This window comes from Camarhynchus parvulus, chromosome 2 (assembly GCF_901933205.1).
Source record: "Camarhynchus parvulus chromosome 2, STF_HiC, whole genome shotgun sequence".
NCBI classification, from domain to species: domain Eukaryota; kingdom Metazoa; phylum Chordata; class Aves; order Passeriformes; family Thraupidae; genus Camarhynchus; species Camarhynchus parvulus.
In genome coordinates, this window is record NC_044572.1 from 123,507,013 (window position 1) to 123,565,997 (window position 58,985).

The 58,985-nt window shown below is 40.2% G+C and overlaps 3 protein-coding genes across 3 annotated transcripts; 1 reads left to right on the plus strand and 2 right to left on the minus strand.

Moving 5' to 3' along the window:
- Positions 1–13,222: 13,222 nt before the first annotated feature.
- Positions 13,223–22,267, minus strand: IMPA1 (inositol monophosphatase 1). The gene is made up of 9 exons (XM_030943617.1): positions 22,134–22,267; positions 21,955–22,036; positions 20,500–20,633; positions 18,535–18,639; positions 17,223–17,268; positions 16,971–17,079; positions 16,174–16,282; positions 14,606–14,757; positions 13,223–14,175 (listed from the first exon to the last, which is right to left on the minus strand). The coding sequence occupies exons 2-9, from the start codon at positions 22,015–22,017 to the stop codon at positions 14,057–14,059; spliced, it is 837 nt and encodes a 278-aa protein (XP_030799477.1). The 5' UTR covers positions 22,018–22,036; positions 22,134–22,267; the 3' UTR covers positions 13,223–14,056.
- A 3,444-nt stretch (positions 22,268–25,711) lies between these two features.
- Positions 25,712–32,365, minus strand: ZFAND1 (zinc finger AN1-type containing 1). The gene is made up of 8 exons (XM_030971671.1): positions 32,242–32,365; positions 31,145–31,187; positions 29,860–29,899; positions 29,405–29,532; positions 29,228–29,319; positions 28,306–28,430; positions 26,320–26,475; positions 25,712–26,176 (listed from the first exon to the last, which is right to left on the minus strand). The coding sequence occupies exons 1-8, from the start codon at positions 32,294–32,296 to the stop codon at positions 26,006–26,008; spliced, it is 810 nt and encodes a 269-aa protein (XP_030827531.1). The 5' UTR covers positions 32,297–32,365; the 3' UTR covers positions 25,712–26,005.
- A 1,454-nt stretch (positions 32,366–33,819) lies between these two features.
- Positions 33,820–48,495, plus strand: CHMP4C (charged multivesicular body protein 4C). Its single transcript, XM_030971866.1, has 5 exons — positions 33,820–34,136; positions 41,153–41,330; positions 42,538–42,652; positions 45,231–45,339; positions 47,510–48,495. The coding sequence occupies exons 1-5, from the start codon at positions 33,941–33,943 to the stop codon at positions 47,572–47,574; spliced, it is 663 nt and encodes a 220-aa protein (XP_030827726.1). The 5' UTR covers positions 33,820–33,940; the 3' UTR covers positions 47,575–48,495.
- The last annotated feature ends 10,490 nt before the right edge of the window (positions 48,496–58,985 follow it).

A 58,985-nucleotide genomic window follows, 5' to 3' on the forward strand; every position in this document is an offset into this window, starting at 1 on the left:
TCCAGTGCTTAACTGTACTGTCATTTTCCTGATGTGTAATTTAGACAGAGTTATCTTTAGAGAAGAAAGCAGTATGATCAGAGAAAAGTGATATTTCTATTTATCACTTGTACAACTGCAATAAGAGAGTGACACACTCATGTATCTTGAAAGCACTAACCCAGAGAGACCTGTGAATAAACATACGTGGATCTGAGCAGGACAGCAGCAAAACTGACAGGGAGTTATGCAAACAAGGTGGCTGGAAGTGCTGAGCTCTGACATTTTACTAGAGTTCCTCCCTTGATGGCTGAGCCAGGGCTATGAAGTGATGCTTCCCTCCATGCAGGTTTCACAGCTCTGAGTTTTCACCTGGGGCACCTCCTTTAGCAGCAAGTGCAGAGCTCACCCCCATTCATCAACACCGATTGACAGGAGGAACAAACTCTTCTTATAAATCACTCTGTTGGGGAGCATTCATGTGAGCTGAGGAAAATTGGGTTCAATGCCCTCTTTTGCCTAGTGAGTTCTGAGTCATAATTTGCACTTAGTTGCCTTGTCTTCAGATTGCTCACAGTTTTCCGGTTTTGCAATGGCCTGCTTGCCATGGAAAAAAGTTTAATTGCACTGGAAAGCAAGAGTGTGACTTACAGCATTGCAATTAGATTCTTACAGTGAAGTTCGGAACTGTGGGTTTGGGTCTGGCCACATGGATTGCATCAATATTTTATGCAATATTTGTTTCATGTAAAATGCAAATACAAACTTTGGCTGAAAGAGCATCACCCTCCAGCCCAACTGCTTCTCTCAGGAATCATGCTTACATTCTGTGACTCACTCAGCTTTAACTTTTCCACACAACGGAACAAGTTCAGCAGGTGAAGCAGAGCCTCCCCTGCCCTTGGTTACACACCCTTTGGAAGGTGAGCAACGGTGGTTTTAATCCTTTCCCACAAAGAGAAGAACAAACCCTGTATCCCAGTTCTTGGTGATTGTTGCAGAGTGTTTAAAATATTTTCTATCTAGCTACATTTTGAAGGAAAACAGCAGCTTCCATTTGCCTTCATGTAGATCCAAGGCTGAGAGCTCAGCATGACCTTGCCTGCCCACAAGGCAGGCAGAAGAATGTCTGGGGGGACACAGACAAGTGAGAGCAGGGGCTGAGCTGCACATGGCCATCCCAATGGGCCCAGAAATGAAGCTGCAGAATGGAGACCATTGCAGAAACCCCCCTTCTTCATGGTGAAGTACTAACAAACACAGGTCTTGAGGGTTAAACAACTGGACTTAAATTTACTGCAAACAACTGGAGTCAAATTTAAATTGTCTTCCTAAGAACATGCAAAAGAAGTATAAATTTGAAAACTTTTTGTGTCTTGGTAAGTGAAATTTAGCCTTACAATATGACAAATATGTTAGGGGATATTGACTGCTTTTAAAAATGTTATCCTGCATTTTAGAGATCAAGGCACCAATTAATTACTGTAACCTTCTTAAGTCTCTTCATCAAAGAAATTTTATCTAATTATAGTGGGTTACGACAAACTTTTCCCCAGGGAGTTTCAGACTGTGGTATTGCTAGGTGTGCTGAATTAATTAAGTAAGCACGTTTCTAACTCAGCCATTCAGGAGCACTTTAGAGCCTAATTCTCACAGACTTTCTAATCTCTGTTGTTTTAATTTCAGTTGTCATGAATTTAACTCTGGAAATTACTTAATAACCAGTAGAGAGAATCTGATATTGAAATTGGCTTGCAAAAATGTGGACAAAAGAAAAAGAATTCACAATTAAGAGGTGAAGAAAAGGGAGACTAGGAAAGCAAAACACCAGAATTCAAAAAGATATATTTGAGTAAATTCAGATAGTTCATCCCGAAAATTTCATGGGAAGTTGATGAGAGAGAAGGTTAAGCTAAGAATGGCTGTCACTAAGAAAAGATTAATAGGAAAGACAGATCCAGAAACAATCAGACAGAACACGGAGGCAGCTTGCCTCCCTGTCATTTCATCACTGCCCTCAAATTCAAGAGGAAAAAGAAATGAAAAGGAGGTCATGTTCATAGTTACAGGAAAAGAAGAACGAGCTTGAGCAATTACAGACAGTATCCAAAGGACCAAGGCATGAAAGAAGATGTCAAATAACAAGAAATTTGGCTTTAAACAGCCTTAGTAAGGGAAGAACCAAGCAAGAGGAAGGCCTCTACTTCGCTTGCAAAACAGCTTTTTGTGGAGAAGGCCAAAATATTCAGTTGTTTCTTTTGCTTTTGCTTAAAATGTTGAATGATGTGCAGTCTGTAAGTCTGCTCATAATTAATGTAAGTGCAAAAAGCGTAAGATTTTAGCCTAGGTGAAGGATGGGATAGGGAGATCCTGGAAGGAAAAATTCTTGTATGTTTGATGTTTCAGCATGGCTGAAAATTGTTCAGAATGATATTTAAAGACAGACTGAAGCAACCTCAGTGGAGAACATACAGGAAAGGAAAAAAAGAACAGGAGGGTAGATAGGGGATAATGGGCTTTATTAACAATTAAAAAACTAATTAGAAGTATTTGGTTGCTGAAAAAAAGAATTCTGTTACTTGCCAAACTATACGTCGAGAGCAAATTATGTAATTTCAAAATTTTCTTCTTCCAAAGGACATTGCACTTGCAGTTCAGAAAGGAATATTATGCCATCTGTCCTGACTTTAAAAGGGACTTTTGACAATCCCTTTCAATATTCCTACAGGAGTATTAAGGAGGAGGAAACCAGAAGAAAATCAAAAGCAAAAGTGTAATTCTCCATGATTCATTGTCAAAATTGAAGGACTTGTTTTTCTACAAGGTCTTCAGTTGGGTTGAATTCAGCTTTCTACTTGATATAAGAATAATTTTTGTTTTCCATGCTCACATGGAATGGAACAAGAAGTAATGAGCTTACATGTTAGAAAGATTTATCTTAGATATTGGTAGAAACATTTCTAATTGTGTCACAAAGAGAAGGAAACACCTTCAGAGTCTGTGTCACTGGAGGTCTTTAATAACACTTGAAACAAACATGAAATCATGGAATGGTTTAGATTGTAAGGGACCCTGAAGACCATCTGATTCCAACACCCCTGTCACGGGCAGGGACATCTTCCTCTAGACCTAGGCTGTTCAATGTCTCATCCAACCTGGCCTTGAAGAACTCCAGAGGTGGAGCATCCACAACTTCCCCGGACAACCTGTCCCGGTACCTCACCACCATCACAGTAAAGAATGTCTTCCTTGTAGCTAACCTAAACCCACCCTGTTTCAGACTGAATCCACTACATCCCTACGTCAGGGATGAACAATTGTAGTTGACTCTGACTCTTCTCTCCCTTCCTTTTTGCTGTGGTTAGAAGCAATAAAGAACTGACTGCAAATGCAATAAAAATAATTTTTCCTGTCTCTAGAAAGAGAAGAACCCTCCCATTAATTCATGGAGTAATGCACTTTCACAGCTTTGAGAATCAAAGCCTCTATCACATCGAATATCTGTGATGCATGTAAAGATCCCTATTCATCTGAATCTTTTATCTTTTTTTCCAGCAGCTACAATCATAATTAAATTCCAACATTGCTGTTGTGGTTCATGGTAAAGCTTCTTGCTTCGCTGTGGCATAGCTAAGACACCTATTAGTCTCTGGTGATGTTAATTAGAGAATGAACATTGATGGCAGAGAATATTAAAAAGGGTTTGTTGTGGGAGAAAAAGAGCTATATCAAAATGCAGGCATTTATCAAGAGAAGCAGTAGCAACATGGAGAAAATAACTACAATGAGTGAACTTAACAAAAGAGAGCTTCAGCAAGTCCAGTTATTAAAAAGAAACGTCAGTATTGCCTCCTTAGATTCAGCATGTGCACTGCTGCCTGCTGGGACGGAGGGCTCTGCTCCAGCAACTCCCTCAAATCTTTGCATGTCCTGATATGAACAGCCATACAACTGGCAGGATGAAAATTGCTGAGCAAAAGAAAACGTTCTGCTGAAAAATACTGACAGAGGAAAGCCTGCCAGCCTGGAACTGTGATACAGGGCACTAGGCTTGGGAAAGAGAAACATGCTTGAGAAATGCAGCTGACATATTTGAAGTGCAGCTGTGTACCTGTAAACCAGAGACATCCTGAGACACTAGCAATAGGCCCCAAAATAAGAATCTGTAACAGCAACTTACTGTCTGAAAAACTGGAAACAGTCTGAGAAAATAAAATGGTTCTAAAGGAACAGCAAACAGCATCATTTGTTGGTTGTTACATATGCAAAAATGGAAATTCACAGCATTTATTGGCTGCTTGAAGTGGTGATGTCCCACAGTCCCTTATGCCTCTATGATCTGAAAGACATTTTCATCCAAAGTGAAGCCACTGTCTCTGAGTACTTCCTGTACTTCACTTGTTTTTCTTTCCTAAACAGGTTAAATCTCACAGAAACTTTCAATGAGCACTTGAATGGTCACCAGGGATGTCTGACTGACTCCAGGCTCAGTGACAGATCATCTCCAAATGGAGAACTTCGAATACTTATTGCACTGTACTCCCTTTGGGCACAGTTTTGGGGGATTGTCCTACCACCTCTGGGATGGCTGGGTAGCCCTCTGGGGTCAGTTTGTCCTCTCCTTTGGGATGGTTTGGCCCCTTCTGAAAACTGTCTAATTAATTTGATGCTAGCCAGTACTATATACCCATAGAAATAATCTATTGTAATCTATTCACTAATTATATTTGTAATAACCTGTAATAACCTATACCCCCTTTGTTTCTATTACACAATTGGCTGCTGCTATTATCTGCCTGACGTCAGATATCTACTAGTGATTGATACTGTGTCATTGATTGCTTATCATCATTTTTATTGCTTGATATATGTATATCTTTATTTTATTAATCATATCCACTTGCTATTGTTGATTTTTGGGCTATTTGTGCTAACCAATAATAAGGCAGAGAAATCTAGAGGATAAAAGTCTCTGTGTTTTCATGTATTATGGAGTCCTAAAAACCACAGCCATGATCCCTACCCACCCACAAGCCGGAGAGCCCATCAGGTTGCGACATGCTCCCAGGCATGTGCTTAGTTTCCCTAAGCATGCTCCATGCTGCCATTGGGAATAGAAGTGAACCTACAGGTAAGGATATGACAAGATGTTTTGCTGGGTGTACACAAAGCTGTAAAGAGCAGCAACATCCCACTAGAGACAGGATCACACGGGAAGTTCAAGAAAGGGAAAGCACAGCTGCATTAATCAAATGGCTTGTCACCCATTGAAGGTTTTCGAGAAGAGGCTGCTCTCTTCATTCAGATCTGTGGTGTTGCAGGGTTTGGCTGCTGAGCATTGAGCTATTCAGAAGCAGTGGGTGATCTGAACACTTGTCCCCCAGAAGCTGGGGGAAAAGGAACTGTTTACCAGAACCACCTCCTCCTCTCTGACATGGGGTTGGTTTGTCACTGCTGAAAGTGGAGGCTCAGGGATGTAAAGCATTCTGGTGGTGATGAGAAAAAAAGTATTTGACTCAAGATCTCCTAGCCTAGCCATGAAAAAGCAAATTTATGGGTACAAGTTAAATTAGTATTTATCAAGTAAATGTTTAAAAATTTAAACTTAATTATATATGAATTTTTACAGGAAATTTAACTTTTCCAACCTGTTTTTTTTTCTCTTTATGCATGTGGATATTGGCTAGGTAATAAATATGTATAATACAGATGTATTGAATCTAGTAAATTAACATAGCATTTTCTCCTCATGCTACCAGGAGTAATTTCTGTGGCTCCTGAATGTGTCAACATGAAATCAGTGGAGTTACACATAGAACTACCTCACTCATCTAGGTTCCCTCCCCTGCCTTCACTCACCTAATCAGTTCAAATTGCATCAACTACAATCTGGTTTAATGTGACAAAGTACCTGCTGTATGTCTCTTCAGGCTCACCTACGTACCTGCTGTGAATGTGTTTGCTTTAAAAAGCCAGGGTACTAAGAGCCAGTGCTGAACCAAACCAAGCTAATTCTGTTGCATGAATCTTCTGTTTACCAAAATATCTTCCTTCTACCAGAAAGGTATTGCAAATTGTCCTTTCTATCATCAGCTTGCAAGATCTCTGTCACCATAAGACACCCCCTCAGCCCTCCCTTATGTGCCCTTTGCAAAACTAAATGCATCCTGTTGATGGTGTTGCTGTCTGAGTTCATTGAGTTCACGCTGTCTCTGAAGTCATTGATAGAAGACATTGCAACAAGCAGGGTGGGAGTGGATTTACAGATCCTGCGCTGCGTTTGGAAATGCCAGGGATAAATTTTCACAGACTGTAATGGTAGAGTCACACATCTGAGACACTGCCTCCGTGTGTCATCATGCATATGTTGAAAGATATGAAGCAAGTGGGGAGAAAAAAGCCTTCAAATGAAACAAAAAATATTTTAATGAGCATGCTCAGGTAAAGATGAACAGAGCATAAAAATGTCTTCTTTTATTTGATTTCCTGTCTACATTATTTCAGTAGCTGTAATTTGATTTGGAGGTTTTTATTGTAACTGATTCCACTTTAGAAAATCATTAGTTTCTTTTTAGGTTAAACTGTAACTGAGATTTTCCCACTTTCTTATCTTCTGTGCAGATGGTGCCTTTTCTTGTGAAAGTTAAGCCAATTAAATACCTTTAAATATTTGTGAAAAACTGACTAATAACTTATTTTCCTAGATGTTCAGATAAAATAAATTATTTTTTAAAGAGATGCAAATATCTGTTTCCAGAAAGCTCAGTCTATAAGCTTTACTGTGGATTACATCAGATCCACAGGGCTCTGCCTAGGTACAGACCCTTCTAGAACAGAGCCACATGTGGAGTTGGAAGTAACTCCATTTAGTGCTCAATTCAAGTAAATCAAGAGATGTACTTTTGTGGTCTTTTTAATTTTTTTTTCCTTCACTTCTTGAAGTTGTGTCATTCTAAAAGGGAAGACAGGGGGGTATCCTATCCTAAAGAACTCCAGTGAAGAACATGTTTACTTGGGGGAGGGAATGGGGTTGTGATTTCTCCCTCTGCTTCCAATCCTTTGAATATTTTTTCCATAATTCTTTCATTTAAATTAAAAAACAAACCAAACGAAACAAAAATAACAACAACAACAACGCACACAAACTATCAAACCCCCCTAGACAATCAACTCTCTATTCTGGATTAACAAGGAGACATAATCCACTTGATTTCAGTTGAGATGCACTGAAGATTGCAATGAAAACTTTGGGAAGAAGAAATAAACACTAATAACAGAATCTGCTGAACTGGAGGAACTAACTGAACATAGAATTGGGGTGGCATTTCCTAAAATCTCAAGTATTAGGCTTAACAGTTGGCAGGTACAACTGGCAGAAAGAAATGCTTCTGACTAGTAACTTCTGGCTAATAATTACTAGTTATTCATTTTCCATGATACTTAAATAAAAGATAGGAGAAGTTAACTGAACTGGAATGTGTACTTTGGAAAATATATTTTCTCTACTAATTGATTCATTTGAGAGAATAGCAGTGTTTTTCAGTGTCAGTCACACAAAGTGACTGTTGATGGGAATCATTATGTCCAGGCTTGCTCTTCCTTTCAATGGAAACTGCTATTAACATCTCAGTGCCTACAGAAGCAAAGCTTTTTACCTCCCTCAGCTATGACAGTTTGTCATTATGAATTCCATTTCAACACAGTGAGCTGAACAAGGTGCACAGATGAAGTGGGGGAAAATTTACTTTTACAGAACTATTACATTGCTAATTACAACTAAATAAATATTGAAAGAGGAATTTCTAATAACATTAACCATTAATCTCTTTTAAATGTGTTTTGCTGGAGGACTGTCGAGAACTGTAACCACAATTTCAAGTATAATGAAGCAGAAATAAAGGGGGTTTTTATTATTTTTACCTTTCAGTAGTGAGGTGATTGTTTGCCTACAATAGGCCAATGCAAACATCCAGTAAAGTGGAGGTTTATGCCATTAATAATAAATAAATTCATCCTGATGAACTTTTACACCTGAATTTACTTGTTTTAATTCTGGAGAAATTATAGAAAATTGAAATCCCTACAGAGGTTTTCTATATACCTCTATAGATGTCATCATACCTGTTAGTTATGAGATCTGGAAAAGAATGACATTTCTAAAACTAGAAACATTCCCTGAAGGTACTAATAAAAGGTGGTACCAAACTAGAACCTCCTGTCCCTGCTGCTGTTGGCCTATTCTGGCAAAGTCCCTCTCCTACCTTCTCCAAGATCCCACACCCCAGCAATCCCCAGGTCAACACATCTCAGCTGGGATCCCTTTTCCACAGCTATTTATCCTTGGCCAAGAACCCCAGTGCCAGAAACAGCATTAGGAGGTTTTCTCTTGTCCAAAGGGAAATTTGCAACTGAGGAAGGAAGGACGGTGTGGCTGTCTTACAACACCATAGAGAAGTCATAGTACAAGAGATATACCATGCTGATCCCCACTAGAGTAACTTATTTTAATTCACCCTGACCTGTATTAAAGGGCATTGCAGACAGTACAGGACACATCTCTGCTTTCACTACTTGCTTTTAGGAAGCAGAGACCTTGGGGCCTCCCCAACAGCCTATGGAGATGTGCCTGGTAGGGTCCTTATGCTGGGCATGTGTGTGTGCCCTGGCAGGGCATCTCCAGACATGTTACAGGGAAGGCAGGAAAGTCTTTTCCTGAGACAAGTCTTTTCGTGGGAGGTGGTACCACTCAACAGCCATGCTGAGATAAACAGTGAAATTTTTGTCTGTAATGCATTGGCACTTAACATCTAGGACACTGCCTTTGTAGGCAAGGTGATAAATACAAATAAACTTTTTACAGGATGCAGCACAGAGACCCATGAAACCTTGAAATAAGCATATGCGTTACCTGTCCATGCTTGAGCAGATCCTGAAAAATATAGTCTGAATATACTATTGTACAAGTAAAATGCAGATAGCTACTATTGTTCCTTTACATCATCACAACACATTTGGAGGCAAAATATTGAGTTTGTGTTCTCTTTGGAAAATAAAATAGTTGTATCCCAAAACTCATAAAGACCTGCTTATTTGTGTCTGGGTTTGTTGTTCCAGGGCTGTATCTGCATACAAGATTAATACATGCATGCCCAGAAGATTATCTGGTAAGCTTAAAGAAAGGCTTTTAAAAAGACATTTCCTAATTTATGACAGAACAAATAAACAAACAAACAAACAAACAAAATCCCAGAGGAAATTACTACAGCCCTAAATGCAGTAAAATCGAATGACTTGTATGTTTTAATCTTATTTTAGAGTTTTGATTTCTGATCTTTTGTGATTGATAATACAATCTTCAACATGTATTGAAAAGGAGGGAACATTAATTCTGCTGGCAAAAATACTGTTTCACACTCCTTCTCAAGTCAGAAAAAAACAGAGCTAAAATCCTCACAAAATTTTGGCATTATTCTTCCGAATAGCTCTCAGTTACACAATAACTACAGGGAACAGGAGGGTGGAAGGGATGCGTGGGAAAGGGAATATTCTCTAAAGCAAAGGAACACCCTCCTGGTGTTTCCCTGGCTCCGGCTGCCATCTAGCGTTGTGCCGGGAGCGGTGAGGGGTGCGGCTCTTTGTGGGTTTGTGCATCTTCCCGAGACCGCCCTCCACCTGCATCCATGGGCAGGATAACCAGCGCGGAACCGCCTCTCCCGGCACAGCAGCAGAGGAAGATGTAACCCAGAAAGCGGAGGAAGATCTCCTATGAAAGCATTTCTCAAGTATTTGCAGTACAGCTACATCTAAATAGTGATTCACATGGTTGTAAATGTTGTCTCTGCTGAGATAAGGAGCGACATAACAAATCTTAATCTTCCACTGCATGAAAAGGGGAGACTGGCTTGCAATTACAATGTTGCGGCACAGCCATCGTTATTGTATTTTCTTCCTCTTTTCCTCCCACTTTAATGGGAGTGCAGAAAGCCCAATACCCAACTAAAGCAACTTTTGTATAGAGAGAATCACCTCAGTGTAAAAGTCATCCCTGGGATTGTGCAAACCAAAAACAAGTATGCCACAGTGAATGCAGGCAATGTACCAGCCATCAAAAGACCCTATAAGCTTCTGGAACAGGATCTACACTCATCATTATTTTTAGCATCTTAATAGCTTGAATTGTGCTATAAAATTAGTTCTGCTTTGCTTTGGAAGAGAGCATTCCATTCTTTCATCCATTCTCCTCCTCAAACAGGCAGGAGTTTGTAGCTCTTTCATACAGTGCCACAATGTGCTCTCGGCTGAGCGCAGTCCTCCAGTTTGTTTGTTCCAAATGCTGCACATGGCTTTGAAGTGTGTCAGGTTTTCTTTGCCCTGTTGTTTTAGCAGGCACACAGCAGATGTCACTGAGGACATTTCAGAAGCTCCCACTGAGCTTTAAGAAGCTGCAGATCTTTGTGTGAAGATTGTGCAAACTGGTGCATGATGTGACAGACTACATTCACTGTTGCTGCTGGTGCTGGACAAGCAGCGATCCAGAGGTGGAACGGATTTTGCTGTCCACGAGATCTGGCTGACACTCTTGAGGTGTCACATCATTGACATCCTTGTGGTGCCTGGACTTTGTGCAAATAAAGGCAGCCATGCCAGCTGCTGTAGATCCAAAACCAGTGTGCTGTCGGAGAGTTGCCTGCCAGCAGTGTAGCAACAGGATCAGACTGGTGAAGGAAGTAATTACCTCCCTCACAGGTAATGAATAGTATTGAATCAGCAGCTGGTTTTGAGAGGATGGGAAGAACCTCAGGAAAAGAAAGATATGTTCTTTATTTAAAATGCTTCATTACCACAGCCATAAGATGACATTTATTATCTACTCAGAAGGCCTAGTTCCCATGGACATTAGACTCAGCAAAATTAAACCACAGCTTTAGGTCACAGATATGAGGAATAGCCTATATTCCGTAAGGGGAGGTGGGGCACAGGAGGGGTTGTTGAAGAGGGCTGACAAGAGCCTGAAGCATTTTGTGACTATGGCAATATTTAATGTTGGGAAAAGCTCTGCAGGATTGCATCTACTGGAATACTCTCCTTTGCAGCTAGAGCAAGGTTCTGCAGGCCATCATAGGAAACAATCACAACTGATCAGCAAATCAATAAATGGAGAGCACCAGTGACAGATGATTGCCAGGAGAGTAGATGAAGGCTCCTGCATACACAGCAGTGCTGGAGGTCACTATTACCCATTTTGCAGTACTACTTGTTTTAGTGTTTTAGTGATTTTAGACTTAAAAATCAGTCCCCACTTTGAAGACCGTTTTAAGACGAGCAGTGGGCTCTGTAGTAACTGTAGTGACAATGTTTACCATTTAAATTCTCAAAGTAAAGGCGAAGGGACTGGTTAAATTTCCTCATTTAGCCCTTTTATTTCCAGTAGTGGTTTTTAAATTTTTTTTTCACTCACTCCAGTTGCTGACTCTGTTCACTTTATCTTCTTGCACCTGTAAATTTTGAGTGTTCTTCATTCAGAGCTGATGTTCAAACCACAGTGGAATTTTCCAGCTGAAGTCCTGCATTATTCATGGAAAACCTATGCAATAAAGTTCCCTCTATCCTTGATCCTTCATGAGGAATATTTATAACCTTGGCAGTTAGTCTGTTCATTCTGTGGTATCTGCCCTTCCTATTCAATTGTCTCATTGCCCAGCAAAAGCTACCTTGTAAAAACATAATTGTATCTTAAAAATTATTTTTAAAATATCTAAGAGGATTAATTCTGCCACCCCATCGTTCAAAGCAACAAAACCACACCTCTTACAGTTTTGAACATTCAGGTACTACCTCATATATAAACTCTCAAAAGCATTTTGAATACACAGCAATCTCGACTTCCCGGTTTTATTAAAAAAAGGTGTCAAAATTGCGGGCTAGATCAGAAACAAAATGCCTTTAAACTTACTAATTACATTTCAGTGTCCTTTCACATGACAAAAGAAGTGGGCATATATTGAAGAGGTATCTGAGAAGACAATGCTTCGCAAAATAGCTAGTTTCCAACACAAAAAGAGTGCAAGGGCCAAGATAAGAATCATAACAAGTTTTTTCTCAGATAACATTATTGGGAAACCCAAAAATAAGGAAGCCACATGCTTCAACTAGCTGATAGACCTCCAACACAAATGACTGGCAAAATAACCCATAAAGTTTGAGTTTGGAGAAGATTAATGAATCATGATCTCATTGGAGTAAGATGAAATATTTGCTCCAAAACCCAACTCCAGGTGCACACATAATCCTACATCTAAAGGCACAACACTTTATGATCGAGCACATCAGAGGCCAAGAGGAAGCTGTGTTCAACTCCAACAGTTTGAGGCCCCCAGATCCAGTTTGATGGGTCACAGCACTAGACCTGAAGACTGCTAAGAAAGGAAGCACAGCTAAAGCCACTGCAGCTAAAGTGTATTTATTTCTAACACGTTCTCCCATCTTAAGTACTTTTTAGACACATCTCCATTTCACAAATAAAATTATGCAGATTTTGTTATACAAAAGCCACAGAAATGGTACAGAAGACATTTCAAAAATAACCATGATCCCACACATATTGTTTACAACAATAAAGTTACAGTGAAATGCTCAAAAGGTTTACATCCGTGTCAACAGGAATTTAACAAGTAAAGTAATTCTAAGTCTGGCTCTTTGGGAATAGGAGGCTGATCTTGTTAACATTAATCATCTGGTATTAGATACATCTTAAAATTACGTGTTTCTGAAAATCTGCATAAATCAACTGATATAAAAACCTGACATTTATAATATGCAATCTCATGAAACTTCAATATACCATTTTTCAAAGTAAAAATAGTGGGACAGCAGTACATAAAGCCAGGTTTTCCAAAGCACTGCTGTGTCTTAACTAAACAACCAGTGAGACAACTTTCTTTTCAACACAAAAAAACCCCAGTCTAAAAAACGTGACATCTTTTTTTTAAAGTGCATTAATTATCTGAACAGTGCACTGATGCTTTTAACAATCTTAAATACAAAAATGCAGAGAACCATTATAATTTTCGAAGTTTACAATAACTGACACCTAGAATTAAATCACTACACTTTAGGTTCAGGTATATATCTTCCTCTGTGTACATTCTGTAAAACATAATGGAAACCTGGTCCTGGTTGGTCATTGCTTTTGTAGCTTACAAAAAATTAGAAAATTATGTAAAAAATATGGACTATGGACTTATTTTTTTGCCAGCTGAAGTCAAAGGAATCATTGGATTTAATGATTCCTTAGACACTGAAACACACTCATCCATGAAGAAACCCAATCAAAATTAACAAAAAATCATACTGCATCTTAATTTCAAATAAGTACATTTGGTGATAGGTGTCTCAGAACTTAATTCTGGAAGAAGACCATATTTTCTGGCACAGTAACTATTACTTTTGAAACTGTAAGGGATTTGCAAGTGTACTGGCCACATACAAGGCTAAAGAAGAGACAGTGTCCATCTCCCATTGGAAAGGCAGAATGATGACTACAAAACCAATGATATGGAAGTAATAAAGGCTTTAAATTGCAGCCAAAACTACAAGCAACCAACAGGTTTGGAAATGTGTGAACCACCTCTACAAAAACTGCAATGAGGTAAGGAAATGGATACACTGGAGACCAGACAGAGAAAGACTGGATAAACAGTAATGCCTTCATCTTCTTGGGTTCAGGATCAGATGTGATGATGTGGCATTAGGATAGTGGGTTTTGTTTTTGTCACTTACAGAACTTCAGATCTTTATTTATCTATACATCAGAGTCTCTTGCTATATGTTCCAGTATAGTATAAAACTTGAAAATACTAGTTGCATATCTTTACTTATTTTTCTAGATTTTATCTAATTGTGATGTTAAATAAAATACTCAACAGTTAAAGCTTACTTAGAATGTTGTTCAATCTCAAACTCTACTTAGCAGCAACACCAGTACTGAAAGACTACCATCTATTCAAGGCAGAACGACCACCATGTGGGAAAATGAGACAACATTAGGATAAGGACATTTATGGTGCAGCTTTGGTGTTCAGTTGGTTGCATCATCTCTTCTCAGAGGAATTACTTGAAGGGCTTTGGCTATCCTCTCTCCAATAGCTCGACTACTTGCTGCGATTATTCTTCGAGACATCAAATCAAATGGTCCACCTAGAAAGCAAAGCAAACAAAGCAACCATTGTATATATAAATAAAATTAAAAGTTGGTATGAAAATAAGCACTGAAAAAATTGAGTATAAATCATACATTATCATTTAGGACCAAATTTTTCCTCTGGACAAAAATGCATTTAACACAATAGGAATCTCATATGAGCGAGCTGCATTTAAATTCTCTTCAATGTATGTTTACTGTCTTTTTTCACTTTTCCAGGAGTCCAGCCAAGGGAGTAAAGGTTGTCATCTTGCTTAAGAACATACAATTCACCTGTTCCTCATCTATTAACGGGTTGGGAACTGCTCAGCAGTGGTAGCTTGGAAAGAGGACTGAAAAGAACTTGCCTTCTCATTTCAGCTACATTTTACTCTCTATTAGCCATTTAAAAGGACAAGAGAGTACTATGCAGGCCCATGTATTTACCTGTTACATCCAGCAGTACTCCACCAGCTTCAGTAATAATGATTCCAGCTCCTGCCATATCCCAGCAGTGAATCCCCATTTCGTAATAGGCATCAGCTCCACCCGTTGCCACAAGGCACATGTTTACAGCTGCTGTACCAACAGCTCTAATCCTAAAGGAGACACAAGATGTTGTTTTAACTGAGAAGTTTGCAAAAAAGTTACAGTGTCTGTAACAGAAAATACAGAGAACACAGAAATGTCATGATGGAAGCAAACTGAACTAGAGCAAGCATCATGAAGTGCTGCAGTGAAACATGAAAAATGGAAATGAAGTGTTACTTGAAGAGTTTTCAAAATGCAGTGAATTTCTAGAAATTACATGTACAAATTTTGTTAATAAATTTTTGTTTAAACACATCTTAAATTATTTCTTAAACTAAAATATATTCTAGAAGATAATTTTCCATAAAACAGTAATAGTCTATTCTGCTCTTTGAACACTATACACTTTTCAGTGCTGGAAACTTTTTTTTCAGTTTCTCTGGTGACGCTCAGTAACCATCTCTGACTTTCCAAACCCTCTAACAGTAATCATAAAAACTAAATTACACAGCATAAATTTGGTCTGGATAATTTTACCAAACCCTTGTGTCACAAATTCCAGTTTCTTCTGGAAACTTAAGGCATTTTATTTGTAAACAATAGTTTGAGACTGAAGTTGATTAAAGTTGCTTCTTGCATTAGTTTAGCTGCTATCAGTTACAATTTAATGTACAGTTTACTGTTAAGAGAAATAATTGCAGTTTTTTGTACAAGTCACACTTACTTGCTATGTTGAACTCACAACACATCTAAAATGTGTTTCCTACTTACATCTTAGCATAAATTCTTTAACATCATCAGAAGACTTTTTAAAAGTAGGAAAAAACCTACATGTTAAGTGTCAAAACAAGAATCCTGAGAATCTCAGCATAAAACTTGTTAGATCAGAAACACAGATATGGTTGAGTAATGAAAAACTGTCTACTGAAAACGCCTTTATACAAGATGGTTTAAGGAAATGTAGACTGGCTTATCTGGAGGAGAAAAAGCAGGGAATGCAACCAAAATAGGCAGTTTATGGACAATTTAAACTACTCAGACAGATTAAAACTGTATGGTTTTGAAAGAGGAAAGGGACATCTACTTTTGTCTTATATATATATATATATATAAAAACAATTTTCATTACTACAAGGAAAGGAAATTAAGAAATGTCATATAGCTTCTGTTCATCCAGTTTTATCTAGGGGGAAAAAAAAGCACAAAATTGTAATTAATTTTTTAACTAGTAAATACAACACTTTGTAGTCCTGCAAGCCCAAACATGCTTTGCTTCTCAACACTGATTGTTAGGGTTCTCTTCTGCATGTATCAGCTTGAAAAAGTGAAACAGAGTTTCTCGTGGCAGCTACTACAGAGAAACATTTAAATCATATTTAAGGTGTCAAATACAATGCATCCAAAGCTTTCTAAAAATTACTGTATTTACAATATTAACCACTGTCAGTATATTTAAATATTTATAAAAATAGGAAGTATCTTACCCATGAATAGGAATACTGAGAAGTCTTTCCATATTAGAAAGAATAATTTTTATAGCCTCTGGATCACGATTTGACCCCAATTCTGTCACTAAAAGGGATTTCGTAATATCTGGAAAAGAAACAAAACTTAAATAGTCACAGTAACTAGCAGAGTTTACTTCACTGCTTTCTTACAAGACTGAATAAAAGTATGAGGTATCCTAATAAAAGAGTACATATATCAAACATATAAAAAACTATTATTATTTGGAAAATTGCAGGGAAAAAACCACAATGAAAGAAGCATGATCTGCTCCAACTGTGCATATACATTAACCGATGCCAGTACTAAATAGAATTCTATTGCTATAAAAATTAAAACAGTCTTAAGATACTTGAAGATGTCATTTGAAGCATGGATTTTACTTGATGTAGGGTTGTAAGCATAGAAGAGTGGTACTGACTTAAACCAACCTGGGAAAAGCTGAATTGTTTGGCAGATTTGTTTCACTCTAAAGAAAAATCTCAAACAGATTGCAGACACACAGGGAATTAAAGACAAAGAAACAAACTAACAAAACTACAATACATGGGAAATAAAATCTTCTGTTGTTGAGTCCTGATTTTGCACAGATCACATCATATGCATCAAAAATAACATAAAAAGTGTTTCTCAAAACTAAATAGCCCATGGTCAAAGAAAGTCTTGCAAAACAAAACTATGAGCTAAAAAATACCAATATACCCAGGTCCCAAATTTCTCCTGTCTCACTTGCAATCTGGCAATTACCAGAAAGAAGCTACTCAGTTCAGCTTACCTTCTTGGCCTGATACTTGCAGTTTCTGACCATTGCAAAATGCACCTTTTCCTTTTCTGGCAGTATACATCTTGTCTTCTATACAACTATATACAATTCCAAACTCTATCTGCAAGAAAAAGGAAAAATACCTTGTAGGGTTTTTCCTTTTATTCCTATTTCCTGTGAAATAGGAAATTACAGAACTTAGTTGTAAGTAGAAGCAAGCAATTAATTTGAATTTGATTAGATATTAAGTAATAAAAAGTTTACCTTTTTGTTTACAACAAAGCCAATTGAAACTGCCACAAATGGAAACCTACAAAACAAAACATTTCACTAATTTATAGTAGATCCTAAATTTCTTTTATTACCATCCTTACACTTAAAAACACGGTGTTCAGTTAAATGTAATGTATATTTCAAAAACAAACTTGGACTATACAGAACCGAGTTTTCTGCAATTTGCACAATTTAGCTGACAATAGAGCCAACAACATCAATTTATCATTTGAAGCACAAACTTTTCTACCCACTGGGGCTGCCATTTCTGTTACAGCTGTTCCTAGCCTAGGGACTGTTTTTTACAGCCAAAGAATGCAAACAAGCCTCTATGCTACCAACCTTTGTCAGAGGGAACAAGCTGGACAAAATGGTCCCATAGAAAGAACCAAGTTACCTCTCCCACCACCTCCCCTTTCCTCACCAAAGTCATGAAAAAGAGAGATATTGAAGAATGCAGGAAGAGTGAAGACAGTGGGACTATGTAAGACATGGTGGATTGCAACTCAGTCTAAGTTCAAAACAATCAACCAATTAATTAATTAATTTTTACCTTTTTTTCAATTCCTAGACATTTGCTTTTATTCCTTCTGCAAAAATACCAACTTTTAAGCCTGTCAATTCATCAGAATCGGTTATTTTCCTATAACTTTCTGAACATGTTATTCAGCAGGATTCAGAGTGTTTGAAAGCCATTGTGCACATAGCAGCACATTCATTTTAAAACTGAAATCAAGCAGACTCAGAAAAACTCACTGGAGCCAAAATTTATCACATTTCAAAGATGTAATTAATAGGCTATCAGCGTTACTCTGCAAGTCCCCTCCTCATCTTGGTGTGAAATACCTTTGATAACTGCTGGTGATGATAGCCTGCTTTCTTTCATAGTTGGGGCTCCTAGACCTCAATGGATTTGAAATTTCTTAGAAATCAGCACCTGAAGCTGTTATTTCCTTTCTGAAGATGCTGCAACTTCTTATTCTGCATCCTGTTCCTGTTGAAATCTGCCCATCTATCTTTGAAATCCATGCCAAAGGCTGCTGACCATGCTATATAATACAGCCCTCAAATGGAACAAGTGATGTAGGTGACAAAGCAAGACTATTACAACACTATCAGGAATATCAAGATGCTTGCAAAGACTGCCCAATGGCTGTCAATAAGCAGCAATCTGTAACCATTAACAAGTTTGTAGTATCCCTTTTAAAACTATTTAAAAAATAAAAACAACCTTACTTTCATGGAACTGAAGAAAAAGGGTAATCAGCTGAGGTTGCTAACATAAAAAAAATGAAAGGTGGACCTGTGTACAAAGTTGGTAGTTCCATCAATAGGGTCTATAATCCACGTGGGGTTATCTGTCAGAATGCTGCCCTCTCCAGCTGCAACAGATTCTTCGCCGATAAAGCTACAGTAGAAACACATTTAAAGCCAGAAAATGTTTAAAATGTCTGAATTACGACATTGTCCTTGACACTGAAATTCTTAAAAGTGAGATGAAGCTTTGAGTATCACCAGTGATCACATGCAAAAAAATGAGAAATACAGTATTTATCCAGAAAGCACCAACCATCTCTGACCAAGCTCACATGAATATTTATAATGTCAAGGATAAGCACAATATGCAGGGAAAAGAATTTTGTTTCAACACAGAAATAATACCAGAATTTAGCATTCAGAACATTGATGTTTTCATAACTTGTTTCCAGTAACAGCATCATGAAATTTTGTTCAAAATACCTATAGATATTTACGCCTTTCAGCTTATTTGTGCTATACAACATTATTCTGCAGTTCGTGTTTTCAGTGAAGAACACCTCTGTGGTCTTACATACTTTGTTAGAACACTGCAGCAACTGTTAAATTTGAAAACTGATTTCACCCCAAATATGACAGAAAGTTGTTAGTCTCAAAAGTTTAGTTTTACAAGTATGACAAAATGGTAACATGATAAAGGGATGAAATTCAAACTAGAGCTCCTGAAGAAGATGGGTGAGTGCATGCTCAGCCACAGTACTAAACCACAGGACACAGCAACCCCAAATTCCACAAGTTTTGCTGCTCAGGAAAGTGTTTTAGACTGCAAAATTATTAGAATGAGTCTAAGTGGGAGGGATTCTCTTTGAGGCCTTTTGTAGGTTGTCACAATTTATCACACATTACTCAACCTATGAAAAGTTTGCAGCAAACACACTTTCCTCCAAAACCACGTAAAATAACTACGGTGAGGAAACAGATGAGGGCTCTTTAATATTGACTGGGAGTTTTATGATTAACTACAGAAGTGAGGATGACTAATCAGAGGGAAACAGCATGTTTCCAAAAAGCAGCAGACCTTCAGAAAAACGAGACTGAATATAGGTGGATGAGTAATTCACTAGAAGTTCAGTACCATTATGTCTAATGTGACATTGGTTACCTAAAATAAAAAGAAGCTAAAATATTCTGAAATGCTTATCAGTGTCACAGAAACTGTTATTTCAAGGTCATTCCACAAAGTCTGTATGCTTACACTAATTTGGTTACTGAACTTTTGCACCACCTCAGTTGTTCCAGTTCTATATAGACTTCTTGCATTTCACACACAAGGCTACAATAACAAAATCTCCAAAAAATGAAAGAAAAAAATAGCCAACTGACTTTAAGGAAACTATTAAACTTGAGCCATTACGTCAAAATGCTGAAGACAGACCCATGGAAGCAAAATACAGATTACCCTTCAAGAGTACATTTTTCAGGGGGTGGGGGACAGGGGTATAGAGAGGGAGGGAAGAAGGGGAAAAAAGGGGAAGAGCAATTAAGAAAACCAGTACTTTGTATGACAGTCTTTCTGTTATGCAGAAGAAGAAGACCCTGTCTTCATTTAAGGATATTTTTTGTTGTAAAACTATGAGATCTGCCAAAGGCACACCCAGTTCCACAGGACCCATCCAACACATGCAGCAAAGGCACACTAGTTTCAAAAGCAGACAAGAAATTTGGTTTCCAGGTCTCCTGGGGCCACCTTAGACTTTGCAACACAATAACCAAGAAGTTTGTCAAGTGGAAGTGACCTTCAGCCTAAGTTTTGCTCATGTCAGTAGACCTGGGGGCATCTCATTTTGTTACTACATCCCTGGGCAAAACTTCAACCCACTATTACCCTAAAATACTTAATTTATTGAAGGTAATGCTACAACTTGCCAGCACGCCAGTTGTAATCAACTTTACCAAGCAGAATCATAAACTTTCCATTTTTCTTCTGTCAAAAGCATACAACAAGCCATACCTGTGAGAAGGATACTTTTCTTTTATCAAAGAAATAAGGAAGTTTTCTACTTTTTGATCAGTTTCTGTCACTAGATCCACAGGTGAACTTTTAGTCATGACAGATATTTCTTCTTTGAGTGCTCCACGGATTATCTGTTGAAACAAAAGCAAATAGAAAGAAAAATATCTTTCACTGTTAACAATATGGAAAATATCAAGTTTTCAAAAAAACTTAACATAATTTTTACAGTCATTTTCTGTACTGCACACACAAAACACAAGCAGTGACATAACTTAGATTTACCTGCAGGAGCTGGGACTTAGATCTCTCGTCCCTACTCAGTATAAAGCTTAACATGGCTTTAAATCTAACTACAAATTGAAGATCTCCAGGTAGATGAAAATAGAGTCCATTTTGTAAAGACAAGTTTTAGATTTGCAAATTTAAATATCAGATTTGAATAAACACCTATCACTGTGGTCAAGTCAGGTATTTTTAGTTAGACCCTGCATTTATGATTTTAAAACTATCACTTCCAGCTTAAGCAAGAACCCATGCCTCACAGCCCACAGAATTATTTTACTGTAACTCAGAAAGATTTTCTGAGGGAAGACTTTACTTAATGAGGCGTTGCAGAGACAATGTTCCACAGACTTTGCAGCTCCAGGGGAGAGAATTATTACATGTGCCATCTTGACTGGCTGCCACAGCCTTCAAATGTACTAACAAGAACTACTAAGAACCAAAACATTTGGTAACCACTTGTGCTGAGGCTTTGCCAAGATGTACAAACTTTTTCTTGTTCTAAGCCATCCTAAACCTCATATGGCAAAACATCACTACTGTAAGGGATGGTTCTTATTTACAGAAGCAAAGCAGTCTCCATGAAGAGAAACAAACATAGATTGGTTTGGGTTGGAATGAGCTTAGAAGACCATCTAGCTCCAGCTCTCCTGCCATGGGCAGGGACACCTCTCACTAGACTTAGAGCTCCGTCCAACCTGGCCATGGACACTTCCAAGGATAGAGGGAACACAATATGGTATTGAGTGCCATCAAAGAGCCTCGGTACAAAGCTGACTGAGGTGTTCCCAAGAAAAAACTATCACCAGCTTTCACGTGGTAAAATAATACCGCAGACAGGAGTAGTTTAAGGGTGAAAATCGAGATGCTCTTTGTTTACCACAATTCTGAATTTTATTGTTAAATCAAACTCAAGGAACAGAAGTTATTCCTTAGTCTTTAATCGGACTCCAAGGCAAGGAAAAGTGCAAAGTTGTTTTCTTAAGTTAACAGATTTCCAAACATAAAAGACACTCTAATCTTGTACTTGAACATCACAAACTGTTCTGCCCATTTAAGTTTTTGACAAAACACTACCCAAAAGAAATTCCAATATCAACCTCCTTCAAAAGCTCTACACATATTAGACTCAATAAATCACCTTATTATTTATAAAGAGCTTATACATACCTCCCCAGCTTTCCTTGCTAAACCAACTGCATAATCCATACATTCTTGCCAGGGATCTGCCATCTTTCCCGAGATAAAGAGCCTAGCAAAAGGAAAGATTAATGCCAAAAATTATTATGGCTTGTTTTCTTCCTTTTTTTTTTTTTTAATTTTTACAAATTCGAAGTTGTTTCCTTCACCTGGTTGAAGTACCGCTCAGAGGAGGAAACAGGCAGAGCGCACGCCCCGCCCCAGCCCGCCCCGGGCCGCAGGACGCGTCCCGAGCGCTGCCGGACGCGCGGCCCCCTCACGGCGCCCGAAATGGCGGCTGCGGCGCGCGCCGCACTCACAGCGCCTCTCCTGCCCCGGCGCAGGCGCCGCGCGCGAGGCCGCGGGCCCGCCCCCGCCGCCGCTCGGTGGCGCCCGCGCCTGCGTGTGAGGGAGCCCGGGGCTGGGCGAGGGCACCTCGGCGCCGGCGCTGTCAAAATTTACAGGGGAAGTGTTGAAATTAAGACTTTGATGTCGACTTTTTGTTGATAATTGGATGTGGCAGGACGGAGATATTGTAAATGGTCTCCCATGGAGCACGCGATTGAAGTTTATCATAGAATTGAAAGGATGGTTTGCGTTGGAAGGAGCTTTAAAGATCATAAGCAGCGCCTCTGCCGTGGCCAGGGATACCTTCCACTAGACCAGGTTGTCAGAGCCCCATCCAACCGGGCCTTGTTCCCTTCCCGGAGCGGAGCATCCGCATCATCTCTGGGAAACCTGTGTCAGTGCCTCAGAACCCTCACGAAGGGTGAATTCACACAGAGCTCAACGATTTTTGAAAGCAATTTGCAGTGCAACTGATGCATCTTCAATATTAATTAAAATCATATAGAGGAAAAAACTTTCCAAGCCTGACTGATACCGGTTTTTGGGTTTTTCTCCCCTGTTGTCTTTTAAGCCTATTTTCTGTTATCAGGTAAAGACAAAACACTGAGGGCTTGTTTTGTCCTTACAAATTGCAGCTGATGTAACTGACTGTCCTATGTAAAATGGTGATCTGGCTAAACAGGGCAAGGGTTGCAATTTGCTTTACACTTAAAATAATCATAAAATGTCTACCACAGCAAAAGAAGCAGTCTTACCCCATTGCCCCAGTGCCAACCCAAGGCACAGCTAGGCCAGAGGGGGTTAGTTTTGCCCTTTCCACATCACTGAAAAGGTTTCCACTCTCACTGAATCTGTTGAGTGGGGCAAGTCACTGTACAATTCCACATTTCCCCCTTCCCATCTCATAAACAAGAATAAGCCTGCTTTTTAAAGTATTCACAGTCATTAAAGAACTACAGAGATGATAAGTTGTGTTCTTATTGATTATTTTGCAAATCATTCTTTACAAGGTTATACCAAAAGCACACAGACCACTGAAAGAGGCACTTTGGCTCAGATTCGGTTTTTGTTGAGGCAAGCAGCTGAACATGCCTCAGTGCAATCTATTTAGGACTGCATGAGTGTTATGAAAAATGGTTTTTTTGACATCATTAATGTATACTTAACAGCAAGGGTTTTACAGATTTCAAATTCTGCATTCACCTTCAAATCAACAGAAGTAGAACAGGAATGCCTGAAGTTATCTCCTAACAAGTATAAGAATTTTCCTAATCCAAACCACAATTTCTATTCCAGCTGAAACGAAATTGTGTATTTTATATATGAGGCTTCTAGGAGGAACAATAAGCTGCAAGGTGTATTTTTATGTGTCACCTGATAAACTGGATGAACAGAGGTGACGTAAAAAAAGTCTGCAGACCGGACTGATCACACCCCAGGGTGCCTACTTTTCCAAAACAAACACAAAAATAGAAAATTGTGAAAATGAAAGTATGAGAGATTACTGCCTGCTTTCTTAGTGTGATATATTATTTTTTGTTTAGTACAGCATTGCCCAGCTGATCTAGCAGGTCAGATGTCCAAGCAGAATTGAACTCTTGGTGTTAATACAACCCTTTTCAAACTGTTGCATATATTACAAACACATGCCAGGCAACCTTGCAGCAATGTTTGAACTGGAACAAGGCCAGAAGCTGCTACCACAGCATCTCACAAAATGTTTGTAAATCCCTGACCATGTGCATTCTCTAAAATTACAGCTAGAACAACTAAAATGCTTGATATTCACCTATTTTTGTAGTTTGGCTGAAAGTACTGTTTGTTGTAAAGTCAGGAGGTATTTCTCTTGATAAATTCCTTTTCTTGCTTGCATAACTTTACATACATTTTTTTTGCATCTACTAGAAATTAAAGTTTTGTTTATTAACTTAGAAGTGAAACAATTCAGCACCTTCTAAACACAGACCTGTAAAATTAACGGTGATTTCAAATGAGAACTGACTCCTCTGAAGTATTTTATTTTTTTCAAATGTAGTTGTTGAACTTTCTGTATGAAAATGTGCTAAGACACTGAGTTTAAAAAAACAAAACAAAACAAAATGCTAAGTAAAGATGCGTCGGAATCTAAACAGGTAAAATGAGAGCAGTTCTAACCTATGCAAGATCCTGGAGGTCTGGAAAAGTTTCTGCTTTTGTTCCTAGTACTATTGATTAGGGTGGAGTTTTCATCTCTTCTCAAGTATTTATCTGTCAGACTAATTTGGTTTTGCTTCTCAGTTTCTGAAGACTACCTGGAATGAGCTGTGTACAATCCTAGACACATTCCTGGAATAAGATGATAGTGAAAACTTTTTGGAGTCTTATCAACTGTGACTTGCCATGTTTGTACTGTCATTTACAGGCTGATAGACCTTAGCCATTACTGGCAATTGATGAAAGCAACCATGCTGGTAAAACCTTTGAGGTCTCCCCAAAGATTTACTTCCTGCATCCCAAGTCTATCTTCTCTTTATCCACAAAAAAGTGTTATTTCAGTTATTTTGCCTGCAAATGCTAAGGCAGAAAAATCAGGGGCAGGAGGAAGCGTGTAAGTAGAAAATTCTTGAAGATTTAGCAGAAGATTTTCTGCTAAAAAAAGGGGAAATGACCCTGTTGCACAAAAGTATTTTTCACTTGCTTTTGTGGCAACAGGGTGGGGAAAATGTTCTGTTTAGGGCTCTTCCCAGCTCACTGGTTCCACCATGCTGGTTGGGCTCTTACTGCATAATCTGTACCACAGCAGCCTAAGATAAAAAGAAAGATGGCTAGACAATTGCAGATGAAAGGGAGGAAAATAAGTAACAAGGCAAAAGGGAACTGTTCCTCTTGTACTGGAAAGCAAGATAACAGCTGGAGAGACAGGCAGGGGAAAGCAGAAAAATGCTCCTGTACTTTCCACTGACAGAAGACAAAGATTTCCAAAATATCCAGCCACTGAAAACCCTTTCCTTCATGGAAATCAAAAATATCTTCCTTTGCATGACATCCCAAACACATCCAGTAAAGCAATTTATTCATACCTAAGTAATGTCAAAACTACAGTTTTGTGTGAAGCAAAATAATTGACAGGCTTCCTGAGATCTTTTATCCCTCACCTAATCACACAATAAGATTTACAATCAGGAAGACACCTGAGTGAATTTACTTTTGCTTCATAAAGCTTTCCTCCTAAATATCATTAAACTATTACAAGAAGAAAATGTGAACCTGGTGTATGGACAGTGCTGGTTGCCAAATGCAATCAAATCTGTTTGTGTAGATGTAGAAAAGATGCTGCATTAGCACAGTATGTTTCTTTCCTTCAGAAAACTGTCGTACTGCAAGTTTATATTTTCATTATTTATTAAGACATACTGTCCCCACCACTTACACAAAAATAAATAGCAAATTTAAGAAAAAATTCTTGACATAATACAGCTCAACAGAGCAAGAATTTATTCTAGAATGTGAATATTGGTAATACTAGTTATTATAATTTTCCTTTGAGGACACAGTTCTTCTGTCAGTCAAGCAATTGAGAAATTGATGGCAATTGTGTCTTTACAAAAGAAGACATTCTGGCATACCAGTGATTTAAAAAGAAAACTGGACTTGCTTTAATACCATGCTTCTAAAAAATACAGCATTTTTTTTTTTGCTTGTGGAAATTTACTGACTAACTAAAGTAGGATTCTGTATCTTCTATAAATAGAACATCATTATCAAGATACTCCAGAATTATATTCCCTCCATTGTACAGTGGATAGTCTTTATCAGATAGCCATGTTTCCAGTGTGTGCTCAAATGGCAAGGCTTCTCCAGAGGCAGTATGGCATAATCTCAGTTTCTGTAAGACAAATGGGACAGAAATTAACACCAAGATTTGCCTATCCAAGGTGAAAGAAGTGGGGTGGGAGAGGCTCAAAAGGCTAAAGAAAAACCAGAACCAAAATGCAACAACCTGGAAAATGTTTGTTATTGCTGACTTACCTGGGATGTTGATTTGTTGTTGTCATTTTTAAGGCTTGCTAAGGAAGCTGCAAAATCTACTACTTTGCCAATACTCCACTTACTGCAAAAGAACATGGGTTTGCTTTTCTCTTTGTTCCCTTTTGGTAAAAATACTTGAAAGTAAATTCTTTCTGTCTAGAAAAAGATGAAAAATAAGACAAACATTAAAACAATTGATGAAGACTCAATGCCAGGGCCTTACACAGGAGGTCACCTTTTCTGGGGACCAAATGGATTGTGGGCAGGAAATAAGCCCCCTGGTTCACTTGGCAAATTAATTATGTTGGACTTCTCCCTTGAACACCCGAGGGGTGGTGTTACACCCTAACTGGAGATAAAATAAGGAAGGCTTAGGGAAAGCTTTTGTTTGTGGTAAAGCTGATGGTCTTACCACTCTGGCAGGATTTAATCAACAGTTTGCTGACAGTCTCATGCCCTCTACTGTGTAGCCTGACAATGACATTCATTAAAAAGAAAGAAAAAAATCCAGAAATCCTAGGACAGTCGTGGAGTTTCCTGGGTGTTCAACCTGTCCTCAAAGTAATGGTGCAGTCAAGAAATGGAATGGTCCACTAAAATGAGCTCAAGGGCAAAGTTTCCTTATGGGAAAATGAGGTAAAGCCCTACTTAAAGCTGTTTGATGTTTAAAATAACCACTAGACACCCACCAGATGCCCAATGGAAGAAGCTAATTTTCCTGCTTTCCAACAGTAAAATGTCTAATAAACCCCCTAGTGTCAGACCTTCTCTTTTTTCAGGGTGACAATATTCTTATTAACTACTACCATTATGAAGTTTAAAATACCTGTCTGTCCCTTTACTAACTCCCAAAGCAAAGGGCACATGAAAAACTGTTTCTAGATGGGGACTCCATTTGCCTTCACAGAAGTTTGGATAATTCCCAAGAATGGGTAATTTCTTATTATTTTAGGAAATGAGTGAAACTTGGACAGATTTTTTGGCCTGAACAAACCTGGAGGATGCCCAAGGAATCATCACTTTACCTTTGTAGAAACTTCAGCTGTAAAAAGATGATCACAGTACCCACAGTATTGTACTGAAGGTTATCTGTACCTCCTTCCTCCCTGTTTCATGAGTGGGATGATAATCATGCTATGCAGTTTATGAAAATAATTTCTCAGATGGGTTTTTTACACATACAAATGGTTTTTGTTTATACACAACACCCTCAATCTTCAGGTGCCAATTCTGGGTGAGTAGCTGAATCTGCACCTGAAACATCTTGGTACCAATCTAGGTTGGCATACTCATCCCGCTACACTCTCAAAATTAGCAAACTCAAATGTTTAAGGCACATTCTTATGATAAGACTACATTGTCCACTGCAATGCCCCAACATATGAATTCAGTCTTGGTGGAGAAACCAAGCAATTACATGTTTCAAGGCTAGATGATCTGAAATACTGATATTGCTAGACAAGTATTAAGATTTGACACTATCTGCAAAAAAGGTCCAGGTGATAAGGAACCACAAGCTAAGATGGGCTATAAAATTCTGTGCTGCACTACTTACAAAATTGTGCTACAGTGATTCCAGAAATCCTGTTCTAGTCTAATAATGAAATTCTATGCCCTGCTGATCATCAAATTCTGCTAAAATAATACAATTTAATAAACTTAGTGCTGTCATCTTTCTGCCAAGAATCCCCAAAAGACTCTGTTTGTCCCTGCCGTACTATGTGACAGCCATGTGGCAGGCATTTCTGCCATGAAGTAAGAGAATTTGATTCCACTGTTCCAAGCTCCACACAGATGTCTTATAACAGACATAAGACTAGTGAGATTGCTTTTGGTTACCAGGCTGAAATGTACATTTAAGGGGTTGTGGTCTTGAAAAATTAAATCCAAAACCAAGGAACCGAGGTAACTTGATGAAGATCAAACAATTTAGTAATCTTTCCAGTTCCTTTGAGAATTCAATTATTGAAAACAAACATCACTGACCTGAGGCAAGGACTTGTCCCCACATGCGTGCATTTTCAGTTTCATTAATGCCACTTTTGCTGCTGTCTCACTGTTTTTTGCTCCTTTCCGTTTTTTGCTTTTCACTTTGTCACTCTTTTTAGAATCTGAGAACAATATTATTCCTGTTAGTGTCATCATTCTGACAGTTTCCTGAGCATATTATATGACATAGACCCACTTAGTCTGTTGGGTCTCATTGTATTGTCAGGGATCCCATCCCTTTTTGTGTCTGTTCATATTTTCCCAAAGTCATGTATCAGCATTTTTAGTTCTAGCAGAATTCCTTTACATTGAAAGGTGAACATTATCACCATATAAACACAAGCTGCAAAATAGATACAAATTCTGGAGTTTCTACACCTGTGGCCATCACAGCATTCATACGGCAACATTTCAGGTCCTCCCTTCTACACATAGCCCCACTGTCCAGCTGGGTAGTGCTGTTTATTCTCTTTCCCATTCTAGAGCTTGTTTAAAACCTGCAAAACATTACATGGTAGAACCAGACTTTTCTGGGCATCTTGATTGTGTGGGTGTGATCCCAGCAGATTGACATGTACATCCAACACAACTGCATTATTTGCACATGCATTAATACGTAAAAAATAATGGCTAGATACAATTAATTATAGTATAATACTTGTAGAATGACAACAAGACAATAATTCTGAAAGAAACCTGCGCCCTATTTATTCTTTAGAGATGCTCCTTGTACTGTTGTTCTGGCTCAGTTTAGATGAACAGTATTGAATGTTGACATGCAAGTTTAGGGCTATTTAACCAAGGAATTCCCACCCTTTCTTCTTATTTGGTCAAACCTGACCCCTTAATGGAGGTCAGAAACTCAAATAGTATTCTGAAAAAAATAAAACACAAAGAATATATATGCCTCTGTACTTGCCTATGATATGCTGAACGAGCTGCTGGGTGGCAGCCATTCGAGGTTTCGGTGTGTCCAGCTTCTCACATTCATGGTCTGATTGATGACGATGTCTGTAAACAACAAAGTAAAACTTCAACTGTGTTTTCCATACATTATTAAATGAATATTGATGTTTAAACACTCTGTTCCACTCACCTGAGACAAAAATGTTTTTCACAGTAAGGACATAACACTGGCAAAAGCTCCTTTCCATTGCAGTCCTTGTATGAGCATGGGTAAGATCTGTGCTGATCAGGTTTCACGGAACTGTTTCTTATATTCACCTAGGAGTAAGTACAAAGCATTTTGTGTAAATAAACAGATACTACAGATATATGTTACCAACCCAGCTTTCTCAAAGATCTGTGCTAGCTCTCCATTCTACTTCTGCCCTGGTTATGTTTAGCTCAGAGGCTGAAAAAGAACTGTTATGCTACTCAAAGTCAATTTACTTCTGAGAGGAAGAAAAAGAGTAGATTCATTTTTTAAGTCCTTCACATTCTGAGTTAAATAGTTCATACTTATATACCATATGCATTCATCTAGTCTGAAAACACACAGCTAAGTTGCATGGAATTTTAATTTAAGGCTGTCATATATTATTAGATTACCTCAGAACACCCATGAGCATCCCGGCTCCTGTGCTGAAGGCTTTGTGGAAAAAGAAGAAAATATCACACTGTTATCAATGTTCCAGGAAAAAAGACTTGCTTGTGAAAACATTTAAGTATTTAAAGAGTAATCTGACAAGCTTTATCATGGAAAACCTTCAATCATATAATGAATCTTCTCCAAAGTTTGTTCTATCCTATGCATTTCACTTCTTGAATGGATAGATCATATTCTTTCTCAAAATGTAAAACATTTAGCTTTTGGAACTTATGCTTCAAGAGAAACAAACCATTTCAAGAGAATGAAGACATTAGCATGCTTAAGAGTTCAGTTCAAAGCAACCAGAGCTTCTCTGTTTTAATGGATTTTCAAAATTCTTCCATAATGGCAGAAATCCCTTGAAGGCTTCTGATATGTTAGAAGTGAAATCTGCCCCCAATCTCTGAGTTTCTCTCAGCCGCCCTCTGCTAATCTGAAGTGTAAATCAAAGCGCAGGCTCTGATTTCATGCAAGAAACCTCAAAATTTTTTCAAGAAGAAAACATAATCAGCCACCTCCTTTTGTGACAAGGCCACTCATTTAGCTGACACTGGGAAGCCAGCAGATGTGGTGTTTTGCATTTTAGCAAAGCTTTTGACACTGCCTCTCAGAACGTTCTTCTGGACAAAAAGGTCCAGCACACAGCTAGACAAGTCTGTAGTACTATGGGTGAGCAAATGGCTGATGGTTTGGGCTCAGAGAGTCACAGTTAATGCAATTCCTTCAATCTGGTGGACAGTGGAGTTAGCCGGGACTCAATTTTAGTGTCAGGGCTCTTTAGTATTTTTATAAATTATCTGGATACATGTTATGGTTGCCAACCATTCTAAACCAGGAAAAGCTGTCAACTCCCTTGAGGGTGGAGCACAGAGAGATTCTTGATAGACTAGAGAGCTGCGTAGTCACCAACTGTATGAAATTTAATGAGAGCAAGTGCAGGATTCTTCACCTGGGATGAGGAAATCCTGGTGACCAAGCATACAACATGAGGAAATGAAAAGAAGCTGTGTCACGGGAAGTTCAGGTTGAACATTGGGAAAAGGTTCTTAGAGAGGGTAGTTGGGCACTGGAACTTGGGCTACCCAAGAAAGTGGTATGGCACCAAGCCTGTTGGAGTTCAAGGATTGTCTGAATGACACGTAGTAGCATGCTTTAGTTTTAGTCCTGTGAGGAGTAGGGAGTTGGATTTGTTGACTCTTGTGGGACCCTTTCAACCTAAGGTACTCTGTGATTCTATGAACTTACCAAAAGATGCCTGAACAGCCATCACATACAAAAGGAAGAAAATCTGAAACAAAGAGATTAGTTTTCAGTTAAGACAACATGGTTGTTGTTTTGTTAATAGCTTCTGGCTTAATTTTCACATGATTAACTTTTGCTTACCAACATCACAGGGTAGGTATATTTATAAGAATACTTAGCAACTGCATCCACACTTTAGCTAGAAGTGGCTTTTGTGAACTCCCCTAATTAATATTACAGAAAAATATATGAGCAGGTAAATTATATTTATATACATTCCAGAAATTGGAATTAGGCTTTAAATTCAGGGTTTTTTTCAATATCAAGCTATGAAACTGGAACATATGGTTAGCCATCAAAATTACTAGTTATGTTAAAAACTGAATTTATTGCAAGACCACTCAGAACACTGTTTACTGACAGTGGATGATTTACATTTTTTTTAATGGGCTGCCAACTGGAGGCGATGCTGGCTCTTTGGAAGGGAGAGCATCTCCTCCACTGGACAGTGATAATGATCTTGCTCCTTCTTCACATGATATCATACATACTGTCCTTAGGTGATTAAAACTGCACACACTTTCTAAGCCTCTGTACACATCCCCTGCCTACCACATAAATTCTTACACATAAAATCTCATCACTGTCTGCCGAACTCCACCACATCATTAATGGCAGCAAATGCCAGGTCCAGTCTACTACTCTGCTCCTCAGTCCTTCGGATTTTATGCTGACAGACCACCACGCAACTGGACCACGCAGCTCAGGTCACGATCATCTCGATCCCCTCATCTCCGAGTGGTCCCTCAGAAAGTTTTCGGTACGGGCGGTTCTGCTGCTTCTTTCTGAGAGGTTTCATTTCCAGTCACACTCTCCGAGATCACTGAAGGCACCAAGTGTGAGGAAGGGGCAAGCGGGCTGTTAACCACCCAGTGAGGCAACCGAGGTGACAGGCACTGGCACTGGACCGTGCAGGGCTGGAGCAGCACAGAGCATTCACCTAACGGGGGAACACCCCTCGCAACCCCGCACCGACCCCGGCCCACTGACCCCGGCCCACCATCCCCGTCTCCGCCGGGACCCGCCGCGCTCTCCCTTACCGAGCTGGCGGCACTCGGGCACCCCGCAGTGCTGCCCCACCTCCAGCTCCGCCATTTCGGCGGCACGCAGGAGGCGGAGCAGCGGCGGGGCGGGGAGGGCCGGCGGGGCCGCGCTGCGGAAGGGCCGGCGAGACCCGCCCCAGGCCGAGGCGGGGCCGAGGCGGGGCCGAGGCGGGGCCGAGGCGGGGCCGAGGCGGGGCCGAGGCGGGGCCGAGGCGGGGCCGAGGGGGGGGCCGAGGCGGGGGCCGAGGCGGGGCCGAGGCGGGGCCGAGGCGGGGCCGAGGCCGGGCCGAGGCGGGGCCGAGGCGGGGCCGAGGCGGGGCCGAGGCGGGGCCGAGGCGGGGCCGAGGCGGGGCCGAGGCGGGGCCGAGGCGGGGCCGAGGCGGGGCCGAGGCGGGGTCGAGGCGGGGCCGAGGCGGGGCCGAGGCGGGGCCGGGGGCTGTGGGGACCCGCCTGCACAGGGCTGAGCCCGAGCCCGAGCCCGAGCCCGAGCCCGAGCCCGCGCCCGCCCCGCGAGCTCGGAGCTGCGAGGATGCCGGCCGGACCGGCTGCATCACCGGGCTCAGGGCAACCTGAGCAGCCCATGTCGGCCCAAGCCTCAGCCTTCAGTGGGCCCAGAGCCGCGGCTGGTGCTCCTCGGGCTGTTCCAGGGGGGAAAAGGGCATAATTTGTGTCTTACTGTGTCGCTGCTTGCGACGTCGCTTGGGGCAGAGCGTTGTTCCCGGAGGCAGAGCGGAGGTAGCCCGACTTCCGAAGCACTTCGTGCGTTCTACAACCTGTTGGTGCCACTGAGGTTTCCTCAGCGGCGCACCCACCACTTTTGTAAAAAAACACATTCCTTCAGACTTCAGTGTTATGTTCCCAGCCCTGACCCGCGTGCACGCCTGTGCCCGAGGGTGATGCTCTCCCGAAACACCTTCCTGCGGCATATCTCCAATTCTGGGTTCCTCCGTAGGAGAGAGACATGGAGCTCCTGGAGAGGATCCAGCAGAGAACTACAACATTTTTCAAGGGACTTGATAATCTCCCTTCGAAGGAAAGACTGAGGGAGTTGAGCCTCTTCGGCCTTGAGAAGAAGCGACTGGGAGGGGACATAACCAATGTTTGTAAGCATCTTATGGGAGGGTGCCAAGAGGCTGGGGCAGATTCTTCTCCGTGGTGCCAAGCAATTGGACGAGGCAACAGACAGAAACTGATGCACAGGAATTTTCACCTGAATACGAGGAAGAACATTTTTATTGTGTGGATGACCATGCAATCGAACAGGTTGGCCAGAGATATGCAGTCTCCCTCCCTGGAGATACTGAGCCTCCTGGATGCAATCTTGTGCCATGTGCTCTAGGATCACCCTGCGTGAGCAGGGAGGTTGGACCCACTGTGCATTCTGTGACACGGAAAAAGTAAGGGGGAAGCACAAACTCGCAGCCGCCTCCGCAGCGCCGGCCCGGCCCGGGACCCTGCGGCGGCCCCGCGGAGCCCGCCGGCTCCTCCCGCCGCCCTGCCCGGCGCTGGCTGAGGGCAGCGGCAGCTCGGCCTCCGCGGAGCCGCCCCCGGGCCCGCCCCGCCGCCAGGTGCGGTGCCGCCGCCGCCGCCCGTGGGCCGAGGAAGTGCTGTCACGGCGTGTGCTGCGCAGGGAGGCTCCTGAACACCGGGCTGGCCAGACCTTTCCGTCGGCGGGTGCCGAGCTGGGATCGCCGCCATGAGCAAGATCTCCAAGTTCTTTAAGGGGGGCGGCTCGGCCGGCTCCAAGGGCCGCGGGGGTCCCTCGCCGCAGGAGGCGCTGGCCCGGCTGCGGGAGACGGAGGAGATGCTCAGCAAGAAGCAGGAGTACCTGGAGACGCGGATCGAGCGGGAGCTGGCGGTAGCCCGGCAGCACGGCACCAAGAATAAGCGAGGTGAGTGCGGGCCGGGCCCCACGCGATTAAATCCCTCCCAGGAGCGCCCTGGCTGCGCGGGGCACTCGGGTCTCACCGGGGCTGCGGCTGGGCCGGGTCACCTGGCACCGCAGGTGTGCGCCGCGGTTCGGCCCTGGGCTCCGAGCAAGTATCACCACACGCCAGGCGGGATGGTGGTTTGGCATCGATTAGTGTTTAATGAACTGTGGATCCATATAGCGGGATGGGAATTTGTTATTCCTCACAAATTTACTGTCTGTGCTTTCCTGTGCGATTCTCCTGTTTGTGCTTTGTAGCACGCCGTACTGGTTGGATACATGGAGGGCGAAGTTCTGCTGCTCAGCAGGGGAGGGAATTGCTGTTTGGGGGCTCAGCATTGGCTGGGCAGGTGGCGAACGAGATGAAGGATGTGCGGATCTCCTGTGTATTCACGAATCAATGCACATTATCCCCATTGCTGACAACTGAGCAACAAAGTGATGCAGTGATTTGTCCAAATAATGTAGGATGTATATGTGCAACCAAAAAAAGAATGATAGCTTAGAGCATTAGTGACTACTTACTGCTCTGGGACCCTGTTAGTTCTGAAGGAGAGGATGCTAAGGGTCAGAAAGCCTGGCTCCTGTGTATACTGATGTTGTTGCCCCTGGGAAGCACATGATGGTAGTCAGTGTCTTGGGGATATACAGGCCTCTGAGAAACAAGTTAATTACTTCCTGAAGTTGCATGGCGGCCTATTTGCCTGAGCTGTATTTTAATTTAAATGCTTAATAATAGAAGAAGAATATTTTGAAGTAAAGATTTGTGATGTAACAAGAAAGTAGGTCTTTTGCCTGCTTGTTCTGTTACTCAGTAATTTATAAAATAATGCCCTGTAACTTTGAACTGGTGTGGAGCTGTGTGTTAGAGGTGCCCCGGTTAGCCCTCTAATGTATTTGTAATACTTTAGCATTTAATAATTATTAGCAAAAGGCAGTTTAACTAAACTAACATTTAGTTACAATGGATTTTAAATTGTGGGTCAAGATGGGACAGATTTGAAGGCACAGTTGAGGGACTAAAGTCAGTTGAGAGCTTAACTGACACAGCTGCTCAAGAGGATGGGAGCTGTCACAATTGTCCCAATTGTCACTTTCTACTCCTTGGGCTTCAGCTGGAGTGTCTCTTGGTCCTTTGTCCAGGTACTGGCACCTCTGTATGATCACAGTGAGCTAGTTCAGGAAGGTGATCCAGCTGGAAGCTAATTTGCTATGGCACAAAGTGACCAGGTGGCTCCTGGGGTTAAATTCATTGTGCAAAAATCTGAGCTGCAGGGCTGGTACAAGCAAACAGGTTGGTTCCTATGACTGTAGCAATTCCTGGTTAAATCCAGACATGCTGCTCTGGAACTTCATCCCAAACCTGAAATATAAGCTGGCACATTTGCAGAAAGAAACAATTTCCTGCCTTGCTCCTGCCCTTGTGCTCCCTTCCTTTCCCTTAGCGGAGCTCCCTGAAGGGTGTGTTTCAGAAAGCTAGATATTGTAAAATATTGTGGTTTTCTTTGTGGGTTATTCTTTTTACCCAGGGTGGTTTAAGTTCCATTTATCCAGTTGACCTGGTAGCTACATGAGTGCTTGTGCACCTAGGAAGGAGAGAGTAGGGCACAGGCAGGAATGAGAATTTGTTGGGAAAAGGTAGATCTGCTTCATCTTTAACTCAGCTGGTTGATGGTGGTTTCAGGTGTGTGTTGGCCTTTTGCTTCAGGCATGCAGCATTTGATATCTGAAGATTGTTGTTTCAATATGCAATTGCCCTAGTTTTTTATCTATTAAATTGTTCATGAAGTTGTATTACAAACTGTAGTGTTGAGCTGATTGTGGTTAGAAATAACTGCCTTTGATTTTGTCATTTGCTTGGGGACCTACAGTTAACAGTAAAGAGGCAAGGGTAGGGCTAAAAGGGCAGCGGGGCAGTTTTTATTCGTGCCAAAAATGGTTCTAAAACCAAAATGGGATAACCTAAGTACAGTCAGAGGAGAAACAATATGAACCATATATGGTTTAAAATATAACTTTGCTGTGCCAAAGTGCTTAAATTTAGCAGGATAGTCAGTGAACTTAGATCCCCAATAATATATCTTCATTTGATATGCTAATTGCTTTACAGTTTAATTACTGTTGATTTACATTGACATTATATTAGCTAGTGTGTAGTACTGTATAGCTCAGAGAAAATCTGTGCTAACCACCACCTGTTGTAACATTATGTAAACATACATACAAATGAGAAAATAAAGGTTTTAATCTACACTGCTTTGTTGAAGTGAGTGTTTTGGAGGGACATCACTGGTAATTTTAATGTAGTTTTTTTTTCTTCATTGCATCTGTGTAGAAGCCTAGGGAAACTAAAATGGAGCTGTCTGCAACTGAAGCAAGATGTATCTAGGGATAGAAAATTAGCAAATTGGCATGATCTCACTTGATTTTTAGGTGCATGAGTCTGAGTCAGTTGCACCAATACGAGAGAGGAGATTCAAGCACCAGCAATTTCTCATGACTTCATATGACTCTTGAATGGGTTTCATGTGACATCAGTAGGCTTAACTTGATTTAAAAGCTGTAATGCATTAGCTATGCCATAGATGTGAAACATCACTAAAATACTCCTGGCTTTTCCTTTATGAAGTATCTCTGCAGTTCCTGTACCTAATCTGAAATTAGCTATTGATGTGATGTGATGCATTTCCAGCATTCCCCATTAATATCTGATTGTAGCTAGACCACTTCAGGGGTTTTTTGTATGCTGAAATTCCTCCTGAAGAGGTTATGTCATGAGAAGCAATATTTTTTTTCACAGTTAGCACTGAATTCTAATGTCTCTCCATTCCAGAAACAAACTCTTTTAAAATCTCTTGCTCTGCTTTTTTGGGGGGTTTCTCAGTTTCAGCCAATGCATAGCTGCCAACTCCACCTATATACTGGTTTTTCTTATCCATTATTTTAAAGGACATACAAGAAAATTTAAAGAACAGGAAGTGATGCTGAATATTTGAAAACTTTGTTTAAAAGGAAGTGTGTTTTCTGGAGTATGCCTGTAATTGTGAAAATAACATACACGTGAATGTGTGTTGTTTCAGCCCAATGTCCTTCACAGATCCTAAAAACATAAAAAAAATAATAAAAATAATAAAGTTAAGATAAACCATCCAGAATAGGACTAAATATTAACCATAAAGAACTACATAGTACTACTGAAGACAAAACCTATGAAGAAAGTGGGAATAACAGGGAAGGTTTCACAAGTAGATGCTGCTAAATATGTTGTGTGTTAGGATTGGGCAGGGCTTATGTAGCCGTGTAGCATTCCTTTAGAATGAGCTGGGTGTGACCAGGAGGCTGTGGAAGCCAAACAATGGTGTGGTAGGTGTGTGTTGGGGGACAGGACAGTGACGCCTACGGCAGGCTGTGGGACAGGTTGGGAAGAAGGGTTTCTGGCAGGGACAATAAGGAAAGCCCTTGGCATGTCTGCTCTGTGAGTTACAGTGATTGTTCTCTGACTTTCATGATCACATTTCAGGTGTCTTGCCATGAACTGGAATACTTATAACTGGTCCAGCTCTTTATTATTCTTGATTTAGCTCCTCGGTTATAACTGCTTGTGGCTTCCTCCACAAGGCTTTGAGGACTATCAGTGCTGATAATGAGCCTAATTAGGGTCCTATGATTTTTATGGCCTCAGTAGCATTGCCTTCAGTTGTCCCTGGTGTGAGGGAGATCGGAAGCTGCAGTCCATGAATCCCTTTCAGGCCTGAGGTGGAGGTGTGTGAACTGTATCCAAGAGTGATACCTGGTATTTTCATAGTGGTGTTACATCTTCAGAAGAAATATTCTTTTCCTACTTCAGTAGTTCCCTCATGGGAGTTATAAGGATTATTAGACAATTGTTTTATTTCTGCTTCAGAAGATGATGAGATTGTTGGTGCTTTCTGTACTGATGGGTGTTAGTGGTGTGCTTGACAGGTAAAGGTGTTGTTTTTCAGGCTGATCTGTCATGAAGCCATGAGGAGGGTGCACAACTCTCCCTATGTCATTATTTCTGTTTTTCCTTTTGAAATCTGGATATTCAGTGTGGCCAGGATACTTATTGCCAGGCTGGCCATTTCTGCTTCCTTAAAAAAGCATCAGCATTGTAGCAATATTGGAAAAGCACCCTTCTGTATGTTAATAAAATTAATTCATTAATATACAAACTTAAACTGACATCATAGTCTCCTTTTGTTCCGGACTCCTTGACTATAAAATAAAAACTCATATTAAAAACAGTGGTTCCTAATCTGTGAGCTGTATCCTGCTTACTGGATTCAGTTCAGGAAATGTGCTAAAGCCCAGCCAAGTGCTGACATTAAAAAATTCAGGAGTTGAATTGGCTTTTTTGGAACACAAAAGAAAAAGTGTATGAGTCTGCTTTTGTGTTTTTTTTCCTGGAGAAGCCCTCCACCTCTTCCTGAATGAATTGGTGTTAATTACACTTGCTTCCTTAGACTCTACCTCTGCTCAAACTCATCCTCTCCAGGCTGTCTTCCTTCTTTGAGATCTTTGGAATGGGGAACACCATTTTTCAGTGCCATTCCTAGACCTTCAGTGAAGTGAGTTTGCGTTCTGTACTCAATTTCATTATATTTTAATAGATACACTATTCTCCAGTTTGGTAATTAGAATGTGGTAGCATTATACAGCAGGAGCATTTCAGTTCTGTAAAACTTGCACACAAATTTAAAAATGCTTCTAATATGCAGTAGGAAAGCACTAAAAATTCTAGGTACTTTGTAAAGCGTTGGAAAATAGATTTCAAATAACAAGGAAATTCTCATAAATTAGTGATAGGAGCCACTGTGGCAAAATACTCTGCAATAAAGGGCATTAATTTAACACAATCATGAAAATCATGTAGTGTGGTGTGAGAATTTACACTGCTTTGATTGATAAGGAAGGAGTATGAATTTATTTCCTATGGACTGCTTTATTCTGTAAGTCACTGGTAAAACCAAAGAGAATGAAGATGATATCTTGCACCACAATAATTAGGAAAAGCTGCTTATGAATAGCTGAAATAGCAGAGAGTTTAGCTTCTCCTGTGTTTTTTTTATTTGGGTGTGGTTTAATTAGATGAACTTCAGGATTTTGAAAACTGCTTTGTGTGTAACTGAGGAAATCCATTTTCTCTGTGAGCAGCCAGTAATAACAGCACCATTGCAGAGTCCCATTTCTGAGGAACACTGACTAGAAAGAATGCCCCATGGTAGATGCCTGCTCCAGCTGAGTGCTCCTCAGTGTCCACAGGGCCTCAGAGTCCTCTCTGGCCCAGCTGGTGTTATGCAGAGTTTCAGACTGTTACATTGGTCTGGAACCTCTGTCTTCCTAACCTAAGAATCCAGGGTCAAATTTGATCCAATGGAAGCTAAGAAAAAGGAAGTGGCTGGTGTCTTAACTCTACCAACACTAAGCATAATTAAGTAAGGAAATAATAAGTAGGTAAGCATTTTTTGGGGTTAGATAAAAATTAAGTATTTTAGAATTGCCAGTGAGAATTTTACAATTATTACATTTGCCACGTGCATGTCATCATCTGGTGGTTGTGCAACTTCTTCAGAATATGCATAATCTTTGAACCATCCCGCAAAACCTGGGAAAATCTTGGATTTGAATGCCATGATTAATCTGTTGGGATTGTGGTTTGCTGTCCTGAAACATCTCACTGCAGGTGGTGGAAGGCATCTTAGCCTGTGTGAATGCCTGTCCTTGAGCAGCTCATGATGAGCAATATTGATCATGTTGATTCAAGCATTTGTCAACAACACATTAATTTTTTTAGTGTGCTGTTACGCACCATAAATCTTTGTGCCCTCCTTGGGGGAATCCTAATTTCATTTAAAAAGTTGTGTACCCCATTGTCGAGGTTCAGTGTTGTTGCACATGGGCAATTTTTACAGGATCACAACAGTAGCTGCCGCTGTTGGTTGAGTTTGGGGGGTTGCAGCGCTGCTGGGGCTGGCAGGCTCTGAATCTGTTTAAAAAATTAAATGGGAAGGAATGGGGGTGCTAATAGCATTGAAAGAAGCCAAACAATGGGTTAACTCAGTCTCTTGTTTTGTTCGGTGGGGTTTTTTAGCCTGGCACATGTGTAGTTTGGAAAGAACTGGCATCAGGAAATGCTTGTGGCAAAATTGTGTGTGTTCCACACCCTGAGGCCAAGAGAAAGTTCTTTTCTCCTCATGCATGTCACGTGCATTTATTCTGGTAATGATTTACTCTGGGCAGAGTACGCTGCTCATAACTTAGTGGATATAAAAGACTAATCTTGACAATTTACAAAGATAATGGGATGTAGTTGGATTTGACTGTGCCCATGTCTACAAAGTTCTTTGTGTTTTTAAATTCTAAGGTTTAAAGATCACGTTCATAGGTGATTGTTAAGAAATAGAGGAGCTAAAAGCTGAAGAAATGCAAATCCTCCTCTAATCTGCCTAGCTGGGCCATTTGAGCCCTCTGTTGAGCTTCACAGTTACTGCTGCAGAGACCAAGTTTAGAGAGCGCCATTGGTGGAGTTGTGGTTATCATGGCAGATCTTCTTACACTGTCTTCCTTAGGTTTTACTTACATTTTGCTTATTCTTTTATTCTCTCTTCTGCTTCCTCCCTTCTGACTTCTCTTTGATGTTTTTCTTTTTCCTTCCCATCTTCCCTGCTTTGCCTGTGTGCACAGGATGGAGTTCAAGATTTCCCACAGTGGAGGAAGAAGCTGCTTTTCCTTATGGTGCTAAAAGGAGCTAATCTAAAAGAGGCTTCCCCAGCATATTCATGCAACAGCCTGTTGGTGATTAACAGGCTGCCAATCTGGTGTGGTCAAAGTTTGTCTCCCTCATAGTAAGGTAGGAGGGTGAGAATTATAAATTCTGCAGGTCAGCTTGGTGCTGAACTACTTGTCTTTGCATTTGCTATGAAAACACACAATGCACTTTGCCTCTTCCCATTCCAGCTGCCTTACAAGCACTGAAGAGAAAAAAGAGGTATGAGAAACAGTTGAATCAAATTGATGGGACACTTTCGACCATTGAGTTCCAGAGAGAGGCATTGGAAAATTCCCACACCAACACAGAAGTGCTCAAGAATATGGGTTATGCTGCACAAGCTATGAAAAAAGTACATGAAAATATGTAAGTGTTTCTAGTAGCTTCCAAGTTGAACTTACTAACCACTTTCAGATTATTCCATTACTACAGACTGTTGTATCAAGTTAGATAGTTTTGACTTCATTTTTGGTTCAGGCATTGAATGTCAGAAATGCTCTTAGTGCTACAGTGTTATATTTGGCAGAAAAATATCTTTTCTTAACAATAAATCTAGGAGGAAGTTCACTTAACTGGTGAGATCTGTTTTTTTCAGTCTGTCTTGGCAGTGGAGAGTGGCCTCTGCCCTTAGTTTGTCTAGAAGAAAATCTAGTCATAGAAACTAGGTGGACACTTTTCCTCAGAATCCATAAGCTGGACTGTGGGACTCAAAGTACTAATTAAATGCACCCCCTTTCCCCACCACCCCCCAAAAAAAGAATTTTTTTTTCATACGTCCTATATTGTTTCAAGGGGTGTTTTTCTGCCTGAATAAACAGAGTTAAATCAGAAGGGTTGTTCTGGGAGAAATAAACAGGAACTGAAACAATAACAAAGTTAACAATAAAGGGAAACCTTTAAATGGGGTACAATTCTGTTAAGTTCTCCCCAGTTCTGGTGAAAGCTTAACATCAAAAAAGATCCATAAAATCATAGAATAGTTTGGGTTCAAAGAGACATTTAAAGATAATCCTGTCCAAACACCCTGCAGTGAAGAGGAACATCTTCAACTCGATCAGGTTGCTCAGGGTCCATCCAACCTCACCTTGGATGTTTCTAGTGATGGGACATCCACCATTTCTGGGCAACCTGTGCTGGTGCTTCACCACCCTCATTGTAAAAAGCTTCTTCCTTGAATCAAATCTAAATTGACCCTCTTTTGGATTAAAGCTGTTACCCTCTGCCCTTCACAACAAGCCATGTAAATGTTTATTCCTATCTTTCTTATAAAGCCCCTTTAAGTACCAAAAGGCCTGTAAGGATGCTGACCTGGGGGATCTGCCCATGGGCTGTGACTGGCTGGCAGAGGTATGAGGAGCACAGAGAGGGAGAGACACTGCTGCAGTTTCACCTTTGTTGTAATCCCCACATGGAAGTAGCTGGACTGAGTGTGGGTGAGAAAAATTATTCCCTGTGAATTCTGCTGTTTATAGAGTCAGGAGCATAAAAGAAAACAGGGTCTGTTCAAGTGAGTGTGTTTTGTAGGATTTGAATGATACATCTTTTAAAAAATGTTTCCATGTTACTTTGCCAGGGATTTGAACAAAATTGATGATTTGATGCAAGATATCACTGAACAGCAAGATGTTGCCCAGGAAATTTCAGATGCTATCTCAAACCGAGCCACCTTTGGTGATGAGTTTGATGAGGTTAGTACTTCAGGCATGTGACTTTTAACTCCGTAGTTATTCTGCTGTGCAGTGCTTTGTTTTTCAAGAAGTGTGGATGTGAAATTCCTTGGTTCTAGCTTACCTTATCTAGGACAATGGTATAAATTTTTTATAAATATAAAAGTTAAATAAAACTATTATATATAAAATATATAATGTACTAAATAAAAATCTGTAAATGTAAAAATAGAAAAAAATATTATTTTTAAATAATATAATGTTTTTATTTTTGTATCAATTTTAAGAAAAGCATTTTTAACTGCATTCCTGTAGTTATTGTTCTCATCTGAGCCTCAGAAGAAGGTCACTAAAACATGTAATTTGTACTGTTCCAAATGGACACTGAAATATATAATTTTCTGTTGCTCCAAATAGACATCCGTTTGACTTAAGTGCATGTCCCTATGTCATGGACAGGCTGCTGTTCATAATTCTGAATATTTGGACCATTTTTTTAAGGTCATTTTTGGTGATTGGAGATGCAGATCCTTTCCCTATTGCCCAGACCACAGAAGTAGCTCTGATAGGTAGAAGTAATACCTGTTGGAGGCAATAAGGTTTCATTCTAAAACTCTTTTCTTCTGAAACCCCCACAAGGCATTTAGGACTTTCTCAAAATTTTTTGTAGTAGCTTTCATCCAGTGCCCCCAGATTTGATTTTGTACATCTAAACAGGATCTAATTTATTTCTGATCCAACCATGGTTGAGGAAGGGTCAAGGTTACTCAAAATTCTTGTAATCTGTGGGATGCAGAGATGGGTGTCAAGCTCAGTATCACAACTACTTTTGTTTTGTTTTTCAATTTTGTTTCAAAGTGGCAAAGCACTAAGAATCATTTGAAGAATGTCCTGAATACTCAAATCATTCACTGTATTCCTAACTAATTTGTTCCTATGTTCCCAAATGGACAACAAAGGAAAATCTAAATGCTATATTGCACATATTTGCTTGACTGGGAGGAAGAGGAGCTTTCATTCAACAGCTCTAATTTGTTGAAAATAATAATGATTCTTTGTATTTTGTTCCCATTACCTGTTTTCCTGTATTTCCCCACTGAATGTAAAAAGGCTTTCCAAGAAACATTTAGGCATTACTGGCACAAGGAATGGGATTTGGCCCGAGCTTCAAACAATTGAAAAACATCCTCCCACCCCAAACATCTGTACAGTCTTACTTTGCAACAGTGCTTAACTTTTTGGAGTCTAGGCTTAGTAAGCATGTTGTAGATTGACCTGGAAGTTCCTAAGGGATACCACTTGAAGCTGATGTGCATTGTTCCTGTTTGGAAGATAAGCCCCTTTCACTTAGAGCATCGTAGTACCAGCTTTTGCATAGGAGCCTAATACTTAGAGCACTTGGCAGAAACAGGGAAACCTGGTTTGCAGGCTACTGCATCTTAAGAGTGCTAGAATCAATGACTTAATTGCTGGGATATAAGGAGGTTAGTGTTGAAGGATAATATTTAATTTAAATTTTTTAAGGATGTTTTTTCCGTGCATTTTCTCTTCGCATGTGTGCTGTGGCTGTAAGGAGACCGTGGAAGCATGTGATTTCTCCTGCTCCAGGCAGGCACAGAATCATAAGAGTTCCTTCTCCCTGGGTTGGCACAGTGTATGTTTGCCTTAAATTATAAAACCATGAGAAAGTAAATGCAGGTATAAAGTCCTGTGGTGGCTATGCAACTATCATTTTAACTTCTACATTGGTGATAAACAAAGTATAAATGTGTAGGCAAAGCCCATTTCAGTATCTAATAGCTCTTGCTTTACTACTTTTTTGATACTTACCCCACCCCTCTCCAGTTGTTTTTGCCCATTGCTTCTTTTAAACCATTTTATCAACGTGGCAAAGGTCCGTTTCTCCATGTATATATAGCATTGAGCTTCCTTTCTTTGGGAAACTTCAGCTGAAGAATAAGTTCCTTGCTTTTTTAAAAAGCATACAGCCTTTTTATTTTTAGCATTGTACATGTGGATTAGATCACTGTCCAAATCAGCCTCTGCACCTAAAAGCCCACGAGTGCTGCGTGCTTCAAGAGTGAATAACAGGACCCAGGAGGAGAGTTTTGGTTCCAGTGCTGCTTTGAAATCATGCATAATCCTGGATTTACATGATAGGGCTGAAGCATAATGTTTAATGACAGTCTGCCTTATAACCAGTGGAAGATGTTTGCCTTTTTCAAATAGAAGAAATGGCACATTAAAGTTAGAATCCATTGACGAGTACAGGCTCTAGATTTGGAACAAACCTGAGGACAACAGAGAGACTTTTTACTCCCGTATTTGACTTTTTGGCATGCACTGTACTGCTGTTAGTTTTGTTTTTAAGTTTATTCCTTGTCCTGTTTCTAACTTTCATTGTCCTATTTTCAGTGTTCAGTTAAGGTTTACTTAATTGCCGATACTTAGTATAAACTGCACATTTAATATGCTGTTTCTTGGTATGTTCTTTCAGGTGTAAACTGTTTTTTAGTAGTATTTTGCTTCACAGTGGTTTAATGTGCTCTTGCGTGTAATCACTGTCAGAATTTGTAAATAATATTTTCCTTGAATTTAGGATGAGTTGATGGCAGAATTAGAGGAACTGGAGCAAGAAGAACTGAACAAGGGAATGAGAGATGTCAGGTTGCCAAGTGTTCCATCCACATCGCTCCCTTCTCGCCCTGGTAAAGTGCCTGCTTGCCATTTTACATTTCTCATGATTAAGCCATGCTGGGAAAAAGGGGAGAGGAAGAGAGGGTATCAGATATGCATTTAACTCTGTTATAACTTTTCAAATGTTATAAATTCCTTTTCCTATTTTTATCTGCTTAACAGAAAAAGCAGAGTGGGATTCCATTTTGCTCTGTGAAAGCATTTAGGACCAAATTTTCTGTAGATTTGGGGTGACAAACTCAGGGAACCCGACCTCGCACATATACTGATGTATCTCCTACTGAAATCTAGTAAGATCATTGAGGAATGATCTTTTATGCCTTTTTTTTCTTCTTTTTGGCAATTAAATCCTTAGTCTCTTTCAAGTAGAGTCTGACCTAGATTCCAAGTGTTTATGTCATAAAGATACAGCTTTGCAGGGTAGTGGTTTGATATTTCCCACTGGTATTTTAATTAGAAATTAAGGAGGCATTGGGAAGTACATATTTAAAGACATATATTCATTTCTTTGCTTTCTTTGTACTGAACAGGCTTATTCCTGGTATTAAGCTGTAGTTTTATTTTTCTGTAGTTCCTCCCTGTTCATTTTGAATTCAGCCAGAGCAGTCAACTTTTACTACACTTTTGACTGTCAGTTGAGAGACTTGCTGTGTACTGACATCAGTAAAAGAATATAAATACTTGGTGGTAAGGACAGCACACATGTGACACAGGTGGCTTATGGTTTCTGCTACAGAACAGGTTACCTAGACCAGCTCAACTCAGATACTATGATATGTGTTTTGGCAGATGACACTTAAATCCTGAGAAGCAGTTTAAAATGTTCAAGCTGAGACTGTGGCCTCATCTACTGAACCCAGTTGCCAAACAGCTAGTAAAAAAAAAAAAAGGGATTTAGAAAAGCAGTGAAAATTCAGTCTGGCCATTTATGATTTGTTCATACATCGTCTTCCAGATCCAGCTGTGCCAGCTGACATTTTTATTAAACCCAGACCATCTCCATGTGCTTCTCACTATTTTAATTTTCTACATCCATCTGTATGGCTGCTTTAGGCAAGATGAGCTGGTTACAATAATATAGTTCAAGGTTGTGAAAAACTGGTTTATGTTTCCTGCTTACTGTTACACAGCAACAGCAAAGTCAGACCAGTTGATGGATTTCTAATGCTTCTAATTGGAGATGCATGTTGCCCTCCTGATTTTGAAGATGAGGAAACTGCAATGAAGCAAGGCATAGTGACCTTCCCCAGTCATACAGTGAACCTGTGACACTTGCAGAAGAGGGACTGAAGCTGTAGTCCCCCAAGTGCTTCTCCCAGCCCTAGGCCCTGAGGGTGGTAGTTGCAGTTCCCCTCTAGACAGCGGCTCCTGACCCCGTGGCTGCCTCAGGTGGGAGCCAGCTGGCTGTAAAGATGCACAGGAAGGTGTTGGACCCACCAACAGTGTTCCACTGGTGGGTGGAGAGATGCCAGTCCTGATGTGCACAGCCCACAAATGGAGGAGGCAGCCTGAGGCTGAACCTTGGCTCTTGGGCATCTAGTTTGCAGGTCAGCAAATGAAGACAGTTTGGGTGAGGTTTTAGTTTAATGAATGCAGGTGATGTGGGATAGGAGATTTGGGTACAAAGTGTCTGTAGGTCCTGATACAGAGCTGGGAATTCTTGTTGCAGTGACCACAGCAGTTAACTGATGTCACCTGAGCAAAACAAGTTCAGGAATGTCTTTCTTCATTTAATAAATGACCCCACCCATTAAAATGGGGTGAGTTCATCTAGAGACTTGGATATGCAGAACCTCTCAGCTCTATTTGGAAAGGTAGCAGGATAGCTGGCCAGGATAGGTCACTTTTCTCATTTACATGGTGGTGAGAGAACTGACAGCATTCTTGTGGACCTTTTCTGGCTGTGGCAACCTTTAGAAATTAAATATTTTTTCTGTGTCTTTCAGTAGGAATGACGTCAGACCTATATTGTGAACTTTAGGGTTCTATACAAAATAATGATGGGGCAAAATAGTCACATCTCTTACAAGCTTCATTCCTGTATTACTTATGTTCAGCTTGCTACTCAGTAAATTGGTCTGAGATCTTCAAACAGAAAAGCACCATGCAAGTCCTCATGCTAACAGATAGAATGGTTCTGACTGTTACATTGGTTGATGATTATTGTCTCTTTATCTGCAGCATCTACCAGGAAAAGAGCAGAGGATGAAGATGAAATGAAGAAACTGGCTGCCTGGGCTTCATAAGAGCATGGTCTTTTTATAACACCAAACATTACAGTGCAGAATGTAAAGAGCTATACTGCTGTTTTATAACCACACTGTGGTTGCATTTCATACAGGCTGGGGTTTTTTATGGCACATCTTGCTGAGACTCGTGTTACTGCTATGTTACAAAATTAGCTTAAAAACCAGCAAACAAAAGAATTAAATAGTTACCTAAACCTTCAGGCATAATTTTTTTCAGCCTCATCAAGAGATTTGTTTTATTATTAGTATCAGTTTTTAATAGGCACTCTCTTACCATATCTGTTGGTTTGTAAAACCCGTGTGCCTCACTTATGCTCAAAGCTGGATTCATTTTTGAAATGAGAAAGTTAAGTAAGCCCTATAACTAGAGGGTTATTTGGTTCAGACTATTTAAATGTTAGCAAAACAGCTCAATACATGTCCTCACAAGTTCTTTGAGCCCAAGAACTAATAGCTATTCATTTGGACATGAAGATTCAAAGTCTGCCTTGAGCAACTTATGGTGTCCTAGATATTAGAAGGAAGCTCTTCTCTGGGCTTACTGAAGTGGGATGTGTTATTTGTTTTTTTTTTTAACAGGCCAAAATGTCCCATGCACTTCTATAGGTCAACTTGAATTGTATTTTGGACTATTTCTGACTAGGTTACAGAATGATGTGATTGAGGAAAGCAAAATTAGCAACACATTTTTAGTTACACAATTTCAAAATAGCTTTAATTTCTGAGCATCTGGTTCTTTATCTCTTATTCAGTTTGTGAATTGAAATAATACCAGTTTGTTGCATTTGCAGGGCCTTTTTAAACCTTGGTTAAAAGCTGATTCTGGCTTACTTGTAAAGTTGGTGTGTTAGTGTCCAGCTGACAGTGGTTTAGCCTAAGGAAAAAATGCCACTCTTGAGTGCTAAACTACTATATATATGGAGAGATATCTGTTCAAATACAGCCCCAAAATAGGCTGTATTAAATAGGCTGCTTTGTATTAACGAAGTATTAAATAAGTTTAAACTGTGTGCTAGGAGCCTGCTGTCAATTACAAGGAAATAGTAGAACAGTGTGGAGTTCCTAGGGATGTAGGAAGCAGAGTCCTTGATCTAGGTTTCTTGTTTTCAAATGAATTTAAATTTAGTGATAACTGAACCACTTGGGGATTAGTGGTGGACTTGGTTTCTGTAGATCTTTAGCACCAGAAGACTGACCCATTCTCCTGCAGGCTTTAGCCTGTGATTTGCTTGGTGTTCAGCTTCAACAGGCTTCAATAGCCTCCAGCTCAGTGGATTTTAGGTTAAGTATAAGCAAATACGTGTTTCTAGATGTGGTCTGCTCAGAGCCTTTCATGTTGAGCCCTATGGATGAAACCCAAAATGTATAAACCCTGTGGAGAGATTGAATTTTTCAGGACTTTCATTCTCTGTGGAGGAATTGCTTTTGGATTGTATCTGTATGAGAGCTGAATCAAGCCTTGCCACTTCAGATAATTTTCTTACTGGATAAAACTGGATGTGTTAATTCTGTCCTAAAATTTGGAGGTACCAAGAAAATGGTCCCTTTTTTTTTGAGAGTAGAGGAAGTCTGCAATTATTTAATTTTTGTTTTAAATACAAAATAAAACAGAAAAAAATAAAGACACAGCTGCCTTAAATTTAAAAATATATTTTGAACTCTCAAGGAGGAGGAAACCAAATACTAACAAAATGCTACTTGGTTTTAATGCTTGCTGAAATTCAGCATGAGATGTTAGCTGAAAGCAGGAATAGTTAGTAAAATAGAAAATATTCAGTTATTTGAAATCCATTTGCTAATGCTTTTGGCTTGAATCCTGTGTTCAAGGTGTGCAGTTTATGCAAGTCTCTGAATTGTGTACAGAACATATTAGCACACACTGGGGGTATGACTGTGCAAGGCTGGCAGTGTGATTGTGGGCACTTCTGGCATTTCTAAATATGAGGCCATGCCAACACAGTCCCATAGTTAGTTTGGAAAAGCTGGCTCCCAGCCTCTGTTCTTGTTTGAATTAGTAGTTTAACAATGCTTAGCTCTTATGTAGGTAGCACTTGTGCTCTACAACCTAATGGGTCTCTAAGCTTCCATTTCGAAACTAAAGTGACTTTCAGTCTGCTTTGGAAAATGTGGGCCTGCTGTTTTTGAACCCCTCACTGTGAGAACCCCTCTCCATGTGAACCCCTCACTGGAGACAAAATAATCCTGTACAGATCTCCTTTGCAAACCAGCATTTGACTGCTGACCTCCAGCAATGTGCCTAGTGTTGATCCTGAAGAAGCTTCAGGTGTGTTCGGCTTATTAATGTTCAGACCAAGCACTTTAAAAACAAAACTTTTGAAAAGTGAAGAAATGAGACTGAATATTCAGGTGAGCTGCTCTGAAAGCTATGTATAGTCCTGAAAGACAGACTCATGTACCAGTTCACAGGCCAGGGTGTGAGGTTGGTGAAATTATACTCAGAAACACTGTAGTGATGTACAGAAACAAAAATACACCATGGACCTCTGTAACTGGAATGTTTGTTGCCATATTTTTTTTGGACACCAGTTTTCTTCAAGGGAAAAGGGTTGTAGGGATTTAATTCAGCTGAGGGAGTGGCTCTTTCCTGTGCAAATTCAGATAACAGTGGGACAAATGGCTCTTTCTTATTTGAACATATGCCTCTCTTCATGCCAAGATGGTATTTGTTCAGTATGTAAGCAGTCGAGAGTGAATAGTGTCAATGTGTTATTGTAAATGTACCCTATTAACTGGAACATATTTTACAGGAGGACTGTGGCAGCAGATGGTGTACTATAACTGACTTCCTTTCTTGTTGCTTATTTATTCTGAGATTGTTTTTTTCTCCTAACAAGCTTAGACATTTTTAACCTGGAAAACTTTAAAAAGGGGAAAAGATATTAATAAAAAGTAAATATAATTATAATATATATATATATATATATATATATATATATATATATATATATATATATATATACACTGTAAATAAATATTTTGGTGTCATGTTTGTGTTACATGATTTTATTAAATTTCTTTTCCTATCAGGCAAAATTGCAAGTACTCTCCTTATATTGTCATTAGAATATAGTGCTCTTTTAAAGGATGTGAGAATATTCTGAAACTTTTTTAATGTAATAATCTTTCAGCAGCCAGTTAGAGTTCAAGAATTCTTTGAAGTTGATTTGGTTTAAAAAACAACCAACAAAAAACCCCACCTCAGTGTAAGCTGTGATGTTTGGGCTGCATTCCTTCACATTTAACCATTGTGTTGCAAGAAATTATTGTAATTTAATATATCCAAAATACCTCCATCTCCTCCCCTCTGACCTGAAGATCTCATCATTGTTTCAGAAATATGTGGTTTTCACTTTCCAGGCCTTACTTGAAAGGAAGAATGATCAGGTCTTTTAAAAATGAAAAAGGAAAAAAATGTGATAGGCAAGGATGAATACAAATACAAAAGGCTTTTTTTTCATTCATCTTATTAGAATCTCTTTAAAATCTCTGTGTGTGTATAGTGTCTCACCTTTTATGTACACACACATATATTTACATGTATGTATGAAATGCTGGAGCAGTGATTTAGGACCACCATTCATTATCTGGTGTGGAAAGGTTTCAATTGCTTGGGCAGCTTCTCTTTTACTCTTTGTGAGTCCTAAGGGCTTTGTCGCAAAATGGCAAGGAACTGCTGTGGCACAAGCACTGCTGTCTTTGTCTACAGCTGTGGGAGTGGAAGAACAAGGATGAGTGTGCAGGGGGAATATTTAGAAAATCTCACTGTCTTTCATGATGTAGAGCTTATATTATTTTAATTATGTAATTTTTTTAGAAACATAAGAATTTAGTCTCAAAATTATTTAGCAGCACATCTTAAGAATTACAAGTAGTATAATTTCAGGTAGCTGTCGTATTTTCTCACATCTGTCCCCATTGTCCCACCTTCATAGCACTGTTGAGTCAGGTGTATATTGTGTAGGAAAAGTACAGCTGCTTAGTGTGACCTTGATCATAGTTTAAATTATTTGTTTTGTTATCAGCATGTGATTACCTGGTCACCACTGAACTACACTCTTAGGATCAATAGCTACAGCTCAAACTAGATTATGTAGTTATGAAATGCTGATATGTGCCTAGAAATTTCTGAACAACCTTGTATACCTAAGATGACTGTGTCTGGCAGGGTCACAGAGCCCCTCTGCTGCCCTGCTCCCTCCTCTCCCACACACTACACTTGTGTTTGCCTGTTTTGCTTGTATGTATGCTAGCTGACTTTTCCCCCTGCAACTGGAAGTCTTCTGATAATTCTCTGGTTGCTGTTTACTACAGTTGACTGTCGAATTCCTCTTTACCAAGATAAACTTTGGGCAAATACCATCTTGGGGAGTTTGGGCTTGACACTTACCCAGCCCCTTACAGCCTGTGCTGTCTCAGCAGCCACTGCTATCGGGGCTGTTTTTAGGGCAGCAGGGCAGTGTAGGTACCCCCCCCCCGCTGGCTTTCTCAAAGGGCAGGCATCCAACTCTCCTAGCACTGAAAGGCAAGTTAAGGATCTGTGATTTGAGCTAAATTTAATCAAATAGGTGGTAGGGCAATTGTCTGAGCTGGTGGTCTGCTCCCATGGAGGTGAGAAGTGTCAGTACCTCCCATTCCCATTGCTGTGACATCAGCTTTCACCATGGAAGTCTTATGGGGCAAGGAGTGTTTTGTGGGTTCAGACAGGATTTACAGCTCTACCCTGAGTTTAGCACCCTGTCCTCAAAAAATTAAACTTGCACTTTAGGAGTAAAGGGAGTGTTCAGATACATTTAATTTATAAATATATGCAGATATCTTAGCTTTACTTTTGTACTCAGCTTACTAAAGGGACCTTGGTGCAGCTGCTGAACAAACTAAGCTGGGACTGCAGATGTATAGTCATGTGTAGGGTTGTTGTATTACTCATACCTACCTATTGTCTGTACCCTGTGTGTTTGTGGGGTGTTGGAGTGCCTGGTGTGGCTGCTTTGCTGCCCAGCAGCAGTTGTGAGTCCATCAGCTCCAGGGCTGGGACTCTGCGGACCTCCAGGAGGAGCTCTGCGTTCAGCATACAGCAAGAAACTCCAGCAGGCTGGAAAGCTGCAGTTTTCTCACAGGACCTGATTTCAGTCTTACTGCTCATGCTGGAGGAAAAGGCCTGCCTGGAAGTGCTGCTCAAACACCAGGGGTGAAACCCACTCTTCTCACTCCGCCCACAAATCCCCACTTGTTCAGAGCTCAAATGCTCTTTAAAATACTAACCCACCTTCTTGGCTGCTTCTCTGGCTTCTTTTTTCTTCTCTTCCCCTGTCTATGGCCACCTTAGCACCCAGATTTGTTCCCTGCTCTGCACTAATGCAGGAGCTCAGAAGCAGATTGTCATGCAGCAGTTTACCAGCCCCCTCTCTACACACTCATGCCAGGGAAAAGAGCTAAGACCAACCTCAAAGGTTTAAATCTGTTAAAAATACTCATTTTGAAGAAGTTTAATACTGGGTCAGTGAATTGTGCCTTGCAGTGACCAGCTGCAAGCTGGATGTCATTGGAACACAGAGGGGACACTGAATTGCAAGAGGGATTTCTCAGTCAAATCTGTCTCTCGGACCCTGTGAGGGTTCAGAGCATGTCAGTCATTGTGAGGTAATGTCAGTGCTGCTTTGGGTTAGGTGGGAGCATGTGGGACATGCCTACAGACAGGTATTGCAGCTGCTGGTTTTGAGGCTGTTGATGTTCATGTGAAAAAGTAATCACTTTGATTTATCGAGAATTTGGATCTTAAAAAGCAACTTTACCAAGGAGAGGGTTTATTTGTGTACAGGAAATTCCATCTGAACTGACACCCTCTTACAGCTGTAATGCAGTTTCAGAAGTTCATAGATAAATATAGGTTGGAGATACCACCTTGCACTTTTCAGGTTAAAACCTTCAGCTCCCAATGCAAGCAGTCAGCAAAATATTTTAGTCAATTCAGTTCACTAAGCTAGAGAAAAAAAAGTTTCACCCCCTGTGTGAACCAAGTAGTTCTGGAAAAGGTTTGTAACAGCACTAACGTGAGAACAGATCTTATTGTATTGTAGCAGACACTTGTGGTTGAACACAAAGGATTTAATTTTATAAAGAAGACAATAGGAGAGAAAAAATGATGGGAGGAAATGATAACAAGTTAAGACACTAATTTATGTAGCCTGAGAATCTGTCTAGAGCACATATTATGTCTGAATAAACTGAAATCTGAGTCAACAGCTGCTACACCAGACCAGAGCATAGAAGCCTCTTTGTTGAGAGAAGAGATCTCGTCCTGTGACCTTTGGATAATCGTGAGTCTTGTGTAATTCACGACTCAGATGTGAAACTTATCTCACAGAGGATGCCTCTAGTGAACTACAGCATGCTGACTGCAAAAATAGATGAAAGTAATTATTTGCATGTTTTCTTTCTCAGGTTCACTCACAGAAAAGTTGAGCTGAAGTTTTGATTGTTTAATGCTCTTTCATCCTCCATTACTTTGCCCATTAATTTTGCTGCATTCTTAAATTAATTTTTAATTCCCCATTTAGGTAGGAATAACTAAGTCAAATATGACCGGTCATTCTTTGCAGTTATCTCTACAAGAAACACATTTTTTGGGCTGCTTTTGTACACCTAAGCAGGAGCAATGTCTCTATAGGCACACAAACATCTCACTGAATCTTAGTCATTTTTTTGCAAAAGTTTACACAGAGTGAGAGTTTTCTCATGTGTTTTTTCCAATGCAAATTATTCTCTCCTTGCCAAATTAAAATCTAAGAGGAAGCTCCTGATGTTTTTGTTAGGTTTACAATTATCCTACAAGCTGTGCTGCAAGATTTCTAAATTCATAATGCACATCCACACACAAAAAATAAACTTCTCAGGGCAAGACGACTTCTAAATGCACAAAGCAGCTGCCATAATAGGGTAGAGTTCTTGCCTATTGCCTCTGCTAGTCCCTGCAACAGGTGTTCCTGCAGAATGAGGGGAAATGGAGAATCCATCACACCACAAACAATCCACCCCATAACCTAGTTACCAGAAATGCCTAGAAAGAGACACAGGAAATCTGGGAAGAGAGATCCGGTAGTTTTGCCACATGTAGCAGCTGCTTCTATCTAAGATCTATCTATCTATCTATCTATCTATCTATCTATCTATTGATTTTTCAGACAATGCAAAACAATAATGAGATCTTGAAAGGTCAATGTACAACCTTCTCCCAGCAGATGCTTGCCGGATGAACAATGCTTGGCAAACCCACGTTAACTGCCAACCAACCAACCAACCAACCAACCAACCAACCAACCAACCAACAATTTCATAGTCATCCTCAGCATTTCCATAAAACAGCTGTGGCAGCTGTGGTTTCTTCTCATGAAAAGCATTAATCCACATGGGATTGAGAAAACAGAGACCTGTTTCTCCACCACATGCAAGCATCCTAGTGTGTTCAATTTGACTTTTAGAAGAAAGGAATATTACAAATCTAGAAGCAGCGAATAATTTATAAGCAAGGATATTTAAAACTACTTGAAATCCAGTTGAGATATCCCAAGACAAAGTTCCTGTATTGTACAGGGAAAAGTCTCACTGGATCAGCAAATCATCTAATTTTAGCCTGCTGACAAGTCAAGGGGTCAGCAGTAACCCTAGGACTGCACCAACAGACTTACTTTGCAATTAGGGTGAGTCATGTAATTGCTTTCTTCCTCAGGTTCCTTGTTTGCACAGCAGAGGGAAATACAATACCTGTCTCTCAGATAAAAAGTGGGGACAAACATCATTTGGCGAGCACTCTGGTGATCCTCAAGTCAAAGAAGTGCTGAGTATCAATCAGCAAGCCTTTAGGGTCTCCATGAAGAGGTTAAAAGGGCTAAAAAGGGGAAAGGTGTCCATGAAGATTGTGTTGTAAACCAGGAAACCATAGGTTGGAGCACTGCTTTTGAAGGCTTAGCGAAGGGTTAAGGTGCAGAACCTTTAACTTCTCTTAAAGACTTGGCCACTGCTGAGAGTTGATCCCAGAATCCCATTTATTAGGCCAGTGCTTTAATCAGACTCTGCTAGAAGGAAGACCCATGCTGAGGGTTTCTGCATTGTGGGGAGTGATCTCTTCCTGACAGGTGATGCATGTGATAGGCGAGGTCCCTGTCTCCCAAAGCCAAAGGGTTCAGCTCTGGCTAGCAGGGGCTTCAGAGGACTGAAATTATTACTCCAAGTTCAGGACTCCCACATCCATGCCTCCTCTTTCTCCAGAGCCATGCTGCCCTGCTTTGCAGTTTGTGATATTTGCAAGCCATACCAAAATTCCAGCCTGGGCTGGATGCTCTGATGTGCTTAACGAGACAGAAAAGGCACAAGTCATACAAACAGGCAGGAAAACAGTGAAGATCTGGGTTATACACAAGAGAAATGCCTTAAGACCATTTTTCTCAATGTCAGGAGGAGGTTAAGGGTATAAAAAGACAAAGAGAAGCTTTGCCAGTTGAGTTAGAACATCACTAGCTTTCCTGAATTTTAATTTCAGTGTCAAGCACTGTTCTGTTGCAGAAAGATTTCATGTAAAAAATTCTCATTTCCTTAAGTAAGAATAGCGTACACATCAGGCTGATTTATCCAGCTAAGCAGAATTACATTTGAGAACTCAGCCAATTACAGAGCTCCTTCAGCCTTCCTGTTACATGGCAGTGAAAAATGCTTGTCTTGGAAACATCCTGCTTGTGCACATCCTGTGCTCTGGGCAGCATCAGTGTAACTCTGCCTGATGCTTGTTAAACAGGATTCTTCAATCCTAATATCACTTTGTTTTGATGATGCTGGATAAACCTGCAGTTTGGGGCTTTTAAATATGACCACCAGAAGAAAAAAGATGCTTTTTATGTGACACAGAGTTATGCTTAGACATGTCTCATGACAACCTTTTCCTGACTCCAGAACAACCATCAGAATGGTTCTGAACTCATCAACCCAAGGAGAAATTTCAAGAGAAACATTTTGTATTCCAGTATAACACTCAAGATACCCAGCTGGAGAATAAGCTGTGGACTGACCAAGTCACTGTTACGCTGAGGATGACATGTTTGTCATTTATATCTACTACAAAATAAGGATATCTATAGATACATTAATATTTTATTGTTTAGCATAAAGCATGTTTATGCTAAATGTTTACCATTTTCCTTATTTTTCCACTCCTCTGAATCCACATAGTTGCATCAGAAACAAAAGGTAAATATAATCTGGGCAGATCAAAAGGACTGATCAGAAACCCTGGGCTCGGTGTTTGCTTTGCAATGCACAACCTGAGAAGGACTGAACACAACAGGTTGTCCTCTGAAACAAGGCTGGGATAAAGGTTAGCACAGTGAGGCTGGCAAAGAAACCCCAGTGCTGTGGGAGAAGGTGATCCTGAATGGGTTACAATTGACACAGAGCCTAAACCACTCACAACACAGAAGCTAATAATTAGTGCAGGAGTTCTGATCAACAAATGAGTGAACAAATTTTTACTTTCCAAGGGGAAAAATGCTCAGGTGTGAACTATGGACAAGTTTCTCTTGTCCTCTTTCCCTTCTGTCTTTTCTGTTCTCTCTCATCTTTCATCTAGGAGGTTAAGATCCCATGCATTAACAATGTGTTCAAGATCATAATAGTGTAGAACCACCAACAGGTAGATTCAAACAAACATGGCTGTGAGGATGCAGTTCAGTTACCCAAGCGCCCCTTAAAGCAAGTTCTGTGTTTTGATGGAAAAATGTGTATCTAGTTTGGAGTGTTGGAACTATCTAGTAATCGAAATGTTCTGATCTCTTGCACCGAGACTTAATTGAAATATAGGAAGGAATGATAGGAAAAAAGACCCCTAAGACCTGGCATTCTATAGAGTGTTTCCTATGGGAGTCTTCCCTTCCTTGGTGATTTGTGACCTTGGTCTATTGATTTGTGTTATCTGACATTTCTAAAAAAAATCTGATTGTAGCAGCAACTTCAGAACGTAACTTTTTTGAATTCCGCACCACTCACCCAGCATGTATCAGAGCCTGCCATAGCTAGGATAGGAAAAACTCCTCTACAAACAAAGAAAGTTCTACTCAATTTTTTTCTAGTAGAATAAATGCTGTTCCTTTGTAGCTACATTTCAAAAAAGGAATAGAAACTGCAGAGAAAAAAAATCAAATTACTTAGTGTTCTAGTGAACTGCAGAGAGTAAAACCCATCTGGGACACACATACCATCTAGAACAGGAGCTTTCCTGGTCCCTTTTCACTTCAGTTGTAAAACTGTAAACTGTTGCATTGTATGTTCTATACCCATTAATGGTTGTCAGTGGGAAAGGTATGGAGTGGGAGTTTATAGGGACTTATTCTTGATTAAACACAAGTCAGCATTTTAACTGATTTAGTAGTACACAAATCAAAAGCAGAGAAGTTGGTGTGGGCAGACTGCATGTGCTTTGGAGGATAAAAAATCCTGCAGGATTAAAAGATGCAGTATTAAAGAAAAGCAAGGCCCCAGTAAGATTAAACTACCTACTACGTACCAAAATCTAAAACAAAGGGGAAAACCCTGTTGTACATCAGCGGCTGAGCTATTAAGGCAATCACCTACAACAGAAAAGAACAACCTGTTACTGGTTGTTATTCTTGTAACTAGCTCACTCTGCTACAATTCCAGTTTGAATATTTCTCTGCACTTTCAGCAGGGTACAGAACTCCACGGACAATTCTTACAAATGAAATATTGGAAACTTGGCTGCTTCTGCACTGAAATTGCAGCAGTGAGTGAAAACAGAAGGAAACACATGGAAAATAGTGCCAGAATGGATACAAGCAGTACCGCAGAAATAAATTCACTAAGGGATTGACTTGGAATAAACCTTGATCAAGATATTCAAGGCCACAGTGGGCTGTCCACCTCAAATTCTGCATGTACTTCAGGGAGGATAACCATTCATTAACCAGTAACAGAGCTGAAGTGATAACCACACTGCCACTGAACAAATTCACTTTTTCCAGCTCAGTTCAGTTACAACATGGTCCCCCTAAACCAAAATGTCTGCTCATAGGATATAAAATACTTTGGGTTAGCAAAGTTATCTTTTAAATCTTGAGGTTTTCATTCCTTTGCCCTTTCATGACTAAACTGTAAATTATATTAATGCTGTCTTTAATGTCTAGACTTGCAGATTTACCTCCTGTACTTCAGAAATCCCAGGCATGTATGATCCAAGCACCTTTTCAATATTTTAAAAATCTTTATAGCTGCAAACCTAACAATATTTTAATAGACAAAGTTTTATCTTTTCAAATATATAAGTGACATCTGACACAAGATTTCATATATTTTCAATAATGTGCCAAAACTTTATTGAGTTCACT

What these genes read in the sequence shown, in the direction of transcription:
- IMPA1 (XM_030943617.1), bottom strand. Translation starts at nt 22,017, where the DNA reads ATGGCAGATCCCTGGCAAGAATGTATGGATTATGCAGTTGGTTTAGCA. An exon ending in TAGCAAGGAAAGCTGGGGAG is followed by an intron (nt 20,634 to 21,954) that starts GTATGTATAAGC and finishes TTGTTTCAACAG; the next exon opens with ATAATCCGTGGAGCACTCAA. An exon ending in GCAAGTATCAGGCCAAGAAG is followed by an intron (nt 16,283 to 16,970) that starts GTAAGCTGAACT and finishes TTTCTTTTCCAG; the next exon opens with ATATTACGAAATCCCTTTTA.
- ZFAND1 (XM_030971671.1), bottom strand. Translation starts at nt 32,296, where the DNA reads ATGGCGGAGCTGGAGGTGGGGCAGCACTGCGGGGTGCCCGAGTGCCGC. An exon ending in GGCTGTTCAGGCATCTTTTG is followed by an intron (nt 29,900 to 31,144) that starts GTAAGTTCATAG and finishes TTTTCCACAAAG; the next exon opens with CCTTCAGCACAGGAGCCGGG. An exon ending in ATGCTCATGGGTGTTCTGAG is followed by an intron (nt 29,533 to 29,859) that starts GTAATCTAATAA and finishes ACTTACTCCTAG; the next exon opens with GTGAATATAAGAAACAGTTC.
- CHMP4C (XM_030971866.1), top strand. Translation starts at nt 33,941, where the DNA reads ATGAGCAAGATCTCCAAGTTCTTTAAGGGGGGCGGCTCGGCCGGCTCC. An exon ending in CGGCACCAAGAATAAGCGAG is followed by an intron (nt 34,137 to 41,152) that starts GTGAGTGCGGGC and finishes TTCCCATTCCAG; the next exon opens with CTGCCTTACAAGCACTGAAG. An exon ending in ATCGCTCCCTTCTCGCCCTG is followed by an intron (nt 45,340 to 47,509) that starts GTAAAGTGCCTG and finishes CTTTATCTGCAG; the next exon opens with CATCTACCAGGAAAAGAGCA.